General features: G+C 36.5%; 1 protein-coding gene across 10 annotated transcripts; it reads left to right on the forward strand.

Annotated features, from left to right (window-relative positions):
* The first annotated feature begins 15,762 nt into the window (after positions 1-15,762).
* On the forward strand, positions 15,763-54,929 carry LOC135212979 (protein bric-a-brac 2-like). 10 transcript variants are annotated; one of them, XM_064246743.1, is made up of 8 exons: positions 15,763-15,895; positions 27,726-27,921; positions 28,381-28,521; positions 30,371-30,475; positions 30,985-31,129; positions 39,230-39,342; positions 49,234-49,351; positions 52,278-54,038. In XM_064246743.1, exons 2-8 carry the CDS (start codon positions 27,757-27,759, stop codon positions 53,048-53,050), a joined length of 1,560 nt encoding a protein of 519 aa, XP_064102813.1. In that variant the 5' UTR covers positions 15,763-15,895; positions 27,726-27,756; the 3' UTR covers positions 53,051-54,038. The 10 variants fall into 10 exon arrangements, with proteins under 10 accessions (XP_064102813.1, XP_064102812.1, XP_064102822.1 ...); XM_064246742.1 differs by having other exon boundaries at positions 15,772-15,895; positions 27,730-27,921; XM_064246752.1 differs by lacking the exon at positions 52,278-54,038 and adding an exon at positions 54,045-54,929 and having other exon boundaries at positions 15,773-15,895; positions 27,730-27,921.
* The last annotated feature ends 12,365 nt before the right edge of the window (positions 54,930-67,294 follow it).

Here is a 67,294-nt window from a genome sequence, read left to right on the forward strand (position 1 = left end):
TATGTCGCAGCTAAAATCGTGTCCATTAAATATTATTAATGACACACACACATACACACACACACACACACACACACACACACACACACATATATATATATATATATATATATATATATATATATATATATATTATATATGTGTGTGTGTGTGTGTGTGTGTGTGTGTGTGTGTGTGTGTATACATATGTATATATATATATATATATATATATATATATATATATATAGGTAAACACATGCGTACATACATACATACATATATTTTGTGTGTATGCGCTCGCCCCATGACGTCCTTGAGCCATTGAAGTCTTTTACTTAATTAAATGTATCTTTACTCGAGGTTGCTTTAAATAGAAGTTTTACATTCTGCATGAGTGTAGTCGAAAGTTTTTCAACGAGTTATAAGGTGTCGTATCCTGTATTGATCCAAGTTCTGATATGAATTTAAGGAACTCCCGACGATTTCACATAATTTGTGAATCTGAAAGGATGTTCCAGTTTTTACTACTAAATGCGTCACTGCAGGAGAAGAAACCCGTGTTAGTACCCTATCCAAGCCATTATTCGACGAGTGCTGACAATGAGTCTCTTAATGGATTAAGTTACTACGCAGCACATATGATTTACAAGACGAAGTGAGCAGGTTACCTTATTGATTTACAAGTGTTCTCTCGCCAGTTCTTCACTATCTTCGTTCCCCGTTCCGAGTGGCGGTTTCAGATGAACAGTGGAAATGTTTTGCTGTTGACGGTTAATACTTTTGCCCGAAGTACGTCTTGCCCAGGTTATGTTGCCTCCCTTTCGGAGCGTTTCTTTGGAAAGATAAAAGGTCTGCTATTTTATTTTAAACGATTCCGAATGTTCAGTACTACCAAGGTTCATTTAAAACCAACCCCGTTTATTGTGCATTTTATATTATATACATTTTTTGTATGTTGATTCTTAATTTGTGCCGCAAATTTAACGTTTTATTTTTATAAGGCGCAGTTTCCTTTTCCGCTGATTGCTTAAAGCAAGTATAAACGAGTGGAGAGGTATGTAGTATTTCGTTAAAAAGAGATGTTTGCCATTTTCCCATGATGTCATGGTGACGTATGTGGAACGTCATCTGATTTTCTTACGTCACAGGACCAGGAAACGCCTACTTGGAAACTATGTTCTTATTCGCAATTTTGAGAGAAAATATTATATATACACTAAAAACATTCTTTAAAATATATTTTAATAATTATTTTTTATACAGATAAGGTACTGCTTTATAGTGATGATTTAATAACTTTTCCGTTTGTGCGCAGTAGTAGAGAACGTCATAAGCGACAATGTTACCAGAACCGGGAGTTTGTCAATATTGGCGGGTTACTGAGCCATCTGGCGAGAAGAGTTCGCCGGAGTTGTAGCGCAAAGTTGCAACTTTTTTGCCAGCCACCGCCGAAAGTGACGATAACGTTTGGATAATGCCGCTGGCATTATGAATTTATTCATGAATCCACTTGAAGACGGTATAAATGTATTTTTTCATAAGAACAAGTTTTTCTTGGTAGGGGATAGGGGTCAGAGAAAAAATAAATAATTATAATCAGTACCTACAGATAGAGTGCTCTTTTCTTTTTATTACAGGCTTTGTTAATAAAAACCACTTTTCCTCCTTGCATTGCGGTAACGGTGTTTTAGTGATTAAGCGCTGGTACACTGAGTGTGGGCTCTCTAACAATACTATGCTTTATGCATCTTGCTTGTCATGTGATAAATAGATTATAATAAAAATTAATTTAGATCATCGTCAGTAGCTGCGTCTGGTAGTATGTTTGCTTGTATGAATAGGTTTTTAATCTCTTATTTTTATAGTAAATACTCAGACAGACATTCACAATAGACCAGCTTTAGGGGAGTTCCCGACAGTCATCAAAGTGGTTTATCAATATTCCTGCGACCGGGTAGGATATAATTCCTCCACATGTATTGGATATATACCACTTGCATTGTCGGAGAAAGATTTCACATATGCACACACACACACACACACACACACACACACACACACACACACAGGGTCAATGAAAAATCCTAGCGAAACAAAAATAACGAAAAGACAGCTTACTGAATATGTAAAAATTCTGTGTAGCAATAATTCTGTGGGTTACTTGAGGATAGCAGAAGCCATCTTAATAAGACACGCAACCTTCCTTGAACTCCCAGGAAGAAGGATGCGAGGGGCTTCGCAGAATTTTTAAGCACCGACCTTTTTTCTTCATAGCAAAGTGCTGAACACTTTCTAGTTTTATATATCTATACATAAAAGTACATATACATACGTTAGTTTATTTTATTTTTTTTTATTTGTTAAACACCCAATTCTCTGTATAGTTGTTCCGTTGTTTTAACCTTTGACTGTCGCCCATTCTTTGGCTTGTTATGTTAACAGTAACACCATGACAATTGTCATATCCTAACAACTTGTTTACCTATTCGTACTTGTTATGTTTGGTCATAAAATGATGTCAATATTTTCGTCCAGCATGACTATGGACGAAGTACAGCCCGAAAGTTCGCTGTGGACTCAAAAATCAAAGGAATTATTAAGAGCGGCTTTATTTTATAATTCTGCGGATTTCGAATAGTGAAGTGAAGAGCGGCTACAGAAATTTAGCAAAAACCACAATGAAAATAGGTAAAGTTCGCAGTCCTCTATTGTTCAACGAAACTGTACGGAATCTAGTTCGCATTTTTTGTCAGATACATATGTAATTGTAATAACCACAATGGCCCCTTAGCTTCTTGATTTTTTCCCATAATTAGATACACTTAAGTGTGGCCCAATCAAGAAGTTTGAAGGGCATTGCATACACACACACACACACACACACACAACACACACATATATATATATATATATATATATATATATATATATATATATATATATATATATATATACATACTGAATCACAAAAGTTTGGAACGTGATGAATATATAAATAAAGGTGAAAGCCACAAAAGAAAGTGAAACACTGGAGTGCTGCAAGACTTTTCGACTGTAAAGGTCCTTTACTGAGCTGACTGATATAAATAAGAAACTGAGTGACAAGGAAGGGTCGTATAAGTGACAGATAGGGATTATAAAGGAAATAAGTAGTACCTATAGACTCCAACACACCTGGAGAATCAGTAACCTTCCCAAAGAAAACATGGGTACAATTTAAGAGGTTTAGAAAAGATTAAGTCCAACTGCTCAAACACAGGGACAAGACAATTAAAGGATTATACAGGGCGGCAACTGACCACATTCAAACCTTTGGTAAACAAAACCTTTTTTTTTAGCAAGATAAACTTATTCACAAAACATATATTAAACATTCATATGCAAAGAAAATATCTATAAGGCAACTAATTTGTATTCAAGTCTGTGATTGTATCTTTGAGGTCATTCTTAAACATGTTACAAATACAAGGGTCTAAATGAAACAGGCCACGACTGATATTAAAATTACAATGGGAAGTAAGTTGTATTATGGCAGATTCTAAAAGATATTGTGATGAGACATCTCTTCATCTTGCAATTACTGAACTGCCAATCCAATTTATCCGGTGGTCGTTTTCACTTAAATGAATGAATATTGCATTCAATATTTGCCCAGTTTTGACAGAATATTTATGCTGCTTGAGTCTTACTTCTGAGCCCTTGCTAGACTGATCGACATAAAAGGAGGGGCAGTCCATACATGGAATTTTATATATTATGTTGCTTTCCCTGGGGCCATTTTTTTTTTTTATTAACATTCGTTTTAGTGTTATTGTAGGAAAAAACGAGGTTGACCTTAAAAGATTTTAACAATAATTTTATGTTTTCAAAACTGCTAAAATAAGGCAAACTGAGAATGTTCTTAGAAGTTTCTTTCTCCGTGTTACTTACACGATAAAACTTTTTGTGGTCTTTAATATAGCAAATATCTAATATATGTGTCCCTATTTTTCTTATATATTCAATTTCTTGATCCAAATATTGGGGACTGACAATGCGCAATGCTCGTAAAAACATAGAGGAAAAAAATTATTATTTTGATATTAAGATGGTGGCCTGAATAAAAATGGCCATAAGTTAAGTTTTTCTCATATACGTACATAATTCTCTAGATTTAGTTGATAAATTAGACAAAATTACTTTTTCCTCACTGATAGATTCGTTAGTTTTGATGTATGTTCTCTTTTAACTAAAGTCCCTATAGACTCTATTTTAGAGTATCTAAGTAACGAACTAACCCAGCATGAATTACCTCTACCTATAAGTCACATTATTTCACTCACTACGTTGTTCATTTGTGATTGCAAGTTTATATTCGATGGTGAATTTTATCAACAAATATTTGGTATGGTAATGGGCAAACCTTTATCACCACTCCTCTCAAACTTGTACATGGAATTCTTTGAAAAACGCTATTTACCTAATATCATTTATATTCCTTTAAAGTGGTATAGATATGTTGATGATATTTTAGCCGTCTGCTTGCTGGTATTGATGTAAATGATTTACTCTCTAAATCAAATAACCAGGTACCATCGATTAAGTTTACTCTGGAATTGGAAAAAGACAATTGCCTCCTTTTCTTAGATGTTTTGATAATTAGAGAACCATTTCAATGTAAATTCAGTATTTATTTGAAATCAACTACCAACTTAACTTATGCTCATGTCTATTCAGGCCACCATCTTGATATCAAATTAGTACATAAGAAAAATAGGGAAAGATTTGTAATTCTTCGCATATATTAAAATAGGGAAATATTTATGTTATCCTTCACATATATTAGACATAATGAAGCCCACAAAAAGTTTTATAGTGTAAGTAACATGGAGAAAGAAACTTCGTTTTGAAACCATAAAATCATAGTTAAAATCTTTAAAAGTAAACCTTGTTTTTTCCTTTAATAACACTAAAACGAATGTTCATAACAAAATGGCCCCAGGGAAAGCAGTAAAATAATATATAAAATTCCATGTATGGACTGCCCCTCCTTTTATGTCGATCAGTCTAGCAAGGGGTCAGAAGTAAGACTCAAGCAGCATAAATATTCAGTCAAAACTGGGCAAACATCAAATGCAATATTCATTCATTTAAGTGAAAATGACCAACAGATAAATTGGATTGGCAGTTCAGTAATTGCAAGATGAAGAGATGTCTTATCACAATATCTTTTAGAATCTGCCATTATACAACTTACTTCCCATTGTAATTTTAATATCAGTCGTGGCCTGTTTCATTTAGACCCTTGTATTTATAACATGTTTAAGAATGACCTCAAAGATACAATCACAGACTTGAATACAAATTAGTTGCCTTATAGATATTTTTTTGTGTATGTATGTTTAATATATGTTTTGTGAATAAGTTTTTCTTGCGAAAAAAAAGGTTTTTGTTTACCGAAGGTTTGAATGTGGTCAGTTGCCGCCTTGTATAATCCTTTAATTGTCTTGTCCCTGTGTCTGAGCAGTTGGACTTAATCTTTTCTAAACCTCTTAAATTGTACCCATGTTTTGTTTGGGAAAGTTACTGATTCTCCAGGTGTGTTGGACTCTTAGGTACTACTTATTTCCTTTATAATCCCTATCTGTCACTTATACGACCCTTCCTTGTCCACTCAGTTTCTTATTTATATCAGTCAGCTCAGTAAAGGACCTTTGAGTCGAAAGATCTTGCAGCTACTCCAGTGTTTCACTTTCTTTTGTGGCTTTCACCTTTATATATATATATATATATATATATATATATATATATATATATATATATATATATATATATACGTATATATTGCATATAATATATATATATATATATATATATATATATATATATAATATATAGTCTCCTTGTATGATGTAGTTGACAGCGTCTTCTCAGTGTGATGTTCATATATCAAATCTTTATTAAACAAAAGTAGCATATCACACACTAAGATCGCCTGGGTGGGGCGATAAAGGAATTCTCGCGTTGATGAGCGTCTCATTATAACGAAATAACTGTGGGTGTACTAGAGGAACCTGCTCAAGTCAAAGTTTCAAATGTATAACCATGAGTTTAAACCCAACATCAAAAACACATTTAACTTTGGGTATTTACATTGTAAACTTTTTTTTTTTTTCTTTTCCGTCAAATCAGAGATACGGCATGATCTTTTACGTGGGCTGCCAAACCTCAGTTTCCGCGACACGCAGTCGGCATAGGGCACATTAAAGGAAGGTCAGCAGTCACTTTCCTGGCTTCATCTTTAACCAGCCATCTACTTTAAGAACTATCGCGCTGAAGCTGCCAGCGGGATAGAATAGAATGGAAAGCCAAAGTAGAAACTGCAGTCAATGAGAGGTCTCGGGCAAAACCTTAAACACGGGATGAAGCTCAAGGAAAAAAGACTCCAGTGGCTAAATAAATGAGGAGGCTGCTCTGCTGCTTGTCCTACCTGCCCACGCCCTATATACCGATCTGAAAGTGTTTGACAGACTACAGTTTTTCATGCACAGTTGATAAAATGTTGGTCTCTCGGAGCACCACTTGTATCCTTCTCAGATACGACTGCACATGGCGAGTCATTCATAAACGAGATGCTGCAGGTGTCTCTGATTCAATTCTTGGGCAGCGCAAACTGACAGTTTTTTGTTAATGTTAAAAAGATAGCATGGACTCTTCATTGATATTGTTATGCACTTCATTAGGAGAATCACGAAGAGATATTTTATCATTTCTTTATGGATGAAAATCATCCTGGTTCGTTTCTGGGAGCCCTGCAATCGGCCCTCGTAAGGTCCATCAAGTTATTAGCCGGTCACAACTTGTAATTTGCATTTGCTTGAACAACTTGATCTGGGTCATATTTCATGTTATGATATCATCGCCAGCGTCATCACGACGACCCAAAGGACTTCTGTGAAACTCGGCTTCATTTTCCACAAATCCCCGTTCTTGCACCACAGCCTCGCGTCTCAAAGTTCCCATCCAAGTAGGCCGAGCCTTCCCCTCCGTCTTGGTGGCGCTCAGAAGAGCCCAGTTGCCCTTATGGCATCATTTATCCTGCCATCCGATTCCTTGTATTCTTTTTCATTAAATCTTTATTCTCAAAACCGCTATATCTTTTTCAACAAAGTTTAATTGTCATACCATGATTCATGTCCATATGGAAATACAAACTGTGTATAGTCTCTGTCTTATGCAACTTGCCTTTTTCAGTAATCTAAATAATTCTGACTCAAGACAACTTTTGTCAGTTTTCGTTACTCTCAGATATTTGAAAGATTCTACCTGATCTGTCCTTTCGCCATATAATGTCACTGCATTCTTCACTAATTGTGTGTGTGTTTTTTTTAGATGTATTTTGAATTCCATCACTCTAAAGATGCGACACATATCTTGTGGTGCTTTGTTGATTAAAATAGCATCGTTCATCTTCAGATTCTAAGTTTGCCAAGGTTCTACTGTTACTGGAATCCAAACCTTCTCTACGGCCACATTTTCATTATTGAAATCAATGAGAAGGACAAACAGCAGATGTGAAATATTCCCTCGTAGCACCCTACTACTTATGTAGGTACCTGACAAGACCAAGTCTACATTAACTTTCCATCCGCCATTTCAGTCATATTTGCATTACGAACGGGGATGCCATAGTAGCTCAAGACCTTCCTTCCATAATATTGGTGTGTGGACGCAGTTGAAAACCTTCTCGCAATCATATGAAGGGGATTTTTAAATTTCATACACTCCTGCACAGCATGTTATACACACACATTTCATCTGCGCAACTTCTACCAATTCTACAACTCGTTTGTTCATCTCTAAACTCTATCAGGCAGCGCCTCAGCGGCGTGGTTGGTATGGTATTAGCGTCTTTTCGGTGGTCGCGGGTTCGATTCTCGGCCATTCCATTGAGGAGTGAGAGATGTGTATTTCTGGTGATAGAAGTTCATCACTCTCGACGTGGTTTGGAATTCACGTAAAGCCGTTGGTCCCGTTGCTGAATAACCACTGGTTCCATGCAACGTAAAAACACCATACAAAAAACTCTACCAGGCATTCTGGATATGACTCTATGGTTTCCACATTCAGTAAAGTGGCCTCTCTATAATTCCTTACCTGTGACTTCCAGTTCCCAATCACCAAGCTTTGCTTCCTCATTCCATATTCCGTTAAACTGTGTCATTTTGCAGTGACTCTGTCATCACCTGGAAGGTGATGTAAGGAAAGAGGCAGATGTCATGAAACTGGCGGACGAAGGACTGACTTTTTGCGCTGCTTTTAATGTGCTTCGCAAGGGAGACTGTATGCAGTCACTTCAGTGATGTCCAGTAGGCACAGGACAACTCACATTGGTTCCCCTCTCCGCCGGGAAAGCCTCGTTATTTGCAAATCCATTCTGCAGGGGTCTGCCACAGGGAACAATTTTAGCTGCGTAAAGATATGAACGGGACAGCATTATTATTATTATTATTATTATTATTATTATTATTATTATTATTATTATTATTATTATTATTATATTTCTACATAGGTATTGTTTAATTCATCACCATCGTTTGCAATAGTTTGCAGCTGGATGGAGTTGGTAGTAGTGTGAAACGAAGTATTAATGGCTGATAATAGCAGTTATTGTTACTCTGGTCTTCGGGGCGGAAGGACTTCGAATTCTTGAACTTTTAAGATTAATGTTTGTAGTCGCCGCTTTGCGAGTTATTCTTGGTCTTAGCGTTGGTTTTCCTTTCTATGTTGAAGACACTGGGTGTCACATTTGGTCAAAATACAATACACAAGGATTATTTGATTGCATAGGCATACGCAACGCCAAACTGATTTTTAATTAGATTTGGCAGTACACCCACCCCACATACACGCACAACAAGTATTATATTTATTCATCATTTTGCATCACCTGCACGGGCATAGTTTTTTTTGCATTGATTCATGAATACTAAGCGACAAATGTAGTTGACTATCGAATTCAGTATACCTTGGAAATAACTTACATCCAAAGGGAATTACTATACAACTGATACGGGCATTGCTCCGGCCAGGATTCCAACTTGGCCATTTGGTTTAGATACAGTGGTAGACAAGCTATTTTGTAGCTTTATATATATATATATATATATATATATATATATATATATATATATATATATATATATGAGAGAGAGAGAGAGAGAGAGAGAGAGAGAGAGAGAGAGAGAGAACACACCAACGTGTATTCATAAATATTTCGGGTGCCTTTCTCCTATCAGTTTACACGAGGCTTATTTATTTTTTTTTATCTCAATAAATTAAGAGGATTCGCTGTGTTGTATGTCCATTTTACATAAGCTCTCTCATTGTACGTACTCTCTCTCTCTCTCTCTCTCTCTCTCTCATTATTCGTCGCTCATTTCGCGCCCCTTTCGTGATAGCAGTGTTCATAGCCTCTCTGCCAGAACCGACGTCGACTGCTGGTTCCGTCTAGACAGCTGGGTGGTATAACAAGTTATCGGCAGCAGATGCCCTGCAGGTCCTGCGCCTTCTTCGACCAGAGGTATTTTCTTCCCTGCATCTTCGGGCCCTGAGCGCTAGAAGTCAATTGCTAGAGAAAGTCGACGTGGAGCGTCGCAGCACTGCTTGGAAGGGAAGGTTTTATCCGGTCAGGATCTCCGTTCATTGTTGCTACTTGAGATAAAGAAACACTCAGCGATTATACCTAAGGCGAAGTTCGTTAGATGCGGTAGAATAGGAATCTGTGGGACTTCAGCCTATCATGAGTAAACAAATAGAAGCGTATAGGGCCGGTGTTCGGTAAATCACTTTTGACTCGGGTCAGAAGTGACCTTGAATTGCAAAGGCTTCGTTCGAGGCCGTCAATGTGACCTCTAATGGTGTTGATCACGTGCCGGGAAAGACAACGATGGCTTTGATTGAAGTCCAGTATTCAATTTATCAGTCCACAATAGAAGTGAGCCTCGAATTCTGTTCCCCAGCGCAAAAGCTAAGCCTGCGGACATCTCAAAGGAACGGGAACAAAACTAGTCTTGTTGAGAGCTCAACTATTTTTGTCTCGCTCGACGAAAGCCAGCGAGGGAATTTGGCCTTACGGTTTTACCTGAATAAAAGGAGATCTCCACATTTCTACTTCCAGTTTTTTTTTTTTTCATCTTGACCTCGTATGAGATAAAAGCTGGAAAAGTCTTTGATTTGGTTTGCAATGACATTGTGAATCTCAAGAAAGAAGAAGAAAAAAAAGATACTCAGCCTATATGTTTACTTTGCCTGTATGTGAGGTTATGTATCATAATGTGATGGGCATTCAGTTATCCATGCTTTTTGCTCATTAAGCAACCTCTTTTCCTTGCATTATAACGCTTTTGAAAATATGATACATAAGCCCCCCCCCCCCCCCCTCTCTCGTCTCTCTCTCGTCTCTCTCTCTCTCTATCCCCCACACACACACTATGAATATATCTATATATATATATATATATATATATATATAATATATATATATATGACTGGTAAGAATGTTCTGTTACAACAGAATAATTCCATCTAATAAAAGGAGCCCATAAAAACGCCAAAATATAGAAAGAAACTACTATATTTCAGAGACTGCTGTCTCTCTCTTCAGGTAGGCAATGAATGAGAAAAGTTACAGAAAAGGCTGTCTTTATACCAAGAGATCCATCCACAGGTAAGCAGTTTTTAGGGCCCCCCACAGGTATCTGGTTTCATTTTGTTCCGACAGACTTTCACGTAAGTTAAATAACTTAAAAAATAACTTAATAAACAACAGCCCCTGGATTAATCTTAAGCAACAAGATAAAGTTTTAAATTGATCTAACACCGCCCTTCCTGTAAACCAACACTTAGTCTTAAATCTAGGGTTATCCTTTACCCTTATGCCAGACTGTCAAAATAACCTATGACTTTTTAGTTGCTTTTGATAAATTCATATCGGACAAAAATTACAGCCGTGAAGAGATATGTTTAAAAGGCGTTTTTCTAAATGCTTTAACTGACCCTTATATCCTGTCCCCCGTAGATTTATGACGGCCATCGGCTCACTAAAAAAGTTAGATGTTGTAATAAGTAGATCCGACAAAGACGGCAAAATCGTAATCATGAACAAAGACTTCTGTCTCGACAAAATCAACCAACTCCTTACCGAAACAAACGCTTACGACAAATTGACGAAAAAATCCCTCCAAACAGTCTTCACAGAATTTTTTTTAGGAAAGTAAGATTAATTGGCCAAGACAAAAAGAGCATTGAACTGTTGGAGAAATTTAGTCATGAACCCCAAACTACCTTACTTTTATGGCCTTCCCAAAACTCACAAAGACAATCTTCCATTTAGACCCGTCATCTCATGTGCGGAGCTTTTAATTATAAAATTTCCAAATGGCTAGCTGGCCTCCTTTTCCATTTCTTAGGCACTTTGTCTCCCAGTCACATTAAACTGCGAAGATTTTTGCCACAAATTCAGAGAAGCACATTTACCACTTCACAACATAAAACTTTTAAGCCTAGATGTAGATTCCCTAGTCACTAAAGTACCACTACAGGACGTTTAATAGTTTTTGAGGAAAAAAATAGCGCCCTATTCAGATAATTTCCCATTGGCGCTTAACAAAATAATAAAGTTAGTTGAATTATGTGTATCTAATAACGTATTTTCATTCGGGGAGTCATTCTATAAACAAAAATTCGGGTGTAGCATGGTTAGTCCTGTAAGTCCTGTTTCAGCCAATCTGTACATGGAATACTTTCAAACTATAGTGATAAATGCAACTAAACCCAAAAACATATTGTGGATGAAATATGTAGATGATATTCTAACATTTTGGAATAATTGGTGGAACAATTTCAACAAATTCCTTTCAAAATTAAACACATTAGTGCCAAGCATCAAATTTAAAGTTGAATGGGAAATAGACAACAAATTTCATTTTCTTGATGTGTTAATAATTAGACACACTACAGAATACAAATTTACCATATACAGAAAACCAACGTTCTCACTTTCATACATTCACTACTACCTAGATATCATGACATTCATATCAAAATAGGAGTAGCCACCAACCTATCCTTAAGAACCTTACGAATTTGTTCCCCAGATTTCCTGGAAAAGGGATTTGAACTAATTCGAAGGCAGCTTTCTTCTTTAAGGTACCCTGACCATATAATTGAGAACACAATTCATAAAGTAAACGTAGTTTTCTACCAACACCCTCAAGACAAGACCAGAGAGAAACCCAATAATGACATAAAAATTCCACACCTGGACAGGATTAAGACGGTGACACAGACTCTCGGAAAATCTAACCCTTTTGCCTTTACCTACACAGATACCTCAGCCAAATCCCTGATTAGCGTCCAACAAAAGACAAGCCCCAGGGACTCAGGAGTATACAAAACCCCATGCCTAGACTGTGACCAATGTTACAGGGAAATCACTTCCCCAGAGATTAATACAACATAAACGGTCAGTTAGGTATGAACAACAGAGTTCAGCTATTTTTAACCATATAAATAACCATAACCACAGAATAAACTGGAATTTGTCGCGTATGATTTATAGCAGCAACTGTCGATACAAAAGCCAGATGATAGAGTCAGCCTATATTAAACAAAGACAGATAATGAACATCTCAAAGGGCGCCTGGGATTCAGATCTCATGGATAAAATCTTCTTTTAACGAACGCTTAAGAGGATTAAAGAGGAATTATCAGTGGGGGTGACCTAAAAACTGCTTACCTGTGGATGAATCTCTTGGTATAGATACCTACCTGAAGAGAGAGACACGTCTCTGAAATATAACAGTACTTTATCTCTATATTTTGGCGTTTTATGGACAACTTTTATTATATATATATATATATATATATATATATATATATATATATATATATATTACTAGATCATTATCAAAATATTACAATGGATTTATAGTCATGTAAAACACTGATACTGAAGATCCTGATAGTTTTTGATGTTAGCATTCGTATAGTATTAGGTTACCACATGCATGATGATATTCGAGGCATTGTTGACATACAAGTACAGTGACCAATTTAGAAATATTCATCACAAAATTACAATTTATCAAAAAAAGTTTTAAGATGCTAATATTCTTTATTAACAATAACTGTGTTAGCTTTGGTAATGAAAAAAAAAAAAAAACAGGTATCCCCGTAGGTGTTAATACCCCTAACATTGCCAATATCTATTCAAATTATTAATGAAACTGAATTCTTACATACTAAGCCCTTAGAACACAGGCTTAAATTTGAAATTTAATATATATCTGTATGCTGTATATACTGTGTATATACTATATATATATATATATATATATATATATATTATATATATTATTATATATATATATATATATATATATATATATATATATGTATACTTACTTACTTATCTTCCCGCCACTGGCCAGTGGCATAAGGCTGATACAGTTCCTCTCCATTTGTCCCTATCCCGAGCCATTTCCCTTGCTTCCTCTAGGTTGTATATATATATATATATATATATATATATATATATATATATATATATATATATATATATATACATATATATATATATATATATATATATATATATATATATATATATATATATATATACCAGTATCACTGAATAATAGAGAATATATATTTGATGCTCATTCAGCATATAACAGATTACTTGAAGTTTCCAACACCAAGAAGACTAATAGACAGGATCTTCTAAAATATTGACATTAAAGTTATTAATGATAAATTTCCAGCTGTTTTATTTTGGCAAAGGAAACCATTTTAATTTTGAAATGCTAGGGGATATATCGCTTAATAGGTCTCTTGGAGTCGTATGCTCGCGGTTTTCTAGATTAGCAAACATTTGTATAGATGGTGAGGAAATCCTCACCAAGTGTCAAACTTTTGTTATAAAGTAAACTCAGTGATGATAAATGTCTAACATATTTGCTTAAGAAAATTGAATCAATATGAATTCAAGTAGTCTGGTACCATCAATAGATATGATTTCAAAAATAAGTAATGTTGCTTGCTAAGTTTTCGAACATTTCGGCGTTGTAGTTAGTCCTGTACTCGTACATATTTTTGTATATGGGTCAATACAGATATATTCATATAAGTACCTTATCTATCATTTCATACCCGCGTGTATGTGTATATATATATATATATATATATATATATATATATATATATATATATATATATATATATATATATATATATATATATATATATATATATATATATATATATATATATATATATATATATATATATGAAGGTCCATTGTGTATCTTGAAAAACTACAATATAGTGGTTGATGGGGTAGTTGTAATTTGGTAGCTTAAAAAAGTGAAAAATTAATACAATTGGTTCTGAATAGTATATATATATATATATATATATATATATATATATATATATATATATATATATATTATATATATATATATATTAGACAAAGGGCTTTTTTGTATTCATAACTTATATTGCAGGTGCTGAAGGCAGTAAAGAATTTAACTCAATGGTAGTTGGTACATACAAGAAATGTACATACATATAATAAGTACATGCCTTAAGCTACAAAATTCCCCTTCGGGTAACATATATGAAAATATATTAATTCCGAGGTAGAGCGAATTGGATATCAAAAAACCATTTGTACTTTTTAGCCTTTTCTATTTTCCGTAGAAAACACAAGCTTATATATATATATATATATATATATATATATATATATATATATATATATATATATATATATAGACGAGAGAGAGAGAGAGAGAGAGAGAGAGAGAGAGAGAGAGAGAGAGAGAGAGGATATCGTGAAATTGTAAGTAAATATTCATCTCTAGAATTAATGTTCGATTTAATTTGTGAACAAGAATGAAGACGATTTTTTAAGTGAAGAAGAATTGAATATTTGCATCATCGCTGTCATTTAATTTGGTATTATTTGGTATTCTAATTCATCGAGTGTCTCTTATAACATTAATGCTTACAGTTTATCAGTCATTGCGTTTGTTTTTCTTGCTGGCGAAAGTCCCTGCGGTTCTCCTTGTTTAAGTGCAATCTGAGTGTGTTTTTTGAATTTTAAATATCTTATGACGGGTGATCGATTCTCACAAGTTACCTTTGCATTGCTGCGCAGTACAGGTTTCCGTCTATCCTGGAAAAGTAGCCGCCAACAGTGGAATGTTTTCGCTCCCTATCTCTTCGTCCTTTATTTCCTATTTGGTTCAACAACATTCCCTCCTCCCCGAAGGATTTACATCACCCTTGTCTCTAATCTGCTTCTGTTCAGTTGCTTGTTACCATAATTATAGTGCTAACGATCAAGATAATAGAGACTAACTTGTTTCTATAACAGCTGAGTTGTAAGGTTGTCAAAAAAGGGGGGAGGGGGGGGCGACTTTTAACAACGGATGGACAGTGTTTACGATAAAATAATCATGGCTAATTATGTCCTGAAAGGAAATTGGTGCGTTACTTTTGTAAAGGATTGTTTGGCTATTTTTATTCGTGAAGTTGACGAGCAAGATCTTCTGATGTATAAGAAAATCAAATGCAATATTGATTGCTAAGGTATAATCCTTATAACATTTATATACAACAACTGTTTTTTGCTTCAAGTGTAGCTTAAAAAGTGACAAGCTTGCAAGAAGTGGGGATTCATGTGTAATAAGTAGGAAGAAGAAGTAAAGTTCGGCGATGTTTTCCGAAACCCCGAAAACTTCGCCGGGAGCGCTACTTGTGGATGCTGGAGTCTGGCAACACTGGTATGAACGCCTTGCCTGTGACCGATGATGTTTTGTTTGTAAGACGTTTATTTCTATGGATTACTCCAATTTATACCCAGGTATGATCATTGTGAAGGTGTTCTAGGCGCCCATTGCGTCATTTTGCATTACGGCCACGACACAGCGACTGTGAAAAGTAACCAAAAGCGCCGTACTGAGGCTAAATTCAGTGACTGAGTGAGATTTGGGTGTTAGTGGTGGTGGTAGTGTTGGAGGGAGGAGGAGGAGGAGGAGATGATGATGATGATGATGATGGTTGTTGGTGTAGTGGTGATGTTGGTGGTGGTGGTGGCGATGGGCAATGGAGCATAAACCTAGACGGTGAATGACTCATTCCAGCCACTCATACTACACACATCCACACAGACTCACTCACTCATACTTCCATTTCAGCAGGTGTTAGTAACACAGGTTTGTTGTTATATATCCGCCATTGGAATCGTGACCTCTGCTGCTGGAGATTGCTTGCCGCTGCTGCTGCTGCTGCTGTTAGTTGCTGCTGCAGTTGCATGCGAGGTGGCTCAGGCAGCAGTTGTGTGTGGCCTTGACTCGTTTGGGTAAAACTCGCTCTACATGGAATTTCAATAAGTGTTGATGATTCGTGAAGAGATTATGTGTTTCTCCTCACACCCCCCACGCCCCCTTTTCCAGTGCTTTCGTTTTATACTATATTTTCTATGATGGTGAAAGTGTGCTTTATTATTTATTTCGACTTGGCGGCGGCGGCGATCAGATGATCCCCTCCCTGATGATGATGATGCTTGACTGCAGGAGTTAAGCAAGCAAGCCGTTGATAGCAATTGATTTATGGAATGCCTAGTAAGGCATTGGTTCTTCTTCTCCGACATTCGATTTAGAATTATTTTTGTGGCATTGCATAGGATAGATTACTACTACTACTACTATACCTCGCGCCTCTCTGTCTCCGGTCATTTTCGTAATGTTGATGATGATAGGCCATTAGTCATATCCCGTAGTGCAGAAAGGAGCTTTCAGCGAAGGTTTTTCCTAACATGTCTTTTATACCTAGGACTTTGCCCGAGACGTAGGCATTACTAAAATTTCATTTGGGATTCTTGGTAAGTAGGCAAATCTGTTACAGTACAGTAATCGGACACGTCTCTGTTCATATATCTTTTGCTGCTAATTCTGGAGAGGAACTCCTCCAGGAATGAGTGACGAATATCCATCCATATAATAGCTTATTCAGTTGTCATTTCATGTTAAACAAGTCAAATAATGTTTTCGAAATAATAGACATGTAAATATATTCCCCATTTTCCTTGTTGAAATCTGTAGATGTAGTTATATATGGGCAATTTGAACCCATCTAGTATACTAATGGATTATGGCAATTACCTTAAATTCTTTTAACTCTCACCTGATAAGTTCTTGTTAACTTTACTAGTAATGTCCCAAAGTTCATAAAGTAACACATTTTCCTGTAGTCTTTTCAATCAATATTGAATGTGTGTATCTGTTTACTCTTTTTATTTATTTATTTATTTTCATAAACATCATTACCACATTGGTTTGCTTAGTTATAATTGGTATTTTACTGCGCTAATTGTTTACAGTTCAATTCAGATATGTAGTAATACTCATGAATTAGCCTCCATTTTTTTTTAAATATTGAAGTTATGTTATTTTAAATAAGATAGTAGTCTGATTGAGGTGATGAAGAGAATTTTTTCCCCAGTATAAATTAAGTGAACCCCCATGTCACAGATTTCGGCCATTTGTTTGTTCTTAAAATGCCAGAGGTCAGAACCACAGGGGTATTGTACTCTGTTGTGAAAATTGTTTTACTTTAGTTTTCAATCAAGAGGTTTGCAGTGAAGTGTTTGCAGCAAAAGAGATGAGTACGTATAAGGTAGACTATTTTATTGTAATAGTAGTGCTGAAAATATAATAACATATCCTATTGAAGGTTGTGGTTTTTCATAGATTATGGTTTGATGAGCAGAAAGTTCCCTTGACTTCAGCCGAGCTTTGTAAGACATCTTTCTGTTCTACTCAAGCTTATTGAATTAGTATTGAGATTCACCAAAAGTAAAAATGAAAATTCATAGTTAAACCTTTACATTATTTAATGTTTTTTAGTTTGTGTGTTCGAAGTCTAGTTGTTATAGTGATTAAAGATATACTAATGTCTCATATAAAATGTTTGTGTGAAAATCATATTTTTCGTGATGACATTATATTTAGGTTAAAACTATGTAGGTATAAATTTTGGAATGTTGTTTATGCGCCATATAGGGTAAAAAACCGCATGGTACAGGGGTGAACCATGTACGATCAATGTGTACAACCCCAAGAAAAGTACATTATAACGCGTCCTGACACCGGAGTAGAGGTCTTTAGCTCTGTTTCTCACCAACAAGAAGTCGCGTCTGATGCCCATCTCCGATGTCAGGACGCGTTATAATGTACTTTTTTGGGGTTGTACACATTGATCGTACATGGTTCACCCCTGTACCATGCGGTTTTTTACCCTATGTTCCAAGAAGTAACGTTGGTAAACGCAACCATTGTATAGATTTCATTTATTAGTATATTTACTAAGTACTTTTTAAATTTACTTTAGGCACTACTTTTGTGTGAATTAATACTGTACTGTGATTTGAATAATTGCCAGAACTCCCAATCCATGATAAGACAAGTTTAGCAGTTGCACGTTCGTCTTGTTTGATGCTCATCTGTTTCTGTTTTTGTTCTGTCAAGATTAGGTGTCTGTAGGCCCTTGCTATAGGATGATGTTCCAGTTTCCATATCAGTCATCAGGTATTTAATTATTTGATTGCCCCACCAATGTCATAATTAAATACTACAGAATGAGTTGCTCCAGCTATGTCATATTTAGGATATTGAACTTGACCTGCTATTTTGATGATGTGGAAGGAAGACATTGCAGTAGGTTGTTGTTGTAGACAATTAAATTTTTAGAATGTCACTAGTTACATGAGTAATATGATATGGAGGCTAGACATGGTTTCCAGTCATTATATTTATGAGGAATGGTTTTGTAAATGGTTAAGAATGTTTAGAAATTAATAGTACTCATTGCCAAGTAAATATTAATGGAGGACATTTCTCTTATGTTCTCAGATAAAAAAAGACGTGATTGCAGTTGAGTTTTAAGAGTGTGATTTACACTCTTGTACTGTACACATTAGCAATAGAGGGTCCATTTCTTTTTGTTATTCTATCTGTTTCTTTTCAGTTATTTTGATTCATTTTTCTTTACCCATTGGCAGATTTTTTGTGTACTGTTTCATGTCGGTTAGTTTGTTTGCATTCTGGATAGGGTTTTATTATTGTATATAGTAAAGAGCTTACTCCTGGCTTGCTTGCGTGCTTTTGTTTGTTTGTTGTCATGTCATATCATGATTGGTTGACATATGTTGTGTTGTCTTACTTTGCATTCCCCTTAAGATGTTAAAATTGGTTGCCATAAAGAGCATAAGGCATTGTAGACTTCCTGCCTTCAGGCTGTAAAATTGTTCCAGTGGTTGAATTAATGGAGGTGGTCTTATGTTCAAGGAATGATCCACAGTGCTTCTTCTTTACCTTGCAGTTTTACAGTGATTTTCTCTGTAGCCTTGAAATCTGTTTTTTATGAGACTTTTTTTAAAGTAGTGATTCTAGCTGTACTAGCTTTTGTCTGCAAATGAATAACAGTTTTCTAAGGCTCAAAAATAGAGTCAAGTAAGCGTGTCAGGAAGTGAAAAAGATAAAAAATTTAGCCTGTCAGCTTTGGTGTGAGGCAAACTCTTCAAATGTGATACAGCTTATTCATAGTACAGGCAGTCCCCGGGTTATGACGGGTGTTCCGTTCTTGAGACGCGTTGTAACCCAAAAATCGTTGTAAGCCGGAACATCATAAAAAATCCTAGAAAATCTTACTTTTAATGCTTTGGGTGCATTCAAAACTATGTAACCTGCATTCTAATTGCATTTTGCATCAAAAAAACCTTCAAATATTTATTATTTTGCATTTTTTGTGTCATATTTCTTCTGCCAGATGAGCATTGTAGGCGTCGTAACCCTGGAACATGCGTCGTAACCCTGGAAATAATTTCTGATGAATATAATTGAAAAGTGCCTTAACCTCAGAACGTCGTAAGCCGAACCCGTCATAACCTTGGGACTGCCTGTATAGGGTAGATCACCCATGAAGAACTGCTTTGGATGACCAAAGTAGAAAGAAAATTATTCCAGCTTGCCTTTTTTTTTTTTTTTTTTTTCATGTTTTCAAACTTGAAACAAATTGGTTTGCATTGACATGTTTCTTCTAACAAACTGTTTCTTTTATCAATGGTGTCCTTAATCTTCTTTGATAAGCTTAAGAAGCAAGCTGCTAGCTTTGGTAGATATGTATATTTTATCCATGGATGTGAGTACTTTAGTTTATTGCCTGTAAACAGTACGTAGTTTGTCTCAGATTTTTTTTTTTTTTTACACAAACTTGTGCTCCAAGACCTGGACATCTAAACACACCAGGTGTAACATGAATACCATTTCGTGAGGAAAATATTAGTTGATACATTACAAATTTGGTGGGAGATAGTATATATGTGTTTTGTAAACAGTTTCCAGGTAAAATAATGAGTTATTTTCACATAGAACAGTGTCTAATAACATAAACCATTGCTTTGGTTGTTTGGTCATTTTTAACTGTCATTTTGGGTTTCTGGCTGCTCTTATTTTCTCAACTTTAGTGGTGATTAAGCAAACTAGTATGTGTAGACTAGCTGCAAGAATAAGTCTCTGTTGCCACTTTTAAAAACTTCCAATTTTCTTGAAATACTGTTAGCTGCTAAAAAAATTTAATTGCGGTTTGCATTCTGTGTTATGTTCTTCAGTGATACTGATCAAGTCTAGCTTTGTAATCTTATTTTCAGAATTTTTGCTTCAGTTCAGGTAGCCACCTGTATATTCTAGTATTTATTAATTGGTTTTCATTTCTTTATGATTAAAGACTTGTGGAAATAGTAGACTTTATTCGTGACATTTGTGAAGTGGAATTTAATTCAATATCCCTATCTCAAATACATCATTGCAGGTAGTGAGACAAAATATCTTCCATGTAGCAAATCTTATTTTCTCATGATACGTACTTATAAGTAAATCGTTAAAAGTCAAGTGTTCTTGTAGTTGTTGAAAAGTAGTTTCCTTTAAATCTTGTACTGTATGATATGAAGTCATTGAAAATTTTTAGTAGTACTGGATCTCCTTTAATTTCAAAAATTTTTATATGTGTTTAAAAGTGAATTTCAGGGGTTTCTTGTCAGATATCCAGGTCGTTTGGGTCTTTTTTCATTGCCGAAGTACTAAATTGCCCCATATCTCCAATTCCCTGAGGGATCCTTGCTTTACCTGAAACTAAGAGGTTTCATATTGAAAGTCTCATGTAGCCCATTTTGCAGTAGTACAAACAACAAGTGATATATGGAGGAGTTAGGGTTTTTTAAGATATAATAATTTACATCTATACAGTAGTACCTCGTACTTGAACTTAATCCGTTCCAGAAGGCTGTTCGAAGTACGATGGGTTCAAAATGAAACAAATATCCCCATACGAAATAAAGGGAATCAGGATAATTCGTTCCAGCCAACCCAAAAAGTCCCCCTTTTCACATTTTTTCTATTATTAATGTGTTCAAAAGTTAAATTAAGTGTAAAGTAATGAAACAGTATGTTATATGAAGTAAAATTTTTCAATTTTATTTTTTCAATGTACTATTTACGAACTGTTTGGTAAAAATGGCGCCGGCTGGCTGGGGGATGGAGGGAGGAGAGACGGGAACCCTTTGAGCAAATCGAATTGGTTGCAGTTTGCAAAGATTGATAAAATAGGTTTTATTCACACATTAAGTACAAAGACTATCGAAGGAATCGATAGTGTGTGTCCGATTGTGACTGAGAGAGAGAAAGAGAGAGAGTAATCGGCGTTTTTACACTTGGATCTTAAGTGCACGAAAGAGATTAATTATGCCACAATACATCAACCTACTGTTGGCAAACAGCAGACTTAAAACAAACATGAGGATTTTGCAAACAAATAAGTACTAATAAGTCAAGAATGCAAGAAAAGGAAAGAGAGATAAAAATAACTTTTCACAAGGAAGCCGTTTCAACAAACTATCGAAGGCATGCAGAAGCTGAAAGCAGCGCCAGTTTATTTATCACAGAGCAGAGTTACTTGTACAGTAGTAAAATATTGTAACAAGCATTTGTCACCAGATTGGTATTTTACTGTAACAAAAATAAAAGTGATTTGGGAAAATCGAGTGTAAATGAAAGAAATGGGTGCCCCCCTCTCTCTCTCTCTCTCTCTCTCTCTCTCTCTCTCTCTCTCTCTCTCTCTCTCTCTCTCTCTCTCTCAGCGCACTGACACTGACTCGAGCAAGCTTTTTTTTTCTATTTACTGTATGCATTTTTTTCATGTATCATTGTTAAATTTATTGTGAAATAATTTTATTTTTTATGTGAATTAGTAATGCTTTCACGTACATCTTATAGTAAAGATTTTACTGTCTCTTCCCTACTCAACAATACCATGACGCATAATAACTTAAAATCATTCATTCATTTATTCCTCAAAAATATTAACGCTCCCTCCCTCTACCTCAAGTTAGCTGTGTATCACCGCAATGATGAATGATTTTGTAAATCATTTATGCTAAATTTTATTGTGAAAAGCTTTGTTCTTTCATTTACTATTTTGTTAATATTGTTTAACTAGACCATATCACTCAGCGCACCGAACACTGGCTCAATTAAGACTTCTTTTCTTTTTTTTTTTTTTTTCCTGTATTGCATTTGTTTTCATATTTTATCATTAGGTTAAATTCATTGGGAAATCCCCTTTTTATGTGAATTGTTATTGCTTTTACATACATACAGTAATATTTTAACTCTCTCTTCTCCTCTCCTCCACATATCAACGCTCCCTTGTTCAGTCTCAAGTCAGCTGGGCGTGTCGTCACCGCGGTTACGTACAATTTTATACATCTTTTATGCTAAATGTTATACATATTGAAAGCTATATTTTATATTAAATGCTTTATACGTACTTTTCTTTATTTTGTCGAATATTGTTATCATTAAACTATATTGTAAATGAAAAAAATTGATAAAGTTTACCTTGTAAGACCCAGTAGGCCGTCAAATGCAAGTATAAACTAAATAATCAGTCAGTTCGAAGTACGAGCATTTGTTCGACAAACAATACAAAATTTTCTAAAAAAAATTTGTTCCAAAAATGGAAAATTTAATTTAAGAAACATTCAACAAATGAGATATCACTGTACTACTATGTAGTTATAAGTCATCCCATAAAAGTAATATGAAAGGCATTGTGGATAAATTATTTTGCTTTCAGTGACAAAATGAGCAGGTTTGTTTAAGGATTCATTTTGAATAACCTTTGCGGGTTTTTCCGTAATATTTTGAAAAGGATGTACTATTAGATTTATGTATGCAGTGATAAAATATGGTGTTTGCCACCTGTAAGTATCAAATTGGCTAATACGTATTGTTGGTTGATTGTACCATACTTTGAAATTTTCCAGATGTGTTACCAACATTTAGGTATTTTTCAGTTTACTATTATCCAGTGCATTACATAATCTATCTACAGTACGTTTTAATTTTATCCTAACCTGAAACTTTCCCACATTCCATATTATAGATCTGTTTTCAGTGCATTGTAATTGTATTGTACCCTCTAATATTCCTACATTATTATAAAATAGTAACAATAATTTTACTTGTGCAAAAAGAACTTACAAAAATTATTCAATTGTAGTGTATGGTAGCTTTTGGAGGAAAAAAAATTTTTTTTATTGTATTTGTAGATAGAAGAGTAATTTAGAAAATTTTGATTGATTTGTCATAGAGAATGTTACTTCAATTTCATTCTAATTTTACTAGTATTGGACTATTTTTCTTTTTCTTTTTTTTTAAGTAAAAGTAGAAATATTAATTTTTTTTTTAAGTAAAAATAGAAATATTAAAACTATCATATAAATTTCCAGCATTTTGCATTCATGCAAGCCTTTGGATCATTATAGTTTTGTTGCTCTCTATTCTTAGAGAAACTGTAGCAAGACAAGCATTCTTATTATTATCTGGAATACCAATAAAGAAAAGGAAAATGATCTTGGATTAACCAAATCAGGAAGGAGTGTTCAAAGACAGTAGTGGAAGTACAAATAGAATACTATAGCAATTAATCAAGTAAATTTAGAGTACTAGTATGTATGTATAGGACAAATTTCATGTATGTCAACAATTTTGTTTTTAGAGCAGTCCTATTCATTTGTATTTTATATTTGCTTTTATTTGTGTATTTAAGTTGTGAGTCTTGTCATTAGATATTAATAGTTGTGACTTTAACATTTTTTGTGAGGTCACCGAGTTTTATACCTTAGTAACTTGGACTTAACGAGTGGTCTCTAAATGGTATGTTTGGAATGGCTTGAGTGGTGGTTTTAGCTCTTTTGTAGTTTATCACTTTTTTTTTTCTTTTTTTGTACTTACTGATATTTACCCAAAGACTGGTGCAAGTATGAAAATTTTAGGCCTAGCCATTCATTGCATGAAGGCAGACCAGATGCAGAAGGAGAAAACAAAAGCATTTAACTTTGTATAGTACATATCATTCATGCTTCCCTTTTTATGGGAAGTATGTAAAGGTATTCCCTTGTTATCGGAGGTGGTTTTATTGTAGGTTGGGTGCTGAGAAGCGAAAACCACCATTAACCGAAACTGCGATTTATGGCGTATATGCCATCAAGTTTTGATTAATGGCGCTGATAACTGGTTAATGGCACATCTGTTAGGTATGATATGGCGCCATAGCACTTATTATGCCGCCGATAACCAAAACTCTGCCCGTTATGGTGCCATAAATTGCCAAATTTATGCCGCTAGACGAGCACCATTAACTGAGTCCACCGATAACTGGGGACTGCCTGAGTAAATTATTTAGTCTTTGCTTCTTTTTTTTTTTTTTCCTCCTCTTCCCACCAATAGTGCAGTATTTATCCTTGTCCTTGGTATTTTATGCTGTGCCCTAGTGTTAAGAGGTTGTACTATTTGTAATCCAATGAACCTAACATTACGTACATACTTGTAGTACAGATACCAGTGAGCCAGAACTCAAATTTTTGAGCTGCTGTCTTGTTCAAATGTGCTATTTTGTAGTTCAGGGTATTAAAGAATGTGTTTCACTTTGGTAGAAATCGTTTTTCCCTTGAGGACCTATTGGATTGTAAATATGTAGTCTTTGCTAAATAGAGGATGCTGTAGGTTAATGCAAGAGATTCATTTTGTTAATAATCAAGCAAACTCCAATTATCCATGAATTTACTAATACGTAAAGCCTACCTTTTTCCATAATTTTGAGGACTGGTAAATTATGAAAATGTGGTACTACATATATACTCTTCTAAATCTTCCAAGTACTCCCTCACCCTCCTTTTTGATTTTAAGAGGTGTACAGTATTGGTTCTGTAGTGATTACTAAGGATGCAGACTTAGGAATTTTTTCAGCCTCTCTTTGTAAAGTTCTGCGACCCTTTAAGAAATTTCTTAATTTGATTATCCTATGGTAATATGCAGTATTAGGTTTAGAATCTGAAAGCAGCGTAGAATCTTTATCATAGCAGTATCCTATGTAAATGTCTTATTGGTGTTGGATATATTTTTTAGACCAAGATTTGCTGATGGATAGTGGGGTTTTAAGTGGTTGTTATATTGTTATGTAGTTTCACTTTTTTGCCAATTTTTATTTTTAATCCGTAGTGTCTCTATATTTTTCATTAAGTACAGACAGGAATGATAGACCAATTAAGTTGGAATTTAGCTTTGTATGAGATACCATCTATATTTTAAGCTTATATAAGTCTTCCTTAGTTGTATGCCAAAAGTCTTTTTGAATGTTTGATCCTACCACTATATGCCATAGAATGTATAGAAGAATTGCTTGTAACATTATTAAAAGTTACCTACAAGTGTTCCCATTCTTTTCACAAGTCTTCCATTTCAGCTATATTAATGTCATTGTGTGTTTACCGATGTTTATAGCTCAACCTTTTCCTTTTTTTTCTGTCTAACAGTTAGGTAAATAGTTTTAGGAAAATCTATTTTGATACTTAATGCACTATAATATCTGTATTCTATACTTATACAGAGTATTGCTTTTGCAATGTTTGTATCTGATTTTGAAGTGTCTCTACAAAGATAATAAATATTTCTCATGTGCAGTGGTGTAGTCTATTTTTTTCATTTTTATTTATTAGTTTTAAAATGTCTTTTTTTTTTCTGCCAAATTGTCACACATTTGTAAGTACGTACTTTTATACACTGAAGTGCTGCTTTGCACACTTAACTGGAGCGTTGATGGAGAAAAAGTTTTTACATGCTTCTACACATGATGAGATTTAAGTGGTTTTATGGTATATGATGCAATAAAATAATTGTTGTTCTACATGTAAAGAGAGTGAGGGAGAATTTGTGTGTTGTGTAAGGCAGTAAATTCTTGAGTCTTTTACTTAAACTCATTAAAATAAAGATTAAACTCATTAAAATAAAGATACAATTGCTTAAACTCATTAAAATAAAGACACAAAAGTCTTGTTAACACTATAAGTCATTGTGGAAGTAATACAGATTTAAAGTTTGATCTGTATGTGGAGCTGCTTTTGACATTGCTTTTATTTGGTTGGGGGAATGGTGCAAATACTGAACTGTCTTTAGACACTGAGAACTGCCCCCCCCTCCCCCCTTTCACCTTTGGATATTAAATCCATATACTAAAGTGGTTTAGAATGTTGTTAAATTGCAGTTGTGGGACCCTGAAAATAGGGTTGAATCACTATATTGATAGAGGTACTTTTTATCAGCAAATAGTGTTATTCCTGTGGTGTAGAGTAACCTTTCTAATAAATGCCATTTATTGGATGATAAGATAGCAGTAATAGATTTAATATAAAGGACTGATAATGCCATGCTATAGATACTCATTTCTATACATTCATTTTCATTCTGTAGTTTTTTTTATGTGCAACTAATAGTTTAACTAGAAACTGATAATTTGCCTCGATGCTCTTGCTAGTACGTATTGTCTTACTGGCAATATGTGCTGTATTAAGCTTCTCTTGGCCAGAGACTCCATCCGCTTGCTGCAATTGTTTATATTCATGACACTATTTGTAGGACTAGCCACTTTTTTCTTTTGTAACAAGATTTTGTGTAATAGATTTATGTACTTTTTATGTCATTTGTGTAACAGCATCAAGTGAACCCCTATGAAGTTGTGTTCATGAATGAAATTATGATGGCCTGTAATTCCAAGCAAAATTAATTATTATGTTATGTGTAAAGACGGAGTATTGGCTTTTATTTTTGTGTTGATTTGAATGATTCTTACCCAAATTGGAAAATAATATTTTCCAAAAATAAATGTTTAAATCTAGTTTTGTCATTGCATCATTGATGTGGAAGTAACCTGTAGTTCATACTTTCGTCGTCCATTGTTAGTTATATTTTGGTTGACGAGGTTTTCATGGCATTAACATTTGCTTAGATAAAACTGTCTGTCATTGTGCATGCTAGCTACATCACATTTTTGCTGGCACATAACATTTTTTCTTGTCTTTACTACTACATGTTTTTTTGGTAAAATTGGTTTTGAAGAATATGAAAGTATAACAAAAGTCTGATAAAAATGTGGGTTTGAAAGTTCTGGGCCTTATACAAAATACCCAACATGCAATTGAAGTTTTTATTTTTGTAGGGTAAGTGGTAATATTAAACTAGATCAAATGTGCTGTAAATTTCAATTCAGATTTATTACTAATAAAAATAAATGTGTTTCAGATAGTTATGTAGTATAAGAGTACAGTACAAGATGTCAGAATACTGCCTGCGTTGGAACAATCACCGGCCTAACTTGGTGACTGTTTTTTCCGAACTGCTCACTTCAGAAGCTCTAGTAGATGTAACGTTAGCAACCGACGGTCACTACATCCATGCCCATAAATTAGTATTGTCAGCATGTAGTGTTTATTTTAAGGTAAGTAGGCTTTCTTTCATGGTTTTCCTCTCATTCATGCAAGCATAAAGGGATGGGTCAACCCTAGGCAGAAGAATCAGTATATATCATTAGAGTATAACGAAAGATGTTACATGATTTCAGGAACCAATGTTTGTCTCAAAAATGAGTAACCAACATTTTGTTAATGTTTCTATTAAGCTTTTCTAAGATTAAGATGAATGGTCTTGTAAACTTGTTTTGAAAGGGGTGAAATGATCGTTAGTTGAGAGTTGCCCGTTTTCTTTATTTATGCAGCAATACAATACTTAAGAAGTCCTAAAATAAGCTTTTATATTAGAATTCCTTTAGGCTGGTCATTACATTTTTCATATGTATTCTCTGTAAAACAGGGATAAAATAAATGTCTTTTGAAAAATACTGAAAAATTCTGTTGCATTTTAGATGTTGATATTAAAAGTTTGTTCATTTTCTTTGCAGGATCTGTTTGGGGCGAACCCATGTAAACATCCAATAGTCATCTTAAAAGATATTAGAATTGATGATCTCAAAACAGTCATTGATTTTATATATCGGGGCGAAGTAAATGTTGCCCAAGACAGACTTCAGGATGTGCTCAAGGTGGGAATCTCTCTCTCTCTCTCTCTCTCTCTCTCTCTCTCTCTCTCTCTCTCTCTCTCTCTCTCTCTCTCTCTCTCTCTCCTTCAGGCAGTTGTTTTTATTTTGTTTCTTTTGTATTAAATATTCAACACTTGGCTTATGTTTAGTATACTTATTGATACACTAGCACCTCAACTTACCCTATTTCATTTCTTGTCAGATATGTCTTAGTCCAGAAAATTAAACTGTTGATTTCTTGTTCAATGGAATAATGCAGTAAGTGAGCTAGCCATATTGGATACTGAAACAAGCATGACCAATACTTGTCTGATTAACTTTGCAAGATGTGTAGTATCTTGGTGAAGGTTACAATTCTTTGAAGAAGATAAGATAAAACAATTCTGAGCCCCATTGATGAAATAAATTAAACTCTTTTTTTATGCTTATTCATTTTCTGTTTGGCTAACAATGACAGTTTTTGGGAAAGGTGTACAAGCTGTTGAATGCAATAAAAAATGCAACCATATACTTGCATGGTAGGAAAAGGGCATTATTTACTACAAATGACTGTGTATTTGCAAGTCCGCTGATACTAAAGAGGGATCGGCTGCAGTTTTGTACTTATATTTTTGTATTACTGCGTTAAAAAGCCAACCAACATTTCATCCAATTCTGTGTGTGCAGATTTTATTAGAGATATTACTGAAATATTTTTAATTGATATGGCATCTAAAAATTTAGGAAATCCTTACACCATCCAAAGCATATTCCAAGGTGCTTGATCATGCAATCATATACTACTATTAATTGAAACCTTTGGTAAATATGCACCTAGTGCAATATGTTTAGTGATCTCCACATTTTATTAAGGGAAATTACCATGTAATAAACTAACTATGCACAGTGCAAGAAGGAAAGCTGTAGTAAACAGACAGGCATTCGTATGATTGCTTACTAATTTCCAATTTGCATGTAATGGAGAGATGAACGAAGATGGTAAGTTAAGTTGTCGCTGCAGAATTCATGACAGTACGTATGTACTTTACTATGTTGTCATTAATACTGTAGTGAAAATCATTAGATTTATATGTAAATGCCCCTAGTTCTTTTATCAACTACCTGCATGTACATTGCATCTTCAGAAGTGAAAGCAAATATCTTTCTGTCCAGTTATTCCTCCTTTCTTGGATTATGTTTGGTTGATTTATTCATGGTTATGATAGTCTATATTTGTTAATGAAATCTGATCACTATAATTGTTTCAGTCGGTAAACTTGGTACTTTTCATATTTGCCCGATGTTTCAATCGGTGATAAATGTAGCCTAAGCTTAAATAGCTTATGACTTCTTGAACTATGAAAGAATGTCATTAAGTTGTATATGATCTACCAAATATATAATAAAATTGCTGTAAAGTATTTTTGATAAGCTTTTCACACACACACACATGGATCAGAATGAAATGTATATAGATTTTTCATGGAGAGCTACCTGGGTGGAGTACAAAAGAGTAGCCACTTGTCATTATGTAGTATATGCTGTTCATATGGTACTTATATTTTATTATTCCTATCCATGTTATTGGATTCATTGCTGTATTTAACAGCTCACAAGCCTTCCTCAAAACTTTCATTGAGATTGCAATACATAATGATGTAGAGAGGACAGTCTTCGTTGCTCAAAAGATTTCGCTACTTACCGGGAAGCGAGACCCTGAACTGCTTGAAGTTGAGGTGCCAGTTTATTAGCTTTAGTAAAATTATAATGAAATAGTTACCTTTGAAAATATAAAACAATTAAGGATAAACTATGGATTGTGTTAAAAAGAAGTCATCTTTTATCTGATAATCGTTTTCTGTTTCATCCATAGACTGCAGAATCACTTAGAATTAAAGGTCTAGCAGAGAATCCTCGTAACTACGATGAGATTCCCTGTCAAAGTACGCGCTTCCCGTCATCTGGCCTTGGGCCACAGGTAAGTTTATTCATCATAGATTAGACTACAGTTAGGTTAAGAGCAGCATTGCTTTTCAATTCTTATTGGTTTGGTTATTGATGGCAGTTATCAGGTTAATTACCAGAGAGCTTATTTTACCTGTATGTTGAAAGTTTTGTCGCTAAAAGGATTTCCTTCATTGCATTAAATTGTCAAATTAATTGGAAATAGACATTCTTAGAAAGTGCTTCACTATGTGAACTAATTTATGTATTTTATTTCTGTTTCTCTTGGATGTTGGAGGTTTTCATTTCTTTTTATATTATAGTAAAAGCACTCGATTATTTGGATTTACTGATTTATCAGTTAAAATTTTTTCCAAAATTTGTTTTCATTGCCTTTAAACGAGTCCCTAAATAAGTTGAACCATAAAATAAAAAGAATAGGAAATTGTACTCAGTTTCTCATTTTTCAAAACTTTAAAGTCTGGAGCCCTGCTTTGTATTTGTTAATATACAGTTCTTGTTCATTTTCATTTTGCTCCTCAGGTAGCAAGACAAAGATCGTCCTTAACAGATTCCCGAGAGCAGTCGCTTAGTTTAGAAGGGGAAGAGGATGGAGAACCTGGTACACCACCTTCTTCAAAACGTAGAAAGATTACTTCCTCCCATGACAGTTCCGAAAGTCAACATGGTGAGAATAATCCAGAAGTTTGTTGTTAAAGCCGTAGTGCTTTGCACATTTAGAAAATTAGGCAGGGATTTATCTTCTTTCCAGACGTGTACATATATAGACTATACATACGTACGTAGTTTGGTTTGCTGAGGTTTTATGGCTTGTTTGTTCTTGATTGGCAAGCACTTTTGACATGCAAATTTAAAGAGACCATGAATTCATGGCTATGTACGTATTAAATTTCATAATATTGAGGAATATCATGATTAATATACTTATACAGGTAGACCCCAGTTTATGACATGGGTTCTGTTCTTGAGACGCATCATAAACCGAAAATCGTAATGCAGAACACCTCAAAAATCCTAAGAAACCCTTACTTTTAATGCCTTGGGTTTATTGAAAACTAAGTAAACTGCATTTTTATTGCATTTTTCATAAGAAATGTATATTTTATAGTCTTTCTTAAAGTTAAAATTCACAAATTGAATTGTAATTCAATCTGTGAATTTTAATGATAAGACTATTAAATACTTTTCATCATGTCAGTCTTAGAGAGGGTTGTTCTTTATTGTCACTATGTTGTCATCAGTCTGCAGGCGTACATTTGATCACGACAATACACCGTGTGGGATTTTTCGTACCACTATATTTAAAGTTAAAATTATTGGTATAAGCAGTCCCTGGTTATCGGCGGGGGTGTGCTGATAAACAAAAACCACCATTAAGGGGGCCGGCCGGCTAATGCCGTTTTTTAACGACAGGACTTTGACATTCATACCACTTAATAAGGTGACTTGGGACATCTCCAAACCGCGCATATGTTTTCGCCTCTGACCTTCGGTTTTGTGACGCCAGGGCGATTTATCCCGAAAATAACCACTTTTCAAATTCTATCTCCTCCCTTGATATTTAATATTAAGACCTGGGATTACTACCATATATAGATCTGATGTACACCTCCAATCGAATGGAGAGTTTTTTTTCTAAAAGTCATTTTTTTGCTAGATATGAATTTTTCAATATGGTAATAAAATAAACCCTATAAATCACGAGAAAAAAATTTATAAAAAAAAGACAAAACAAAAATTGGAAAAAAGGGCTCTATTTGGTTGTTCTATAATGTCTTTCTGAGTTATATACCAAATTCCAATGTTATAGCTTTAAAACTAAGTGAGGAGATAGACTTTGAAGGTCAATAAGTATAGTTTTGAGATACGGGCGTTCAAAGTTTTCCTTCGTATTTCTATAGAGACAATGTTAATAAATAATGATTATTATGAATGTATATTTGTTTTTTTGTGTATTAATAAACCAAAACTATTTTATTTATCATAATTTAATCATAAATGATGATCCCTTTGCTCATATATCGTAGCCTGGGGCACTGCTTGAGGCAAGATGGGGCACTCCTTCCTACGTAACCCCCTCTCTCCCCTTCACTAACTCGGCTTAGTACAGCGAATTTTCTTCTTCTGTATGTTAGCGAGATGTTTTTCCTGTATTTTCCTCTTTGGCATGATGACATTCTTGCCGAAACAGAGATAAACAAACATAAATGCAGGAGAATGTCAGAGGTGAAACTCGAAGATGTACTCTCTTTTTACAAAGACAATTTAATAAATCATGATTATTATGAATTTCATAGTCCATTTTGGGTATTAAAAAACCAAAACTATGTTATTTATCATAAATGAAGATCTCTTTGCTCAAAGATCGTAGCCTTGGGCATAGTGTGACGTGTGCTGTCAGGCAAGAAGGGGGCGTTACTAAGCAACCCTCCCCTCTCTCTTCACTAACTACGCGTATATTATGATATTCTGTAATAATGCTTGAGCGATTTTTCTTCGTCTGTATGTTAGCGAGATGTTTTGCTTGTCTTTTCCTCATTGGCATGATGAACTTCTTGCCGAAACATTCATAAACATACGTGAAAGCAAGCGAAAGTCACGAGGTGAAACTCGAACGTGTAATCTACTTGAAGTCTATGGTCGCACTGATTCATGGTTGAACCAGATACTCGCTTCTGCGAGCCACGGAATCTGTACAGATGCCATTTCTCACAATTTCTTTGCCAATAATTATCAAAATTTACGATAACAGAAGAAATATTGCATTTTCTTGTATGGATGAATGTTTTAGGCTTATTGAGTTATGTTTACTAATTACCTTGTAACTACGAAAGTAAGAGGAATTTTGACGAAATATTTCGTATACGTATTCTCAATTGCCATATGAAGCACCATGAATTTTTTCATGACTTTGCATTTTTCGCCCTATACCACTGTATATAGGGGTTCCGGCCGGCCCCCTTAACTAAAACTCAGTGATTTATGGTGCCATAATGGGGCATATGGCACTGATAACCGGTTATCTGTGCCATATGCACCCTTATGGTGCCGATAACCGGAACTCGTCCCATTATGGCGCCATGAAATTGACAATTTTATGGCGCTAGACAAGTGCTATAAGACTGGATTGCCAATAACTGGGGATTGCCTGTAAATTCTTGTTTTTAAGAAGAAATAATTATATTAAGCAGATTATTGAGTAATTTTTGCCTTCAGCAGTCAAATAATCACAATCATGGTAATGTTCAAATACTGTATATACTCGTGTAACATGTGACCCCCAATTATTTTATCGTGTATCTCATGTATCATGCAAGTTCATTATTTGAGACCAAATTATAATAGGCTAACCTCTTTTCCTCCGTTTCTTTATCTATCCCATCTTCTAGTTATGTAAGTCAAAGAAAGTAAAAGAGAATGCTAAAAGTATCATTAGTAATGTTATAATTTTTGTGGAAACACATACAGCCGTAAACAACCTAACAAGAAACAGCTGTGTTGCTGTGAACAACCGAATCGGATAGCAAGTGGTTTTGCTTGCATTTCAACCATCGTACGATAGTAGAAAATTACTGTAGTTGTGTTACAAATGACGTTAAGTAGAATAGGACTTCATATATTTTTACATTACTATATCTATATTTGCTGTGGAGAAAATATCAGCAAGGAAATATACTACTAAATTTAAGCTGCAAGTTTCAGTTGAATCTGAGAAAACAATGTTCATCTGCTAACAACTATTTTGTGGGTCAGCAACATGGATGAAACATGTAAACTTCGGTATAGTAACATCAAACTCGACTGTAAATAAAATTTGACAGAAACACGTTTTAATCAAAACTATTGGGCATGAAAGAACATGTTTTACGGTTTTCACTCCGATAAAAGATAAATTCATAGAACTCGTAGTATTATGATGAAATCATGTGATAAAAGTGACTGGAATCTGTTGATTTTTATTTTATGCAATAAAGATGCCCTCAGCACCATCTGCTAAAGAAAAATATAATTAAGTTTTCATTCACAACAATACATATTCAAGTCATATTTCAGTGCCACTAACCGAAAATCAACAATAACAGCTCTAATAACCCTCTTAATGGTACCGTTAACTGAAGATTGGTGCCACTAACTGGAGTTCGGCGCTGAAAATCCAGTTAACAGTGTCGCTAAACAAGCACCGTAAAACCAGATAGCCGTTAACCAGAGGCTGCCTGTAATGAAAAAACATTAAAAAAAGTGGGGGGAAATGCTTTTGCTGCAGTAGTGACATTTGATTATTGCTCTTTTGTGGTTTAATGATTTTTTTATACTAAATGTTTCACTCTCCAAGAAAACTGAAACTTGTGTTTATTAGGTATGTACTAGCTGACCAACCAAGCGCTGCCTGAGTCATCTCTGAATAACAACCGATAAATCTCTTTCTTTCCCATTTTACATTTTACCACTTTACATTTTACCACTTCTCACTCCCCATTCCCATTGGGGCTGAACTTGGACTTGAAGGGCATCAGGAGTGTCTCTATTCATCCTAGCGACCTCGAAAACTATGGATTAGACTCTTAATGTCGGTAGTTTACGATTATTTTTAAATGTCAACACCTTCCCACCCCCTCCTCACAACTCCCTTCCTATCAGGGCTGAACTTGGACTTACAGGCATTGAGAGTCACTATTCATCTCGGCAACCTCGAAAACTTTGGATTAGACACTAATATCTGTCATTTTTGGTTATTTTTACATGGGACTCCCTTCCTATCAGGGCTGATCTTGGAATTGAAGGGCATCGGGAGTGTCACTATTCATTTCAACCACCTTGAAAATGATATATCAGACACTAATGTTTGTCATTTTTTATTATTTTGACATGACACACTCCTTCTCTCCCCCCCCTCCCTACTGGGGCTGAACGGGACTTAAAGAACATCAGAATTGTCACTGTTCTCAGCAACCTTGAAAACTATGGATTAGACACTAAAATATGTTGATTTATGTCTTTTTTTTATGTCACCCAGTTCTCAATCTCCTTCTTTTTGGGGCTGAAATTGGACTTTAAAGGCATCGGGGGCGTGACTATTCTTCACAGCTACCTCGAAAACTACGGATTAGACACTAATATCTGTTGTTATCTGTAATTTTTACATATCACCCCCTTCCCACATCCCCATTCACCCAATCAATGGTTTAATTTTAATTCTGTTTTCACCATGACCTTTCCTGGTTTGATATTAACTTATATTTAAAATTTAATCAAAACCAGTCAAGAAATGTGGAATTGTATAGTGTTTATTTGGATTTGTAAAAATGAGGAGGTATGAAAAGAGGGGAGTCTGTGGGAAAAATCGCATCAAAATTGGGCAAGAAATCTGGATTTATATAACTTTTATACAAACAAATACACAAACAAACATTTTCCAATTTATATATAGAATTATTTGTAGAATCAGTGGTAAAAATTAAGAGATAACCCTCAATCAGTTGGCACCCCCCATTAATAAAATTTTAGGTAACATATAAATCAAGAGAGCAGTTTTATTATTTTAATTGTATTATGAATTTCAGGGCATATTTCTTATATGACAAAATAATTTTAGTGTGAAAATTAACTTTGTAACTGTCATATTTTCATATTTGCCTATTACAAAATAAGCAATAATTTTTTCTTTTGCTGTTTTCTCAAAACTTACTTTTTTCAAACTTATGGATATTTCTCCAAAAAGACTGAATCATATTCAATGAACTTTTACATAGTGTAGTGCAGCTATGTAACTACGGTGGTACCTCGACATACGAAAGGCTCAACTTACAAAAAACTCTAGACACGAAAGCAAATCATAGATTTTTTTGGCTCTACGTATGAAAATAGTTCAAGTTACGAAAGGTTGTTGCTGTAAAGTCCAGAGATTCGCCCGGACCACTGAGAACAATTTTAAAACTTGCGCGCCGCCAACTGAGTAAACTCGCCACCATCCTCCGCTCTCCCATTGGTTCCTGATGCTAGTCATCCCGTAAGATCCTGCTCTCCTATTGGTCAGCATCTACCCCTTGTGCTCTATGTATTCTATTGGTAAAAGGATGCTGTAAATTGAAAAACTTATTCATGCAATACATTTAATAAAAAAAAACATTAGGTAAAGATAGAATAAAGAATAGAAATGAATGCTTATTATACTGTTTGGTAGTTTAAGTAGTTGAAGAGAGATAATGAAAATTTGATTACTGTATGTACTGTGTGTTAGGTGAAAGTGGTTGCTTGGCGATCATTCGGTACTCGTAAGTGCTGAACGCAAACAGAAGTTTGGAAGCTTTTTTTTTTTTTTTTTTTTTTTTTTTTTTTTTTTTTTTTTTTTTTTTTTTTTTTTTTTTTTTTTTTTTTTTTTTTTTTTTTTTTTTTTTTTTTTTTTTTTTTTTTTTTTTTTTTATTATAGTTAATGGTTACTTAATAATTATTTGAAATGAGTACATGCAATACATTTAATAAAAGAATTGTGAATTAGATATCATAAAATATAAAATAAATCGGACTGCTATCATTGAAGCCAACAAATACGTATTTTCTAGAATTCTTCTTCTGTTTTAATATTACGTATATGTTTCATTATAGCTGTCAGTAACTTGGGATCTCCATTAGGTAAAGATAGAATAAAGAATAGAAATGAATGGTTATTCTACTGTTTGGTAGTTTCATTAGTTGAAGAGAGATAATGAAAATTGATGGCTTGCTGTGTGCTAGGAAAAGTGATTGCTTGGCGATCGTTCGGTACTCGTAATGTGTATCATAGTCAATGATTAATTAATAATTATTTGAAATGAGTACATACTGATTATTTATACATTTTATTGGTATATTCTAAGCTTTTAGCTTCTTAGGTTTAGATGTCAGAATCATAGACTAGGCTACAGTAGCAACTGCTAACATAGGCTAGGCTTATTGCTAAGGGACATATGCTAAAGTCCTAATATATGCAGTAAAAATGGGGTTTAACATTACATGCAGTTGAATATTACTCAAGTATGTACAGAATTTTGCCTTTTTGGAGTCATATTTCTTCCGTCGGATCGGCGTCATAACCCTAGAACATGTGTTGTAAGCCTGGAAATATAATTTACTGGGGTGTTTTTGTAGGGCTTGGAATGGATTAGGCATTTTACATGTAAAATGCAGTTCATGATACGAAGGCCGCCTCGGAACGGATTAATTTTGTATGTCGAGGTACCACTGTATATATATCTTGATTTTGTTGTTGGCACATTTCATTTTTGAGTGAAACTTTTTCTGTGGCATATTATTTTTGAAAAGTTTCAAAATTATTTTTTCCCAATATCGGTTGTAGAATAAGTAATAACAATTTGAAACAAATTCCTTCAGTCATAAGGTAGAAACAACCATTTACTTTATAATGGGGCTTTATGGCGTCGCCACTCCCCTTAAGGAAAGAAAGCACAGTGCAAAAACCTCAGGAAATCTTCTTGTAACAATAGGTTGTGTAGCTATTCATTTGTGTATCAGTCATACTGAATTTCCCCAGCCAGATTCTTAACTTTAGTGTAAAAAGCAAGATTCACTTACTACCTATTAAGTGTACTTTTAAATCATTACAAGTAAATAAATTCTAGTTTATTTAAATCTTAATTAATTTCAGTTTCTTATCAAATTTTTTGTCTGCAAATAACAATTACAAAATTAAGCAATAACAAAGAACTTGAACCTAATTTGTAAGGTATTTTTCTAATATTGCATGAAAACAAATACTTGTAACTACTATATACAATCATCATTATTTAAAAGGCTTCTTATTGACATTGAGTCCTACTTTTTATTGCATAGGGCTCACCCAAAGGTTTTATTTTTAAATGAGGTGAAAATTTGAGCAAGGTAGAGTCAATGAAAATAGAACAGCTAGAGGCAGAGATCCCAGAGGGAACAAATGAAAATTAGACAGCATAAAGCATTTCTAATGGGTCCCAAGGTATGCTAAGAACTTTTCGTACTGTCCATATTTTGAAATCCAAGGCATAATGAATTCAGTCCTTTTCACAGGAGACATAATATCAATGCCTTACTCATTTGGGTTATGCACGCTTGTTAATTACTAAGGTACCCCAATGCTGAAAGTTGTTTATGGTAAGGTTATGCTACTTTAAACATGATTGTAACTTGGTGTAATTGCTTTAAAATGAGAAACATTAAATAACATTCAAGGGTAGCATATGTGCTAATAATCTGCTGCACTGTAGTTTTCTCAAGATTATTATTATTATTTACATGTAAACTAGTTTAGCAAGACCACTGAGTAACACTTTTAGACTCAAAGCTCATATGAATGATTTGTTCTAAAATGAGATAAAAATATTATTCAAGTAGTTTCAGGAGTTAGACAGCTAAGTATGAATAAACCAAAGATAACAGATGAAAAGTAAAAGACAGAAAGCAATGTAAATTTGACTGAAGTGATACGTACTGCTATGAATCTTTAGTATCGTTGAGAGTGTATCTCACAGTGTACACTAGAGTGTTACCTCCAGTAGAAGCTTTCCTTTTGAAAATTATTTCCTCTTTTATCTGTGTATTTCATTAGGTACAGTTTGTAAACGTGTTCTTATGAAGATTACATTTATAGTTGGTTTTGGCATATATACTCTTTATGTTGATTGTTTTATATCTAAAAACTATAACTCATTCTTGTACTATCATCTTCACTTAGGCATTGCGCTAACATTTTTAGATTTAATTTGGTAACTATTATTGATTTGAATTATATTTGCAGATGAACAAGAAAACGACAATACAAATCGTGTGTTGAATGTTAAGGATGAGCCTGTGGATGACCGTGAAAATGATAAGTCACATTCAGGGGATACAGAACAGGAGTCAAATGTGGTAAGTATCTGCAGTAATTACATTATTGGTTTTTGACAGCTTTCTTCCCTTCTCCTGATGATTTTTTGGATAAAGTTGTGTCAAGTTGATTATTATTACAGTTGCCGTTATGATTATTATATTTAAAACAATTGCTGTTTCAGCAGCATTGAGTTGTAGAGAGTCTTCTATTCTTTTTATTCTTTTTATTATATTTGTCGTCTGCAGGTAGGTGGTATGATAAACTTCCATAGGACATTGAAAGATATTCTGCTTTTGTTGTTTATTTTACTCTTATGTCTCAGTGCACATGTAGGTGGTCATCTGATGAGAGTGTAGGAAATTAAAAAGTGGACTGGTGTTTATGGCAGAAGGGCTGGATTGATGTCTTGGCAGGTCGAATTTTCACCGGTCAATTCTGCCTCACAGGATCTACATTGTAAAGGCCATAGGCGTTCAGACCTTCTTGGCTGTATTTATTGTAGAGGTTGGGGGGTTACTACTGGTGTATCCCTCAGTGGTATTACTGGTTTAATGGTTTGCTCCAGTGCAGGGGTGTTTACAGTGGTATTACTGGTGTAATGGTTCGCTTCAGTGTGGGGTGTTATAAGTTTCTCTTTTTCCAATTTGATGGTATTTGATGCCAGCTGGTTTTGGTGGCTTCTCCTGATGATCATGGGGAAAAATACAGTTTCTGTAACAGTATCTAATCTGAGCCTTCTTCCCATGCTGCCTGTGCAGAGAGACATAGAGTAAAATAAACAACAAAGAAGATTTTTTTTTTTCCTCTAGAAATTTACTATACCCACTACCTGCAGATGAGAAGACTAGAAGGTAAATGCCATCAAAATAGCAATTGTTTTTAATAATACTGCTAGAAAAGGACTCTTCCATTTTTTTTTTTTTTTTTTGTGTGTGTGTGTCCTCCAATTCGACTGGGTGGTATTTATGGTTTGGGTTCCGGGTTGCATCCTGCCTCCTTAGGAGTATTATTATTATTATTGTTATTATTATTATTATTTTTATTATTATTATTATATACATAATTTTTTTTATCACCATCATCCTATTTCACTGGGTGGTTTTTATATTTTGGGGTTCTGGGTTGCATCCTGCTTCCTTAGAAGTCCATCACTTTTCTCACTATATGCAGTTTCTAGTATTACACTCTTCTGCACGAGTCCTGGAGCTACTTCGGCATCTAGTTTTTCCAGGCTCCTTCTTATTTCTATTTTCATATCTTTATACATATAAATTCTTTCTTTTGCATCTACTCTGGTATCCCATGATATTGCAACATCAATGAGTGATACTTTGTCGATCAACGTCACATCTGGTATGTTGGCACATATCACCTTATCTGTTCTGATACCATAATCCCAGAGAATTTTTGCATAATTGTTTTCTATCACTCCAGGTTGATGTTCGTACCACTTATTACTGCATGCTAGCTGGTGTTTCTTGCATAGGCTCCAGTAGGGGACTTTTGCTACAGAATCATGCCTCTTTTGTACTGGTTCTGTGCAAGCGGCAGACATTCACATGCTATGAAATTTATGATCTCATTTTTCATATTGCACTAACTGCATATGTGTGAGATGTTATTTCCTTCTATTATTCTTTGGACATATCTGGTTCTTAGTCTGATCTTGTGCCTCTATTAGCATTCCTTCTGTTTCTTCCTTGAGTTCTTCTCCCCTCTGTAGCCATTGCCATGTTTCATTGCTGGGCAGCTCTTTAGTCTGTCTCATGTACTGTCCGTACATTGGTTTGTTGTGCCATTCCTCTTTTCTGTTTTTCATTCTTTTGTGTCTGTATATTTCTGGGTCTTCGTGTACTTTTATAATTCCTTCTTTCCATGCACTTCTTAAGTCTTTTGTCTTCACTGGTTTTCAGACATTGCCCCAGTGCTCTGCTCTCGATGTTGACGCAGTCCTCTATGCTTAGTGGCCCTCTCCTTCCTTCCTTTCGTTTTATTTATAGTCTGTCTGTATATACTCTGGTGTAGTGCTTTGTGTATTGTCACATGTTTCCTAGTTTTCTGGTCTATGCTGCGGAGTTCAGCCTTCGTCCACTTCACTACTCCTGCGCCATATCTGATTACTGGTACTGCCTATGTGTTTATAGCTCTCATCATGCTTTTGGCATTAAGTTTTGACCTAAGTATCACCTTAAGTCTGCATTTTTTCTTTCCTGATCATATCCTTTATGCCTTTATGGATTATATTCTCTTTGCCTTTTTGATACAATCCTTGTAGTCAGGATGAGGGTATCTTATTTCCTTGATGCTCTTATCAAACAGCTTGATGTCGTCCATGAATCTCAGATGGTTAATTCTGTTGCTTCCTTTCTTGAGTTGGTGCCCAGCATCCATCTTTTGCAGTACTTTTGTCATGGGAATCATGGCTACTACGAAAAGTAGTGGGGACATTGAGTTGCCTTGAAAGATCCCTTTCCTGATGTTAACCTCTGCTAGTCTAGTCTTACCCCAGATCTTGTAAGTACTGTATTCCAGACGCACATTGTATTTTTTAGGAAGCTGAAGGTGTTTTCCTCGCCCCCATATATTTTCAGGTATCATGGCAAAGGCTTTCTTGTAGTCAATCTATGCCATGCTTATGTGGGTTCTTCCCTTACTATTCTTCATTACCATTTTGTCTATCAGGAGCTGGTCTTTTGTGCCCTTACACTTCCTTCTGCAGCCTATCTGTTGGAAGGGGATGGTGTTTTGTATCCCAGAGGTAATTGTATAGCCTTTCACTGATGATACCTGTTAGTAACTTCCACATTATTGGTAGGCAGGTGGTAGGCCTATAGTTACTGGCTATATTTCCCTTGTTCTTGTCTTTCTGTTCTAAGGATGTTCTCTCTGTTGTCATCCATTTGGGTTCTTGGTGGTCTGTTACAATGCTGGAGTTGTTCTGCTATTCGTGGGCCTTGAAATTTTTGAGCCAGTATCCATGGACTTCACATTTTTAGTTGGTGTCTGATTGTGTCTGTTGTGATCTCAGTGAATCTGTTTTACCATTTCTTCTGCCTTGACTTCTTGCAGCCATGTTACTTGTTTGTTTTTGTTTTTTTTATGCCAGATTGCTCCATATGTTCTCCCACAGTCTCTTACTTGGTTTGGCTTCAGGAATTTCCTGGTGGATGTCATCCCCTCTTTGTTGGCTATATAGTCTTTTCTGGTTGGTTCCAAAGAGTTTGCTCTGTTGGTATCCTTTATTCCTGTTCATGTACCATTGGATCTTATGCGCATTGGCTTTAAGCCTCTGTTTTATATCTCCCTTTTGTGTTGTTTAGACCCTTCTTTGTATCCCTTGTTCAGTTCCTATCATGTTTTCTTTCCTCTTAGCCTCTTTTCTACCATCTCTTTCAGTTTACTCCTCAGATGTCATTGCCATGATTTTTTTTTTTTCAGGTGCCTTTTCCATGGTGGTTGCTGTTTTTATTTCTGTTGGGTTTGTTGTGATGGTGGGGTTCGTACTTGTATCCCCATGAGTTCTACTACTGGTCTTGCTCCTGCATATGCCAGGATATTTGTTTCTGTGATACTGGTGGTGTGTATTAGTCTTATTATTTCATTAACTTCACTTGTTTTCTTAGTTTCTTTGTGTTGTAGGCTTTCATGAAGGAGATCTTTGTTCTTTCTGTATCTGGCTTCATTCATTGTAAGACTCACCCCCCCCCCCCCCCCCATTCCTACCTCTCTCTGTTACATCTTTGGTGTTTCCTCTTGTGCTGTTGTTTGGTAGCTCATCATTCCTGTCGTCTTCTGTGCTATCGTCTCTTAGTTTGTAGTTCCTCTCTTTATGTTGTGAAGAGCCAGTTCTTTTTCTTAATGTTCCTTGCTTGGTCTGCCAGACTCTGTTCTGTTTGAGGGTGTTATTTAACCCATAGCTGGACCCAACCCCTATCAGGAATAGGTATGTACTCATTTACACCTGAGTAGACTGAGGAAATTGTGGTAAAGATCCTTTCCCAAGGAATCAGCGCTGAGGAGAGCGGTCGCCCATCCAACGATTGACCAGCCCCAAAGTTGCTTAACCAGTCCATCGATGAACTAAACCACTACGTATTATTATTTGATATTATTATAATAGTAATAATAATAATAAATTTACAAGATCACTGAATGTCATTTGTAGACTCTCGTAGGGCTTGGCAAGAGGATTTGTTTTTATGGGGTGAAAATTTGAGATTATTTAAAAAAATTGAAAAGCTAAAAGGAAAAGACTAAAGGGTATGGAGAAGAGTAAAAGACAGAAAGCAGTGCAGTTGAGGCTTGAGGATTATTACAAAGAACCTTAGTACCATCTGCAGTGTAATGTGCCGTGAAAGGCATGCTGTAAATGAGGTTCATCATTAACTGAATTCCTTGATTTTGGTACAGCTTAATGCTTGCCATCAGGAATTGAATTGATTGATTTTGACACAGCTCAATGCTTACCGTACTCTGCTGTGTATCTACAGAGAGGATATTGTATTAAGGTAGATTAGGTATATAAGTAGAGAAGGAAATATATAGTATCTAAAAAGATAAAGAGGAAATCTAAGATTAAAATGACATTTATTAAAACATTATATTCCATTATGGTAAAAAGTTAATGTGTGCAAAGAGGAAAGCGGTCAGAGAAATCATGAGTACATTACTTGGATTTGAGACCATTATGTGTCTATTGACCTAAAGCGGTGAATTATTTAGTTGGTTCTTAGTCAGCTGTATTGGTTTGGGGGGGAGAGATGCAGAGAGAAGAGAGTTGGGGATTGGGTAGGGACTAGATAGTAGGTTGCAAGGTTTTGATGCTCTCACAACTTTCTCTAGCACATGTGATCATTGTGTGGTTGAGAGTTCGATAAAAATGTAAATAGATTTAAACTAAAATCAGGATACTGATGAACTACAATATAATTTCAGCCTTTAATACCCAATTGGGTAGGACAGATGTTGACAAGCTAGATAACTAAAAAGTTTTAGTACTTATAATCAACAGTTCAAGTTATTTTACCAAGAACACTGTAAATTAGTTAAACAAAACTATTATGTAACATTTTAGACTTGCTGGGTTTATCAGAAGGTTATGTTTGTAAGTAAGTGGTGAGAAATGGAGCAGATACACTAGCGTGAAAGAAGTTGAATACTTAGGCGAGGAGAGACTAGTGGTACCCACATGAACCCACATGAAAAATAATATAAAGAAAGCAATACGTTTGAGAGGAAAGGGATGGTGCCAAGAACCTCAATTACCATTTACTGCACTGTTTAAAACTCACTAAATGTGGAACCCCTTACAGGGAAATATTCTCAGTATAGCTAAAAGTGCATGTATTTTGTAAGCACATAAAAGATAACATGATAAACATAAGTTTTACAAAAGAATATTTTCACAGACTCAACCCTACCATATTTCAGTATGTGGGTAAAACTGTACCATCATATTGATAAGAGTACATGATGACAAAAAACATGCTTTCCAATATAGCAGATGAATAGTACCCATAATAGGAAACCCAGGTTATGTTCAAAGTGATTCTGGACTAAATATTGATCTAATTTTAGAAAAATAAAGTGACTACAACTGAAATTGAAATACTATTAAAGGTTATACTCATATTAACAGCACTGATGATTCCACAAAATAGGAGATTGTTTATTTTATTTAGCATAGAGTTTTAAGGAGTTAAATTCTCACTCCATCATGGTTAGGGGTTATAATACTAAAATTATTTCTACAGTTTAGATTGAGATATATGCTACAAGTAATGTATAAAGTTTTCTATTTTCTCTTGATCTGGCCATGGAGAGTAATTGTAATGACTTGTAAAACAGGTCTCTTCATTTCTGGTAGTTTCATATTAGTATAGGTATCCCTAGATTGCCACTTTGCACTTTTCATTTCATTATTGTTTTCCGTATGGATTAAGGTCAATGAGCTGGGCAGCTTAGCGCATATTTTTCTTGCAAAGTCCAAAGAAACTGTAAAAATGGAAGAAAAGTTCTAAGTATCAAAATACAGATGCAGGGTGAGAAAGGAGAGTGCCAAAGCTTGTGGGAAAACAAAAAACTAGTTTCGTAGCTGTGTAATCCAAGGATTACTGAACTAAGTGTAAATGTGGGAATGTATCGCGACTGGTGTTAAGAAGTTGCTTGTGAGTAAGATGTAATTGTAGACTTCTGTAATGTTTAGTTCACCAATGGCACTCGGATATTTTCATTCATCTTTGTACTCATATCATTGTCAGATTGGTATTCATAGAATAAAATACTGTATTTTTTGTTGGAACTGATGCAACGTATTTTGTTACATAGGGCTTTACCTGCTGTATGATTATGATGATGCAGTTTTAAAGTTGTGCCGTTAGCAACTTTTGCTGTTGTGTCCTAGCTGTAAAATATTGAAATTAGTTTCATCTGCAGTTGTTCATGTGCTTTATATGAGTGGAGGTTCATAGTGGTATCCATAATTTTGTGGTTTTGAATGGCTGTAGATTACTTGAAGCTTATGTTGGGATGTGTTCCTTAAGCATTACATAAAGAATTTAATTTCAGTAACCTGAATACATGAAATATAATGCTTTGACATGCCACAGATTTGTTTAAGTATATTATAAAGGACACTTTTGAAAATATTTATATCAATGATTCAAAACTTGATACATTGATATGTATGATAGTTCTTTGAGTGATGATTTCAATATGACAAGGACAGAATGACCACTCTTGTTGAAAATACATACTAGTGCTGTAATATTTTTTAATGCACTGCTTTTTCAAAATCAATATCTTCCAAAGAATTAACTTGAAATGATTTATAGCTTTTTAAAACTTTTTGTATTATGCAAGAATGTAACCCTAAAATTTCCGTATGTATTCCACTTCATTTTGGTTATTTTTTGCTTTAATGCTAACTAACATAAAATTTCAAGTCTTGAAAGGCAGCCATGCTCAATTACTAGATCTCTTTTATAGCCTTTGTAGGGTATATTCCATTTATCATTTCCTAATTAGCCTCTTGACCGTTATTTTTTTTTATCTACTAGTCCATAACTGTTTGGGTACTTCTCATCTGTGATGAAATGCATTATTTTTTTTTTTTATCCCTCACCAGTTTTTGTTTTCCTTTCCCATTAAAACCTTCATCATTTTTCCCTAATAAAATTTTAATTGATCAAAGATACTTTCAAAAGGAGCCATCCTCCATTTTTCCAAGTGCTCCTTAAATTAGCATATTGAATCTTGATAAAAGGATTAGAATGTTTCTGGTCATAGGATTTCCTTCTTCAGTTATTAATGAGGTTTTTAAGTCATTCTTATATGTAATGTTGATAAAAATTTACTCTTATTTATACTCTTAAATATAATAAGGGATGTACAAAATAGAGCACATAATAACATCATTTTTCATTATCTAACAGTGCTTCTGTCTTCTTAGCAGAACTTTGTGCTATATGGTTAGCAGTTTATATTATTTATACGCCACTATAGAAATTTTAGTTTCATCAACTCTTGAAGTGCTTTTGAAGCCTCTAAAGAGTATTGTCCCAACAACATTAAATTTCACAGTGGAAATTACATTACTGTACTGTTAAGCAGTTTAACCAGATTGCTTACATATATTTAGCTGTCACAGGCTTAGCCTGAAGAATTTGTTTTTATTAATGATAAAGTTTAGATTTGATCAAATTACTACTCCTTAGGAATGGAGAATATGTCAAAATTTCTTTTAAGTGATTTGTTTCCAAAGTTTGACATTCAGTGTCAATTATATTGTGGACAGTCACATAAGAAGTTGTTGAACTGCAGGGGATACTTTGCATTCAGTATATATAGGGACTGGATCTGGATCATTCTGACTATATATTCATCCAGTATCCATGGTTCAAAAGGGAGAGTCCGATTCTAAGATGGAGTGAAAATTACTTGATTTGTTTTAATATGTTAGTATCACTTTTAATTTTTATGTATTCTCCCATATGTTGATCATAATGGTATTCAGAGATGTACCCTTTAACAGTCACTAATAGAAATATGTATTTGTACCATTTCATAGTCGTAGTAATTGCAGCTTTGGCTGAATTACGAGCTTCATTTCTTTTAATGCCAACATTGGCAGGAACCCAACACATTTTTACCACCTTCATATTATTCATGAAGTGGAAATTTAGTTTGCTGTGCAAGGGTATTTTTTCAGGTAATAATTTTGAAGGATTTTTTTTTTTTAATTGTTGCATATAAAATTTTCCTGTAATAGTATACTGTAATTTTAGTGGCTGATCCTATTGAACCTAATTCTGCTGTGAAAACAGAAGCACTGTTGGACAGGGAAAATTGATGCTTCTTCTTGGGTGTTATAGTCTAAGTGCATTACATATAATTAGTCTTTTAATACTTTGATGATCAAATAGATATAATTTGGATTACACACAATAAATAGAATTATCCTGAGTCTGTATTGGAGTGCATTAAGAGCAGTATAATAAAGATTTGATAGTATCCAAGTAATTTACCATTTATTTTTATACAGACTGTGTGCCAGCCTTTTAAGGGGTGAAAATTTTAAGTCAGTGCAGGGGTTTGGTTAAAAAAAATTTCTGATCAGAAATGATTACAGATGTCAGTCAGCCATGGGATTTGATGCACTATTTGAAGTGTTGCATTGTTAGTTATTTAGTATAAAGCAGATCAAAGTTACGCCTTGTAATTTTTATGTTTTACTAAAAGTCACATTGAATATTTGTGTATGTCACTCTTTCCCTTTCAGTTAGAAATATGCTAATTGTAGTTAGGAAGGTGTAACTTGTGTCATCAGGATTAATAGCTTGCTGATCCATCCCTCATGCCATTATGTCAGAGATGGACACCTTTTCTCATGAAGGCTGATGGCAAGAATGACTTAATATGTAGGTGACATGTGAATGAAGAGAAAACAGAAAATGAGGGAAGGGAAGAAATATTGATACAACTATGGGTAAACTGACAGATTGCCTGTGAAGATAATTTTGGATATGGGAATAAAACAGTAATACTGCTCGCTTGAATGTTTTATATATGTATGAATAAGTTGCTCATTATATTTTCGTCATAATTATGATGTTGATGTGTTAGTTTTATCGAAATACATATTGAAATACAGTACAGTACCGTATAGTCATTTCAGCATCTTTATTGTAGATGTTGTTTCTTTGTAGGTATTGATCTTCTTTCTTTTTGTTTTTAAGAATATGGTCTTTGAAAGTATTAACACTGATTTTGCAACTTTTATTTAGGCAGATGCTTTTGATTGTTTTACTGTATCACCATTTATGTGACAAGTCTTGGTTTATGTTTTGACCAATGTTTATAGAGTTAGGTGTACATTTACACTTAACTATTATCTTTTAAAAATACAGAATTTGATCATTACAGTAAGATATGCTTTGTTTTGCATAGCTGTTTGGGATATTTTATTTCAGCTTTTTAGTTGCTTTCATTGGGCTGGTGATGTGATAATACTAATTGTAGTGTTACTGATCGGTCCCTAACCAAGTTACGTGTGAAAATTACTGAAAACCAAAATATAAGATAAAAAAAATCTTGAGGTTAGAATGGAATTTAGTAGCCTTTTGAAGGATAGTTACGTGTTTGAATGATGATGATTTCTATGTTTTATTTTGCTGTTAGTGTACATGTTTTAAGTAATTAAGGTACTTACTAATGAAGTTCCATCAATATTTATCTTATTTAAAAAGTACCTAACATTATTTTCTGGAAATAGTGAATATAAAAGCAACTTTTTCTTTATACAACTTAGTGTATTCAAAGTTGTATTTTGTTGTTGTTTGAAGTAGTATATTCAAAGTTGTATTTTGTTGGTGTTTGAAGTCTGATTTTGATCAGAACAGTTTTATGGCATTTAGTTCTTCCTTTTGCAGAATAGGGTAGCAGATGCAATGTTGATGTTGCAGGGAGCAAGTCAGGATAGTGGAGAAGATTCTGGCAATGCTGCAGGGACCAGTGCGGATGCCACCTTATCGTCGTCTCACTCTCAAGGTAATTCTAATGTTATTTTCTTGTTTTTATCTTCTCCAGACTTATACAGTGCAGCACAGTATTTATTGTGTGTTTAAAGCAGGCTGCATTTTGACTTTCTGTAACCATCCATGGAATCTTTTAATTTTGACCATTTTGGTTTATGTTTTCATTATTGGGCTGTGGTTTTCATCGTATTCAGCCCTGGTGGAAATATTCGGTATCCACTTGTTTATCTGGAAATTGAGGTTGTCATTTTCTTAAAAGATTTCGAAGAGCAGAAAAAATCAAAGGGAAAAATCTCTAGTTAACTTTTTCTTGACTGAAAAATTTCTTTTGTATTCATGGTGATTTTATTTGATGGCCATGAAAAGACCACCCCCAACTATTATATAGTTTACATGACTAATAATTTTTGTTCTATAAACTGTTTGGATATATACACCAGTATTGTGATAATTGCTGTGTTTTTGTTATCGGAATTCTCCGTATGCTGTTTTACCATATATACCTCTGATCATCAGTTACATGTTCCACAGAACATTCTTTTAATACCTACTTTTTCTTTTTGTGTGTACGTACTGAAACCTAAAGTGAGAATGCTGTTGGCTATTAATTTTGATTTGTAAACAACTTTGGGTAGCAGTTGTACAGTGCTTGCTAAAGGGGAATTAATTATACTTTAATTCTTAAATTAATATTTGCATATATCAATGTGTATCATTCACTTGTGCCTCCTGTCACTATTTTGATGGTTTATGATGATAAAAGAAGGAATTGTTGCAAGAATATAGAGTTCTTTATTTTCTTATACCGTAAATGAAAACCATCAAAGTTTGTTAATGGAAGCACATTTGACTATGATATGTGATGGGAATGATCTCTGGGCTGACTTGTCTGCTTTGTGGTGTCTGGAGCCCGTCGTGTGTGGTCTCTGCTTCTACTCGGCATTAACTTTGGTCTTGTTGCTTCTGTTCTTTTGTAACTTTTGCACCATCTTCATATTCAAACCCACCCGAGGCCCAAGGCCGAAGGGGGCACATATGACTGTTTCGTCATTACACGCTGACTTGAAATTGGGAAGGGATTGGTCGAAACTCATACGTCACTGGTGTTTTGGGATCAATCCAAACCCTTGACATTTTGCAAGGGAATGTGAAAAAAAAATCACTGCCACTCAACTTTTTCAATCAACCAACCAAAATTTCCTGCACCCACCCACCCAGTCAACCAACCAATCCACCATCACAACCACCATCACTACCACCAACCACCACCAACCACCAACCACCACCACCCATGAGGCTGCTGCTGGCATGCTTGGATGGTGGACCACAGGGTACAGGCACTACTGGCCAGTGGGAGCACCTGCTGTCCTATTGCTGCTTGTGGTGCTGCTGTTACTGCTGGTCGAATGCTGCTGGTGACTGCTAAAGCTGTTGGGTGGGTCCAACGCCTGGGCACTAATGGTGGGCATTAAACTGGCATGTGGGTCACTCACCTCACCACCAGGCTTGGCTAACCTCACCAAAGGGCTTCACAAGGCTACATGAGGCAGGCACAGTCTGATTATTCCTATTGAGCAGCAGTATGACTTGTACGGCTTACAACGGGCATGCTGATCTGGGCATGGGCTGACTGACAATGCTGCTGCTGCTGCTGCTGCTGGGCTGTTGCTGGGCTGTTGCTGCTACCTGCTGCTGCTACTGCGCTGCTGCTGCTGCTGCTGCTGCTGCTGCCACCTTCAGGGCACTTGGCACCATCAGCTTTGAGGCACGTAAATGCTGCTTTTAAAGCTAACAACAACTACTACTACTACTACTACCTACTACTACTACTACTTGGCACACACTTCTGCTGAATGACAAGATGATGATGATGAGGTTAGACGGGAATGTATAGAGAATTTATAATGGACAGCTCTCCATCACAGGCCCTGCTGACTGGTCCCTGCAGCAGCTCAGTCCTTGGTGGGCATCCGTGTTACCGGCTCTGACGCGACATCATCATCACCATCGGTCTCCAGCCCTTCGCCCACCACCACTTCACCCGTCTATGGCCCACCTTCCCTCAATGCGCTCAATGGCAGCAGCCAGTGGGGGTGGTGGGGGTGGTATAGGTTCATGTGGACGAATGTTAGGAACGGCGTCTGGGAAGACGGTAGATGGTGGAGGTGGAGGGGGAGGAGTTGGAGGCAATGTTAGTCCCCGTCCTCCCGTTACTCTTCCGCTAGACCAGATGTCTTTAGTTGCTGTGTTAGGGAAAGAAGTGTCCCCTCAGATGATACAAGCTCTACAGGCTGTGGCTGCCAGAAGGGAAAGTTTTTCTTCTGCTGCCAAATTATATGCAGTTTCAGTGACGACACTCTGGCGATATTCAAAGAAACTAGGACTCACTGAATCCTCTCACAAATAATGGAGTGGTGTTTTATGTCACCATTCTTTGCTCATATGCTCACTGATTAGCCTTTTGCTCACATATATGGGAAAATTTCTTCCCAACTTTATAACTGCTCACAACTGACAGGAGGGCCCCATGGCTCAGCTCAATTTCTGCATGTATCCTGTATGTACCCTTAAGTAATGACTCATCCATTATACTCCACAGTTTGCTCACTTACAATAAAATACATCCGTTTATAGCTTTGACAGGTGAATAATAAATAGGTTTCGCAGGTATATTGTGTTTCAATTTTACCCTAGTATTATTATTATGTCACAATTCTTAGATAATTTCATATGCATCCTCTTGGTATTAGGTCAGATTCACTCAGTTAATTTCTTATGCATAACAAAAGTATGGAAATTTCTTACAAATGAGGAGCATAGAGCATAATAATATCTTTTCACATTTAGAAGAAATCCTTTAGATATGAAAATTCATTGGGTTTAAGGGGTGGTGTAAGGTTTGGGCAGGAGGCTGACCTCTGCTGTTTTCTTGCCCGCAGGGTCGATGTGTCGATGGGGTGCTGGAGAACCCCCCACGCTGGAGTCGCTCCTGGCTGGGCCTTACACCCCCCCTGGCCCCCCAACACCTGCATCTTCCCCCCCTCCACCTCCTGTAGTTCTGCCTTCTCAATCATTACCCTCGTCCTTGTCCCTTATCTCCTACCCAATGCATCCACCAGGTCCCCCGTTTCATATTCCCAAGGGTTGGCCTCCCCAGTTTCGCAGGATGTCCCCAAATATGCTTATGGCTATTGAGGCTGTGCGCTCAGGGAAAATGGGCTTCACCCAGGCTGGCAAAACTTATGGTGTGAATGGTCGAACGCTGTGGGTATATTATCGTAAATTAGGATATGAAGTACACAATACTTTTAGAGGTAAAAAGAAGTTTTTTGAAAACCCAGCTCCAAACATGAATTTCACTGCAAATGTCAATTGTCCGGGATCTTCTAAAGACGAGGAATTCTCTCAAGAAGATGTACCTGCTATACCTGTTGTAACAGTTGTTGAAGATGATGATGATGAAATCATACCTACTGATAATAGTGACTCATTAATTGATGTTCCTGTAAGTGAAGGGCATCTTCAGTCTACCAGTGAAGAACATTTTACTTCTCATCAACCTCCCCCTCCTCTGCCTCATCCTGTTCATCTCCCTCAGCCACCTCCTCCAAGTAACCAAAATGAGGAAGTTACTGCTGATGAAGCTTCAAGAACACTTCAGAATTTATTAGATTCCATTAACATGAAAAATATTTGGACAACATCTGTATAAGTTTACTTTACTTATGAGTGAAATGATTAATCTCAGTATTCAGTATTGTAGTAGAATTGCTAGGTTTTAATTTTGGAGGTCAGTTATTTCTACAATATGCTATAAATTTTGTAAGTCACTGCACCATACATGTATACAGTGTATGTAAAAATGCAGCACATATACAGTTTATACTGTACGTACTATATTTCATAAATGTAGACAATTGCACACCTATGAACAGATAATACATGTGCATACACAATTATATATATGTGTGTGTACAAAACATTATACATAGGGCTGTATATATGTATACTTACTGAATTTTTATTGGTATGTCTGTACCAAGGCTTAAAGGATCTATTGTAGTCAACATTTTAGTCATTTGTGTTAACGGTATTAGTTACCAGAGTCTGTGATTGGAAGAATCTGGAATATATTAGTGGCAGTATGATCTCACATCTCTCCATTTGTCTATCAGTGTAAGTACAGTATTTAAGGGAAGGGCCATAAGGGTTGGTACATAAGGTAACTAAGATTGTTTGTGGTGTTTTAATCTGTGTGGTGTAAGACTCTGTTAAAGTGACATGAGTTAGCTTTATCATCATAAATTTATATGCTTGTTGAAAGTTGCTTGTCAAAAATCTTTTATTTGTGCTTGTTATTGACTCGTCAGTGGCACAGTGGCATATTGTACTTGTACAGTTTATGTTTGTAATGATTTGGGATTGTATTTCTCTTGTGTTGCCATGCTTGCTTCTTCTTGCTTCTTAGGCATTAGTTGATTTGCTAGGAAGGAAACTTTCCATGATTAGTTGTGCCAGCCATTTATATAGTTTACAAGATGGAGATTATTTATTGAACTGGTAAACCGGTACATTCTCGATTGCTGTCTTTTAGCATTTAAACTTGCATATTGCAAGGTCGTAGGTATTGTTATAGCTTTTTGTGGTGGATGAAGTTGTGGAAGCCACTTGATGCGTGCCACTGACGGGTATTTTTTTCACTGCAGGGGTCGTGGGTGTTGTGGGCCAGTTCCCCTCTCTGTCTGCTACCAGGCAGCAGCAACTGTTGTTGTATCCTAATTCACCTTATCCAAAACTGCAAGCTGCCAATGGTTCTACCATAACCATCCGCCAAGGCACTCCAGATAGTTTCTTGCGTGCCATAGACGAAGTGCGGGAGGGAAGGATGGGTTTTTGTAAAGCTGGTCGCCTTTATGGAGTTAGCCATGCCACTCTTCAGAAGTATTATAAAGCAATGGGGTATGTCCTGCGTAATCAGACTAACAATCCCAATTTCCGTAAAAGACCAGATGGGATGCCACTAGAGCCTCGCCGCAGGTATTACTCGGTTCCAACAGCACACTCTGACTTGCCTTATCTTCCAAACAACAGAATGCTATTTCCACATATCATAGCAATCCTTGTAGCAGTAATTATCATGTTCAAAATTTGAACTTGAAAAACCTACCAACAGAAGAGGTTAATCAACAGTTACAGGATGCTTTCAAAGTAAAGGATATGCTTCAAGAGTAGGGGAACCATTAAAGTCAAAGAATGTTGGTCCTGTAATGAAAGACCCCTTTGACAGAGAGATCATAGGCACACCATATCATGATTAAGAAATAGAATGGCTCAACGTATAATAATCTTTCTTAATGCTTCTTTGTCAAGCTTCATTGTCCAACTATTACTTCACTAAATTTTGTTTAAGTAGCATGTGTATCGTAACAGATTTTATTCTGTAAGGTACACAAACATTGGTTAAATTTTCCATATAAGGATGAGTTTTCAAGCTGGAGATTGTGGGGTAAATACTTCCTGTGAATTTGCATTTCCAACTTTGAGAGTTGTGCACTGTATGCAGGACTTGTAAAGTTTTTTTTTTTTTTTTATAGAAATTATTGCGTCCTTTTTCGGGGACCAGTATCATGATTTCATTAAAGTATGGATTTTCAGTTTAATGAAGTATGATCATCAGTGCAAGATAGCATGGATAGATTCAGTTGTCTTTAAAAAGGTTGTTGATTTGTGGTGTAATAGAACAGTATTGTCCATTAGACTATACATTGGTATGACTAATGTAAAGCAAACCTAGAAATGTGTTTTATCATAAAGGTGCCATTTTAGCGGTGGAACTTTCTCAGTAATTGAAGACGAGTGGAGTGTTTTAGGTATTAGTCATATGTTCTGTTCAGGTATGGGAACAGGAATATTTTATATGTGGTGAAATTATGATTTCTTTTATATTTTTTCTACGTGATTATATTGAGGAGTGCTATATAGTAATGTCTTTTTTAGTATATAATGGTAGGTAAGGAGTCAGAAGTGTGTCCTCTTGAATTAGTTCTTTTTTAAAGCAAAACATTTTTATTTAACCAGAAAGGCAGCATGCAATAGTACTTAGGACTGGTTGTGATACTGAGTTTTAGTAGTCAGGAAATCCATTCATTGCTGCATTTAATGAATTGGAGTATGTCAGAATTTGGGTGGATGGATTGCACCATATTCACAGAGTTATTTTACAAGAGAAATGGTCTAAATGGGCTGTATTAGGATTTAGAGTGAGAAAGATTATTGGTTAGAAGAATAGTGGATGTACAGCGTGCAGGAAAGGGATGATTATAAGTGCAATAAAGTGTATTGGATTTCTTGAGTCCTTTAAAAGCATAGCCTTTCATATCTTCTAGTTTATGGGGTAAGGTATAATCATTTTATGGTGTTGAAATATATACATAGGCAACTTTTTATTTAATGGGGTTATCGAAATAGGAGGTATGGTGCAATATAGTTGGAATGTGATATTTGTATGTAAATGTTGATTGGTGCTGCTTGCAGGGAGAACAGAGTTAATGGCTACTTACATGAGTAAACAGTAAATGGATAATGACCAGTTACTTTGAAATGTAGTTAGACGAGATGTGCAACTAGTTTTCGGTTTTAGGTATCTGGATCCAAAGAATAATAATATATATGTATGTATGTACATATGTATAGTTTATTATATATATATATATATATATATATATATATATATATATATATATATATATATCTATATATATATGGGTTATATATATATATATATGAATATATAATATGTATATATATATACGTATATATATATATATATATAATATATATATATATATTATATATATGGTATTGTATATGTATGTATGTATATATATATATATATATATTATATATTATATATATATATATATATTATATATATACATATAATATATATATATATCATATTATATTATATATATATATATAGTATTATATATTTATATATATTTATATATATATATAGATATATATATATATATATATAATATATATATATATTATATATATATATATATATATATATATATATATATATATATATATATATATATATATATATATATATATATATATATATATGTATATATATATAATGTGTGTGTGGTTTTTATAATCCTTTTATTTTGCTGTACATCATTTTATATTAAAACATTCAAATAAAACTGCATGCAGTAGGAGTTAACATTTATACCTGCTGCATGATATAGTTAATTTAGTTGAAGGGTTTTTCAACTGAATAAGGTGAATTGTTATGGTATCAGTGTTGCCACAGTAGATGGTAAGAATTGTCTGGCTTTCACAAATAATGTGATAGCTGCCAAGTAACAACGTGTTGAACATTTTTTATTTGCCCTTACTAAAAACTTAGGGTCTTAGAACACTTGTACCGATATCTTGTGAAAGGTTTTAGTCTCTTGGTAATTTATTTCTTCAAAAAAGTAACATGAATTGAAAAGATGTGTATAGAAATAATTCTAGTCAACTGTACAATTATCAGTTTTCTTTTTTATTCATGTTTGAGAAATACCTAAGTCTTTTAATGCTATCTGTAAGTTCCTAAATTATTTCATGAGGATCTGTAATTTTTGAAGTTTTTATGCATTGGCTGAAGCTAATCTTCAAGGTGAGTCTATTAAGATTCAGAAACCATTTTGTCAGTAATAATTTTCTTATATGGCAGCAAATTGACATGTGCAATGGTATTCGCATGACTCCTTTCCTTTAAGGAAGATAGTTTGGTAATCCAGTTCAGGTCATACTAATTAAAGTTTAATACAATTTTCTGGAAGCATTGAAGAATAATTTTTAAATTGGTATCATTAATTTTGAAAGTGCTTGTAAGCTTTCAGTCATTTTGGATAATCTTTGTAAGAGACTTAGTTTGTTTTGAGGGCTAATTGTTAGTGCCTGAGTGGTTCACATTGAAAGTCACATTTTCTTTGTGGCTATGTGCTAAATGATCTAGATTAGATCCGAGCGGTGCTTGAAATGTGTGGTCCTAGTTTGTAGTAGAAAGATGAATTCTCTGTCTCTCTCTGAGTTATATTCAGACACAAACTCTTTGAGCAAACTAATATTTATGTCATTTGTAACATACTGTTGTATGATTATCATAATTAAGGTGCAGAATATAGTTAGAAAATAACCATTGATGTTTTAAGCATAATTCTTTATATAATAAAGGTATGAATACCTAGGTAGGCATGTGTATGTGGCATTCTTGATGTACAATTTGTGATACAGAATCAATTTTTTATTTTGTACTTTTACAAAGCTTTATAGTGAATGAGTGCTAATAGAATACACAAAAATATTATTTGTTCCATTGTAATTCACTTTTCGAAGTTCCTGTTGTTACTGATATCACTCAGTAATTACATTCTCCTTTGATTTTTGTCATTTGTGCTTATGTGACTTTGAGTTTATGGTTTAACATGAGATATATGCTTCAGTGGTAGGTAGTGCATGTTTAAAACTACATACTGAATATTCATAAAATGTTGCCAGTCAGTATCCCATTTGCTATTACTAAGGCTGTTTTTGGGTAAAATGCCCTGTGGTATCAAGTATGTGAGGGAGATGAACCAAAAAGAAAGTGACAGCTATTGGAAGAACAATTTCATGTTAAACAAATGAAAGCACTTGAGAAATAATTAATGGTAGACTGATTGGTCATTGAAGAGCCTTCTTTGAAGAGAGTCATTTTTTTCAACCGTATTTAAGCTCTAAAATGTCGTAACAGAAAATAGGGTATATTTGGTAAATAAGTAATAGGGAAATCATTATGGTGAAGCCAAATAGGCTATTTTAGTCATGTTGGTATGCATAACACCAACTCTGTTAATAATCAAATTCATTAAGGAAAGGAAGTTTTTAAGGTATTTTTTATACAGTAGACTGTAAAAGCCTTGAATTTCGGTGTGCTTAAGAATAAGGCTAAGTACATTCTTGGAGACATGGCTCACATGAGCTCTCAAATTGTCTGATGCACTTGAGTGTATTTAAACTGTTGAAAGTTGTCAGTCACCATTGGATTTTCACTGAAGCCTTGTTAAAGTGAATAAGCTGAGTACTTGTTGTAACTTCTGTAACGCTATTGATTTAAAGTAGTTGAACCAGACCACTGATACTCATTTCAAGTCTCATAGAGCTTACTGAGGCAGAACTGGATCATGCAAAGTCAAAAGAGAAGTTTAGTCATTAGATCGGATGTGACCATAAGTAATGGATGAAAAGTCAAGAGGTAAAAGGGGAATGTAATTCAAGTCAGAATGGGTCATACAAAGAACCCATAATACTCTTACAGTTTACAGTGACCTGCACAACCCACAATGTAGACCATAACCCATTTATAGCCAATGTTATTGTGATATTCTCTTTCTCTGTACTGTTGAGTGAATAAGTCTTATAAGTTTGATTAATAAGACGCAGAGTTGGACTCGGGTCTTGCCCAAAGTATTTATTCTTAGTAAGAGGTTAAAATTGAAGCTGTGTAAAGCTTAGTGATATAAAGCAAAGGTACCATATGAAAGGCAGAAGAGGCAGAAAGTAAGGCAGCTGAGGCTCAAGTGATGCAACAGAGAATCTTAAGTGCCATGCAAGGCATAGTACCTGTAAGTGGGTTAGAATAAGGGCGCTGGCCGGCCAATACAGGGTGAAAAACGCAAAATCATGAAAAAATTCATTCGTGGAGCCTCGTATGGCAATGGAGAAGGCATCTACGAAATATTTTGTCAAAATTTCTCTTACTTTCATACATAGGGTAATTAGTAAAAGTAACTCAATAAGCCAAAAACATTTATCTGTACAAGAAAATGCAGTATTTCTTCTGTAACGTAAATTTTGATAATCATCAAACAAATTGTGAGCAGTGGCATCTGTAGAGATTCCATGAGTCACAAGACAGGAAGACTGAGTTTTACACCCTTCAGTGTGAGTAGAAACATGAAAGAGAATACTACACGTTCGAGTTTCACCTCTGACATTCGTTTGCTTTTACGTTTGTTTTTCTTTGTTCCGGCAAGGTTTTCGTCATGCCAAAGAGGAAAAGACGAGAAAAACATCTCGCTAACATACAGAGGAAGAAAATTCATTTTAATAAGAGTAGAAGATCATAATATCGGCGAAGTTAGTGAAGGAGCGGCCCATCTTGCCTGATGCAGTGATCCAGGCTGCAATCTTTGAGCAAAGGAATCTTCATTTTTTATTAAATTAAGAAGAAGAAAATTCGTTCTAATAAGAGTTCAGAAGATCATAATATTAGCGAAGTTAGTGAAGAAGCGGCCCATTTTGCCTGATGCAGTGTCCCAGGCTGCGATCTTTGAGCAAAGGGATCTTCATTTTTTATTAAATTATGATAAATAACCTAGTTTTGGTTTATTAATAGTACCCAAAAAGGAATATAAAGTTCATGATAATTGTGATTTATTAACATTGTCTTTGTAAAAATTCTACAAAAAACTTTGATTGTCTGTATCTCAAAACTCTACTGAAGCGCCTCAGCGGCGTGGTTGGTATGGTATTGGCGTCCCACCTCGGTGGTCGCGGGTTCGATTCTCGGCCATTCCATTGAGGAGTGAGAGAGGTGTATTTCTGGTGATAGAAGTTCACTCTTGACGTGGTTCAGAAGTCACGTAAAGCCGTTGGTCCCGTTGCTGAATAACCACTGGTTCCATGCAACGTAAAAACACCATACGAACGATCAAAACTATACTTATTGACCTTTAAATTCTATCTTCTCCCTTAGTTTTAAAGCTATAGCATTTAAATTTGGTATATAGCTTTGAAAGACATTATAGAACAATCAAATCTAGCCATTTTTCCAATTTTTGTTTCTTTTTTTTTTTACAATTTTTTTTCCTGATTTATAGGGTTTATTTTTTTACCATAATGAAAAAATTCAAGCGCCTCAGTGGCGTGGTTGGTATGGTGTTGGCGTCCCACCTCGATGGTTGCGGGTTCGATTCTCTGCCATTCCATTGAGGTGTGCGAGATGTGTGTTTCTGGTAATAGAAGTTCACTCTCGACGTGGCTCGGAAGTCACATAAAGCCATTGGTCCCGTTGCTGAATAACCACTGGTTCCATGCAACGTAAAAGCACCATACAAACAATATCTAGCAAAAAAATGACTTAGAAAAAAACTACATTTCATTGGTAGTAATCCCAGGTGTTAATATTAAGTATTAAGGGAGGAGATAGAATTTGAAAAATGGTTATTTTCGGGATAAATCGCATTAGTGTCACAAAACCAAAGGTCAGAGGCGAAAATCATATGCGGTATGGAGATTTTCCAAGTCACCTTATTAACTGGTATGAATATCAAAGTCCTGTCCTTAAAAAATTGGCATCAGCCGGCCTGCGCCCTTAAAGAAGATTTGCAAAATCTGGGTCAAGTATGGGTGCATAATTTCACGAAAGAGAATTAACAATTTTACATCCATTCTGATGCAATTGTAGTAACTAACCCCACAATATTATGATTTTGTTCTGCTGTATTTAAAAAAAATTTTCTTCAAACTTTTACTTTTTAAATTACACCCTTCTGCTGTTTATGGTCTGATTAGCATTTGGTTTGGTTAAAGTACATAATAATCATCACAACTTTTTTTTGGTAAGGAGAAGAATAAAGCTGTGCAAGAACACTTACATTTGCAACAACAATAACCGAGTGAGTTTTGAACTTTCTTGCTTCTTTAAACACTGTATATACAACATTTGTAACAGTTGTGTAAATGGTAAAATGAATAATGTACCAAAATTTGAGAAAGTCAGTGAACTGTACTAGTAAAGCCATGCATTTCATATGTACAGCAGAAGTCTGCATAGAATTAGTATTGATGTTTAGACATGCCTGTTATTGTCCTGTCTACTTAAGTGTGGTAGTTCCTAAATTTATTAAGAAAATGAAAGCATAAAAGAAGCCTCTCATCTTACTGGCCTGTGGGCACGTCACAAACTGACAAAATTGTAATCACTATTTGTTCCGACTAAGTACAAACCGTCGGTTGTCTAACAAAAGGATATCCGCGGGAACGCGCCGCCGCTACCGCATACAAAGAGTTCAAACTTGAATCGCTGTACCTGGGTCTGGGGTAACTGCGCGGGGTGAGCCCGGGCCAGCTTGGGTAGGTCATTGTGATACCATTCTTTTCGCGGTAGCCGTCGTGTCAACACCTACTCCTTCCGCCTTGACCCGACTTGAGATAAACAACGCATGACCGCCGACTGTAGTCTTTCTTTATCGTGATATATCTTTGACATCCTGTGCTTGAGTGCTTCCCCAGTGCCCTATTCCTATCCTTTTATTTATCCTTTAGTATTACCTAGCATCCTAACTTCCCTGTAAGTATGGAAGGCGGATCTATGGTGGGTTTTTCGGGGAGGATTTGTGTGTGTGTTTCCGATGGCATGCGTTGCGGTACATCTTTGCCTTCGCCAACCTCGGATCCTCATCTTTGGTGTATTGCTTGTAGGGGTTTTGAATGTTCCCCTGATGCATCGTGTTCAACCTGTGCGCAGTGGAATAATGATCAGTGGAGGCTCTATTATGAGGCGCATGAGAGTGTTTTCAGTGACGCTAATGTTGATGCCGATAAGCCTAGGCCTAGGCCGACTACTGTGGGGCCTAAGGCCGTGTGTGAGGGGATAGTGCCCAATTGGAGAACACTAGGCCTAGTAATCCTTCCTCCTTATTAACGGGGGACCTAGTTAGTGAGCCTAGTGTCCTTCCCAAGAAACTTAGGCTAAAGAAACCTTCGTCGTCGGGGGCTAGGAAAGCAGGTAAGAGGAAAGAAGCTACCTTAGGGGCTGGGATCCATGTTCCTGCCTCGAAGCGTAACAAGAAGGGGTCTTCAACCGAGAGCTTGTTCCCGCCTAGCCTAAAGGCCGAACTATCTAGGTATGACCATAGCAGTACCGAGACACAGCCGGGTGCCAAGGTAACCCCCTGTTCCTCTCGGGCACAATCAGTCCAGCCCCAAGAGGGATCCGGTGACGGACCTGATGCCTCACCCTCCCATCCTGAGGACAGTGCTAAGGAGCCCGGAACGGGACCCAACTCGCAGGAGCCGGAGGCCCCCTCCCCTCCAGAAGTTGCGGCAACCCGACGCAAGAAGCCAGCCAGCCACAACGCTCGGAGGAGGAGCATCAATGGAGACCTTTCGATGCCGCAAGGCCTAGGTCGCGCTGAGAGACCAGTGCCAGCGTTGATGCCCGAAAAAGCTAGGCCTAGGCATGAGCCTAGTACCTCCGCACCACCTCCATCAGTTAGCCTAGGTACAGTGGGGGCCCAGGTCCTCACTCCCGCACTGGACATTGCGAACCTGGTCAAACAGGCGGTGGAGGACTACTTAAGCTCCAAAAAGGAGGTTTCCCAGCAAATGGAGAAGAAGAACACCAGTCTAGAGGAGTCTGCCCGTAGGATGGAAGAAGCCAGGAAGAAGTTCCTTTTGGAAAAGAAGTCAGAGGAACTGTTTCCAGATTTGGGTGACAGTTCTGACTCTGATTCCGAGCCCGATTCATGCTCCGAGGGGGAGCCCGATTCTGACCCCGATTCGGACGGCAGTCAGACTAGCTCACCTGCGGAGCCCGAGCCCTTATCATTCAACCAGATTCTGTCGTTGATTAGAAGCGCCAATGGCCTAACAGAAACTGAGGAAACTGAACCAGGAGTTTCAGTCAGAGGTGCATAAGGTGCTCAACCTGAAGAATTCACAGCCCCCCTCGGTCAGCCTCCCCTGGAGCAACCAGGTTAGGCTAGCCATGGCTAGAGCGTCCGAGAAGCCACGACTTCACCAACTAGGGTATCTGAGAAACAGAGGTGGCTTCCTATCCCTGCTCAGGGGGCCAGCAGGTATTATAGGCCAACAGGTGACAAACTAAGGGAGTCTACATATTCCAGGGACCTTGCAGATCTCTTAGATGTCAGTCTGGACGCCCTTCAGAAAAAGCACCTCTTGCTCTCTCCCTCAGAAAACCGAAGGACTCATTCGCGCTCTAGCTCTGGCCCTCGCTACGAATTCGTGGATGGAACGTCTACTGGCAGCACTTCCGCAGTTCTTACCCGAGCTCCAGCCTCAGCAGCAGCAGAACTTGTCTTCGTTCATGCAGTGTGGGATCAAGACACTCTCGCACCAAGCAGACAACTTAGCGGTCCTGTGGGCTAATATGGAGGGTGAAAAGGAGAGAGAATGCCTTCAAGGAGGCCAAATCGCCAGTGGTGAGAGACCTCCTCCCGGACTTACGGAAAAACCCGCTGTTCCAGAAAGAACTTATTCCTGCGGAAGAAGTTCGCAAGGCAGCGGAGAAGAAGGAGCGATCTCTCCAATCTAGGGCTCTCTCCATTCCGCACCCGGGCCATAGACCACGGCCAGCACCACAGATTAGCCAACAGGTAAGAGAAGCGCAGAGACCGGCTTTTCCCGTGCGTAGGCGAGAGGAGAAGAAACCTTACTCTGTGTCGAAGGACAAGTTCCATAGGGAGAAGACTCGTCCCTTTCCATCAAAGGAGCGGAAGCAGAAGGGCAACAGAAGAGAGGGAGGTCCCCGCAAGAAATTCTAGGCCAGATCCTGCCCGTCAGCGGAAGGTAGGGGGTTGCTTGGCTGCCAATTGGCAAGTGTGGCAGCAAGCAGGAGCGGAAGATTGGACCCTGCAGGTTATCAAGTCAGGCTACCGTCTTCCCTTCCAGTCTACACCCACTCTATCCCCTACCCCATCCAAGTCCCTACCTATCGACCGGACTCGGACCGCGGACGGGCCCTGGAGGAGGAAATATCCAAGCTACTTCAGAAAGGGGCGTTGGAAGAGGTTCAGGATCCAGGTCCAGGGTTCTACTCCAGACTCTTCCTGGTAGAAAAGGCAACAGGGGGTTGGAGGCCGGTAATAGACCTTTCACCCCCCAACACGTTCCTTTCTCTGACAAAGTTTCGGATGGAAACGGCAGACTCCGTTCGAGCTTGTGTCAGGGAGGGAGACTTCATGGCCTCAATAGATCTTCAAGATGCCTACTTCCAAGTCCCTGTTCACCCCTCCTCCAGAAAATTCCTCAGGATTGTCAGCAAGGGAAAGACTCTGCAGTTCACCTGCCTGTGCTTCGGCCTCGCCACAGCCCCACAGGTGTTCACCAGGGTCTTCAAGATAGTGTCAGTTTGGGCACACGCAAGAGGCATCCGTCTCCTCCGCTACCTGGACGATTGGCTCATCTTAGCCGAGACGGCTGCGCAGTGTGCGGAGCACCTTCAGCTAGTTTTGTCATTCGTTCAGGAACTGGGAGTGGTGGTGAATGTCGACAAGTCGGATTTCACTCCCAGGCAAAGGATGGTGTACCTCGGAATGACACTAGATTCATCCCTCATGAAGGCCTTCCCCTCGGAGAACAGGGTCTCCGGCCTAGTATCTCAAGTGCGGAGAGCTTTGGGGCCCAGCCCTCCCACGGCAAAACTCTGCCAGTCCATCTTAGGACACATGGCCTCAATAGAGAGACTAGTGCCTCACAGCAGAAGGCGTATGAGGCCGCTTCAGTGGCTGTTCAAGAAACAATGGTCTCCTCAGGAAGGGGACCCCAACAGCAAAATTCTTCTCTCCCAAGAAGTAAGGAAGTCCCTGGAGTGGTGGATGGTGCCTTCCCACCTCCAAGGGGGCATCTCTCTCAGTCCGAGAACCCCAGAGATTCTTCTCTTCACGGATGCATCAAAGAAGGGTGGGGGGCGCACCTGACGGAGGAAGAAGTGAGCGGCCTGTGGTCGGAAGAAGAGAAAGCAGCTCACATCAATGTCTTGGAATTGAAGGCAGTCTTCCTCTCCCTTCAGCACTTCCTGTCTCAACTCCAAGGGAAACGGTGGGCTAATGTCAGACAACTCCACGGTGGTGGCATATCTAAACAAACAGGGGGGCACAGTCTCACTGGATCTCTGTCGCCTGGCAGTACAAATCCAGGAGTTTAGCAGAGGAAATGGACATCACCCTCAAGGCAAGATATATTGCCAGGCAAGAAAAATGTTTGGGCGGACCATCTGAGCAGGAGGGGACAGATAATCAACACAGAGTGGTCCCTCCATCAAGAAGTAGCAGATGGCCTGATAAAGAGGTGGGGCTCTCCGTCGATAGACCTCTTTGCCACCGCATGGAACAGAAAACTGCCAGTGTTCTTCTCCCCACTCCCAGACCCGCAGGCAGCGGGGGAGGATGCCCTCCTGCAAGATTGGAAGAACCTGGACGCTACGCCTTTCCGCCTTTATTCCCCCTCCTCCAGAAGATCCTTCAGAAGATTCGCTACTCGCAGAACCTGCGAGTAACCTTAGTAGCTCCTTGGTGGCCGGAAGCCCCCTGGTTCCCAGAAGTGCTGGATCTTCAGTTAGAGGACCCGGTAAGCCTACCAGACAGAATAGATCTCCTCGCCCAACCCAACAACGGATGCCTACACCCAAATCCGTCGGCCCTCCGCTTACACGGGTTCAGACTGTCATCAAAATCCTCCGCGATAGAGGTTTTTCCACCAGGCAGTTAGCCTGAGGCCATGGCCAATCCTGTGAAACCTTCCTCAGGCAGATTGTACCAGGGAAAGTGGCGACGGTTTCAAGATTGGTGTCAAGATAAAGGCATTGCCCAGACGAGGCCACCATCCCTCAACTAGCGAGTTTTTCCACCACCTCAGGAAGGATAAACGACTATCCATATCGGCAGTGGAGGGTTTATAGAGCTGCTTTAAATCAAGTATTCGCGTTGAAAGGCATGGACCTCGCTGCATCTCCAGAAATTTTGTTGCTCTTCAAGCACTTTAGGAAGACCTGTCCCCGAGAGAGAGCTACGGACTCACCCCACTGGGATGTAGCCTTAGTCCTGGATCCTTGAGAGGTCCTCCCTATGAGCCCTTACATTCAGCTTCCTTGAAGAACCTCACCTTGAAGACCCTTTTCCTCTTAGCCCTGGCATCTTCGAAGAGGGTCAGCGAACTACACGCGCTGTCCTACGAAGTGTCACACACCAGGCGTTGGAGGGAGATGGGGTTCTCGTTTGTCCCTGGCTTTGTAGCCAAGACTCAAGACCCATACAAGCCAGAGGAGATGTTTTCCTCTTTTACCATTCCTTCCTTGGGGGGGGGATTTTACCGGCTTTGACAAAGAGGAACTGATTCTATGCCCGGTCAGAGCCATGAAAGCCTACCTCAAGAGGACGAGACAGTTCAGACCGGCTATCAAACGGCTGTTCGTGGCCATGGGCAAGCATCCGAAAGAGGTGGCTAAGAATACCATCTCCTTCTGGATCAGACAGGTTATAAGAAGGGCCTACGAAAACAAGGAAGTACCAATACCAAAGGTGAGGGCTCATGAAGTTAGGGGCATAGGCTCCTCTATGCTCTTCAGGAAGAACCTCTCAGTGGGTCAGGTATTGAGAGCAGGCACCTGGAAGAGTCAAACCACCTTCACCTCCTTCTACCTACGAGAAGTTACGTTCAAATCTCTAGAAGTGTTCTCTCTGGGCCCCATTGTCGCAGCCCAAGAGATCCTCTAGGCGTTGGTCACCCGCACTGCGTACCTCAATTTGGAAATACACACACTCACACTCCCAGCAATTCCCGCCTAAGTCTGGCCGAATGTAAGGGGTATGAGTGAGTTTTCCTGGTAATATCCTACGTATGACTGTACTGTCCATGACACGACTTGGCCACTACTTGACTTACCTGCAGAGTAGAATGATGGCTAAGAATCCGTTCAGGAACAGCTCTCTGAGGTGAGTATTAGTACCATAGGTTAGGACAACAGCCGGAGCCCCTTGGGTTCTCCCCTATTGAATCCTTACCGTGTAAAGTGTCATGAGGAGTAGGCGGTCTGGGTTAACATCAGGTCATGGTGAAGTTATTGGCGGCTCTTCAAGGGGTTACATTCAGGTCACTCACCTTCCCA

This window comes from Macrobrachium nipponense, chromosome 42 (assembly GCF_015104395.2).
Source record: "Macrobrachium nipponense isolate FS-2020 chromosome 42, ASM1510439v2, whole genome shotgun sequence".
Taxonomy (NCBI): Eukaryota; Metazoa; Arthropoda; class Malacostraca; order Decapoda; family Palaemonidae; genus Macrobrachium; species Macrobrachium nipponense.

Coding starts and splice junctions, on each gene's coding strand:
- LOC135212979 (XM_064246742.1), top strand. CDS start 15,794: ATGCTGGAGTCTGGCAACACTGGTATGAACGCCTTGCCTGTGACCGAT. Junction 39,343..49,233: donor CAGAACAGGAGTCAAATGTG/GTAAGTATCTGC, acceptor TTCCTTTTGCAG/AATAGGGTAGCAGATGCAAT. Junction 49,352..52,277: donor ATCGTCGTCTCACTCTCAAG/GTAATTCTAATG, acceptor TCTTGCCCGCAG/GGTCGATGTGTCGATGGGGT.